This window comes from Eucyclogobius newberryi, unplaced genomic scaffold, assembly GCF_026437365.1.
Source record: "Eucyclogobius newberryi isolate DKJ021-1_F unplaced genomic scaffold, fEucNew1.0.hap1 SCAF_14, whole genome shotgun sequence".
In the NCBI taxonomy this organism is placed as follows: Eukaryota; Metazoa; Chordata; class Actinopteri; order Gobiiformes; family Gobiidae; genus Eucyclogobius; species Eucyclogobius newberryi.
Window position 1 is genome coordinate 5,218,480 of NW_027315768.1, and position 65,349 is coordinate 5,283,828.

Consider the following 65,349-nt stretch of genomic DNA (forward strand, 5'->3'; position numbering starts at 1 on the left):
GTGTGTGAGGAAGAAGAGCTGGAGAGTGAAGTCGGTGAGGAAGAAGAGCTGGAGACTGAAGTGTGTGAGGAAGAAGAGCTGGAGACTGAAGTGTGTGAGGAAGAAGAGCTGGAGACTGAAGTGTGTGAGGAAGAAGAGCAGGAGACTGAAGTGTGTGAGGAAGAAGAAGAGCGAAGTGTGTGAGGAAGAAGAGCAGGAGACTGAAGTGTGTGAGGAAGAAGAGCTGGAGAGTGAAGTGTGTGAGGAAGAAGAGCTGGAGAGTGAAGTGTGTGAGCACGAAGAGCTGGAGAGTGAAGTGTGTGAGGAAGAAGAGCTGGAGACTGAAGTGTGTGAGGAAAAAGAGCTGGAGACTGAAGTGTGTGAGGAAGAAGAGCAGGAGAGTGAAGTGTGTGAGGAAGAAGAGCTGGAGACTGAAGTGTGTAAGGAAGAAGAGCTGGAGACTGAAGCGTGTGAGGAAGAAGAGCTGGAGACTGAAGTGTGTAAGGAAGAAGAGCAGGAGACTGAAGTGTGTGAGGAAGAAGAGCTAGAGACTGAAGTGTGTGAGGAAGAAGAGCTGGAGAGTGAAGTGTGTGAGGAAGAAGAGCTGGAGAGTGAAGTGTGTGAGGAAGAAGAGCTGGAGACTGAAGTGTGTGAGGAAGAAGAGCTGGAGACTGAAGTGTGTGAGGAAGAAGAGCTGGAGAGTGAAGTGTGTGAGGAAGAAGAGCTGGAGACTGAAGTGTGTGAGGAAGAAGAGCTGGAGAGTGAAGTGTGTGAGGAAGAAGAGCAGGAGACTGAAGTGTGTGAGGAAGAAGAGCTGGATACTGAAGTGTGTGAGGAAGAAGGAAGAAGAGCTGGAGAGTGAAGTGTGTGAGGAAGAAGAGCAGGAGACTGAAGTGTGTGAGGAAGAAGAGCTGGAGACTGAAGTGTGTGAGGAAGAAGAGCTGGAGACTGAAGTGTGTGAGGAAGAAGAGCTGGAGACTGAAGTGTGTGAGGAAGAAGAAGAGCTGGAGAGTGAAGTGTGTGAGGAAGAAGAGCTGGAGACTGAAGTGTGTGAGGAAGAAGAAGAGCTGGAGAGTGAAGTGTGTGAGGAAGAAGAGCTGGAGACTGAAGTGTGTGAGGAAGAAGAGCTGTAGACTGAAGTGTGTGAGGAAGAAGAGCTGGAGAGTGAAGTGTGTGAGGAAGAAGAGCTGGAGACTGAAGTGTGTGAGGAAGAAGAGCTGGAGAGTGAAGTGTGTGAGGAAGAAGAGCAGGAGACTGAAGTGTGTGAGGAAGAAGAGCTGGATACTGAAGTGTGTGAGGAAGAAGGAAGAAGAGCTGGAGAGTGAAGTGTGTGAGGAAGAAGAGCAGGAGACTGAAGTGTGTGAGGAAGAAGAGCTGGAGACTGAAGTGTGTGAGGATGAAGAGCTGGAGAGTGAAGTGTGTGAGGAAGAAGAGCTGGAGACTGAAGTGTGTGAGGAAGAAGAGCTGGAGACTGAAGTGTGTGAGGAAGAAGAGCAGGAGACTGAAGTGTGTGAGGAAGAAGAGCTGGAGAGTGAAGTGTGTGAGGAAGAAGAGCTGGAGACCGAAGTGTGTGAGGAAGAAGAGCTGAAGACATAAGTGTGTGAGGAAGAAGAGCTGGAGACTGAAGTGTGTGAGGAAGAAGAGCTGGAGACTGAAGTGTGTGAGGAAGAAGAGCTGGAGACTGAAGTGTGTGAGGAAGAAGAGCTGGAGACTGAAGTGTGTGAGGAAGAAGAGCTGGAGAGTGAAGTGTGTGAGGAAGAAGGGCTGGAGAGTGAAGTGTGTGAGGAAGAAGAGCTGGAGACTGAAGTGTGTGAGGAAGAAGGGCTGGAGAGTGAAGTGTGTGAGGAAGAAGAGCTGGAGACTGAAGTGTGTGAGGAAGAAGAGCTGGAGAGTGAAGTCTGTGAGGAAGAAGAGCTGGAGACTGAAGTGTGTGAGGAAGAAGAGCTGGAGACTGAAGTGTGTGAGGAAGAAGAGCTGGAGACTGAAGTGTGTGAGGAAGAAGAAGAGCTGGAGAGTGAAGTGTGTGAGGAAGAAGAGCTGGATAATGAAGTGTGTGAGGAAGAAGAGCTGGAGAGTGAAGTGTGTGAGGAAGAAGAGCTGGGGACTGAAGTGTGTGAGGAAGAAGAAGAGCTGGAGAGTGAAGTGTATGAGGAAGCAGAGCAGGAGACTGAAGTGTGTGAGGAAGAAGAGCAGGAGACTGAAGTGTGTGAGGAAGAAGAAGAGCTGGAGAGTGAAGTGTATGAGGAAGCAGAGCAGGAGACTGAAGTGTGTGAGGAAGAAGAGCAGGAGACTGAAGTGTGTGAGGAAGAAGAAGAGCTGGAGAGTGAAGTGTGTGAGGAAGAAGAGCTGGAGACTGAAGTGTGTGAGAAAGAAGAGCTGGAGAGTGAAGTGTGTGAGGAAGAAGAGCTGGAGAGTGAAGTGTGTGAGGAAGAAGAGCTGGAGAGTGAAGTGTGTGAGGAAGAAGAAGAGCTGGAGAGTGAAGTGTGTGAGGAAGAAGAGCAGGAGACTGAAGTGTGTGAGGAAGAAGAGCTGGAGAGTGAAGTGTGTGAGGAAGAAGAGCTGGAGAGTGAAGTGTGTGAGGAAGCAGAGCAGGAGACTGAAGTGTGTGAGGAAGAAGAGCAGGAGACTGAAGTGTGTGAGGAAGAAGAAGAGCGAAGTGTGTGAGGAAGAAGAGCAGGAGACTGAAGTGTGTGAGGAAGAAGAGCTGGAGAGTGAAGTGTGTGAGGAAGAAGAGCTGGAGAGTGAAGTGTGTGAGCACGAAGAGCTGGAGAGTGAAGTGTGTGAGGAAGAAGAGCTGGAGACTGAAGTGTGTGAGGAAAAAGAGCTGGAGACTGAAGTGTGTGAGGAAGAAGAGCTGGAGAGTGAAGTGTGTGAGGAAGAAGAGCTGGAGACTGAAGTGTGTGAGGAAGAAGAGCTGGAGAGTGAAGTGTGTGAGGAAGAAGAGCTGGAGACTTAAGTGTGTGAGGAAGAAGAAGAGCTGGAGACTGAAGTGTGTGAGGAAGAAGAGCTGGAGAGTGAAGTGTGTGAGGAAGAAGAGCTGGAGAGTGAAGTGTGTGAGGAAGAAGAAGAGCTGGAGAGTGAAGTGTGTGAGGAAGAAGAGCAGGAGACTGAAGTGTGTGAGAAAGAAGAGCTGGAGAGTGAAGTGTGTGAGGAAGAAGAGCTGGAGACTGAAGTGTGTGAGGAAGAAGAGCTGGAGAGTGAAGTGTGTGAGGAAGAAGAGCTGGAGACTGAAGTGTGTGAGGAAGAAGAAGAGCTGGAGAGTGAAGTGTATGAGGAAGAAGAGCTGGAGACTGAAGTGTGTGAGGAAGAAGAAGAGCTGGAGAGTGAAGTGTGTGAGGAAGAAGAGCTGGAGACTGAAGTGTGTGAGGAAGAAGAAGAGCTGGAGAGTGAAGTGTGTGAGGAAGAAGAGCTGGAGACTGAAGTGTGTGAGGAAGAAGAGCTGTAGACTGAAGTGTGTGAGGAAGAAGAGCTGGAGAGTGAAGTGTGTGAGGAAGAAGAGCTGGAGACTGAAGTGTGTGAGGAAGAAGAGCTGGAGAGTGAAGTGTGTGAGGAAGAAGAGCAGGAGACTGAAGTGTGTGAGGAAGAAGAGCTGGATACTGAAGTGTGTGAGGAAGAAGGAAGAAGAGCTGGAGAGTGAAGTGTGTGAGGAAGAAGAGCAGGAGACTGAAGTGTGTGAGGAAGAAGAGCTGGAGACTGAAGTGTGTGAGGATGAAGAGCTGGAGAGTGAAGTGTGTGAGGAAGAAGAGCTGGAGACTGAAGTGTGTGAGGAAGAAGAGCTGGAGACTGAAGTGTGTGAGGAAGAAGAGCAGGAGACTGAAGTGTGTGAGGAAGAAGAGCTGGAGAGTGAAGTGTGTGAGGAAGAAGAGCTGGAGACCGAAGTGTGTGAGGAAGAAGAGCTGAAGACATAAGTGTGTGAGGAAGAAGAGCTGGAGACTGAAGTGTGTGAGGAAGAAGAGCTGGAGACTGAAGTGTGTGAGGAAGAAGAGCTGGAGACTGAAGTGTGTGAGGAAGAAGAGCTGGAGACTGAAGTGTGTGAGGAAGAAGAGCTGGAGAGTGAAGTGTGTGAGGAAGAAGGGCTGGAGAGTGAAGTGTGTGAGGAAGAAGAGCTGGAGACTGAAGTGTGTGAGGAAGAAGGGCTGGAGAGTGAAGTGTGTGAGGAAGAAGAGCTGGAGACTGAAGTGTGTGAGGAAGAAGAGCTGGAGAGTGAAGTGTGTGAGGAAGAAGAGCTGGAGACTGAAGTGTGTGAGGAAGAAGAGCTGGAGACTGAAGTGTGTGAGGAAGAAGAGCTGGAGACTGAAGTGTGTGAGGAAGAAGAAGAGCTGGAGAGTGAAGTGTGTGAGGAAGAAGAAGAGCTGGAGAGTGAAGTGTGTGAGGAAGAAGAGCTGGATAATGAAGTGTGTGAGGAAGAAGAGCTGGAGAGTGAAGTGTGTGAGGAAGAAGAGCTGGAGAGTGAAGTGTGTGAGGAAGAAGAGCTGGGGACTGAAGTGTGTGAGGAAGAAGAAGAGCTGGAGAGTGAAGTGTATGAGGAAGCAGAGCAGGAGACTGAAGTGTGTGAGGAAGAAGAGCTGGAGACTGAAGTGTGTGAGGAAGAAGAAGAGCTGGAGAGTGAAGTGTGTGAGGAAGAAGAGCTGGAGACTGAAGTGTGTGAGGAAGAAGAGCTGGAGAGTGAAGTGTGTGAGGAAGAAGAGCTGGAGAGTGAAGTGTGTGAGGAAGAAGAGCTGGAGAGTGAAGTGTGTGAGGAAGTAGAAGAGCTGGAGAGTGAAGTGTGTGAGGAAGAAGAGCAGGAGACTGAAGTGTGTGAGGAAGAAGAGCTGGAGAGTGAAGTGTGTGAGGAAGAAGAGCTGGAGAGTGAAGTGTGTGAGGAAGAAGAGCTGGAGACTGAAGTGTGTGAGGAAGAAGAGCTGGAGACTGAAGTGTGTGAGGAAGAAGAGCTGGAGACTGAAGTGTGTGAGGAAGAAGAGCTGGAGACTGAAGTGTGTGAGGAAGAAGAGCTGGAGAGTGAAGTGTGTGAGGAAGAAGAGCAGGAGACTGAAGTGTGTGAGGAAGAAGAGCTGGAGAGTGAAGTGTGTGAGGAAGAAGAGCTGGAGAGTGAAGTCGGTGAGGAAGAAGAGCTGGAGACTGAAGTGTGTGAGGAAGAAGAGCTGGAGACTGAAGTGTGTGAGGAAGAAGAGCTGGAGACTGAAGTGTGTGAGGAAGAAGAGCAGGAGACTGAAGTGTGTGAGGAAGAAGAAGAGCGAAGTGTGTGAGGAAGAAGAGCAGGAGACTGAAGTGTGTGAGGAAGAAGAGCTGGAGAGTGAAGTGTGTGAGGAAGAAGAGCTGGAGACTGAAGTGTGTGAGGAAAAAGAGCTGGAGACTGAAGTGTGTGAGGAAGAAGAGCAGGAGAGTGAAGTGTGTGAGGAAGAAGAGCTGGAGACTGAAGTGTGTAAGGAAGAAGAGCTGGAGACTGAAGCGTGTGAGGAAGAAGAGCTGGAGACTGAAGTGTGTAAGGAAGAAGAGCAGGAGACTGAAGTGTGTGAGGAAGAAGAGCTAGAGACTGAAGTGTGTGAGGAAGAAGAGCTGGAGAGTGAAGTGTGTGAGGAAGAAGAGCTGGAGAGTGAAGTGTGTGAGGAAGAAGAGCTGGAGACTGAAGTGTGTGAGGAAGAAGAGCTGGAGACTGAAGTGTGTGAGGAAGAAGAGCTGGAGAGTGAAGTGTGTGAGGAAGAAGAGCTGGAGACTGAAGTGTGTGAGGAAGAAGAGCTGGAGAGTGAAGTGTGTGAGGAAGAAGAGCAGGAGACTGAAGTGTGTGAGGAAGAAGAGCTGGATACTGAAGTGTGTGAGGAAGAAGGAAGAAGAGCTGGAGAGTGAAGTGTGTGAGGAAGAAGAGCAGGAGACTGAAGTGTGTGAGGAAGAAGAGCTGGAGACTGAAGTGTGTGAGGATGAAGAGCTGGAGAGTGAAGTGTGTGAGGAAGAAGAGCTGGAGACTGAAGTGTGTGAGGAAGAAGAGCTGGAGACTGAAGTGTGTGAGGAAGAAGAAGAGCTGGAGAGTGAAGTGTGTGAGGAAGAAGAGCTGGAGACTGAAGTGTGTGAGGAAGAAGAAGAGCTGGAGAGTGAAGTGTGTGAGGAAGAAGAGCTGGAGACTGAAGTGTGTGAGGAAGAAGAGCTGTAGACTGAAGTGTGTGAGGAAGAAGAGCTGGAGAGTGAAGTGTGTGAGGAAGAAGAGCTGGAGACTGAAGTGTATGAGGAAGAAGAGCTGGAGAGTGAAGTGTGTGAGGAAGAAGAGCAGGAGACTGAAGTGTGTGAGGAAGAAGAGCTGGATACTGAAGTGTGTGAGGAAGAAGGAAGAAGAGCTGGAGAGTGAAGTGTGTGAGGAAGAAGAGCAGGAGACTGAAGTGTGTGAGGAAGAAGAGCTGGAGACTGAAGTGTGTGAGGATGAAGAGCTGGAGAGTGAAGTGTGTGAGGAAGAAGAGCTGGAGACTGAAGTGTGTGAGGAAGAAGAGCTGGAGACTGAAGTGTGTGAGGAAGAAGAGCAGGAGACTGAAGTGTGTGAGGAAGAAGAGCTGGAGAGTGAAGTGTGTGAGGAAGAAGAGCTGGAGACCGAAGTGTGTGAGGAAGAAGAGCTGAAGACATAAGTGTGTGAGGAAGAAGAGCTGGAGACTGAAGTGTGTGAGGAAGAAGAGCTGGAGACTGAAGTGTGTGAGGAAGAAGAGCTGGAGACTGAAGTGTGTGAGGAAGAAGAGCTGGAGACTGAAGTGTGTGAGGAAGAAGAGCTGGAGAGTGAAGTGTGTGAGGAAGAAGGGCTGGAGAGTGAAGTGTGTGAGGAAGAAGAGCTGGAGACTGAAGTGTGTGAGGAAGAAGGGCTGGAGAGTGAAGTGTGTGAGGAAGAAGAGCTGGAGACTGAAGTGTGTGAGGAAGAAGAGCTGGAGAGTGAAGTCTGTGAGGAAGAAGAGCTGGAGACTGAAGTGTGTGAGGAAGAAGAGCTGGAGACTGAAGTGTGTGAGGAAGAAGAGCTGGAGACTGAAGTGTGTGAGGAAGAAGAAGAGCTGGAGAGTGAAGTGTGTGAGGAAGAAGAGCTGGATAATGAAGTGTGTGAGGAAGAAGAGCTGGAGAGTGAAGTGTGTGAGGAAGAAGAGCTGGGGACTGAAGTGTGTGAGGAAGAAGAAGAGCTGGAGAGTGAAGTGTATAAGGAAGCAGAGCAGGAGACTGAAGTGTGTGAGGAAGAAGAGCAGGAGACTGAAGTGTGTGAGGAAGAAGAAGAGCTGGAGAGTGAAGTGTATGAGGAAGCAGAGCAGGAGACTGAAGTGTGTGAGGAAGAAGAGCAGGAGACTGAAGTGTGTGAGGAAGAAGAAGAGCTGGAGAGTGAAGTGTGTGAGGAAGAAGAGCTGGAGACTGAAGTGTGTGAGAAAGAAGAGCTGGAGAGTGAAGTGTGTGAGGAAGAAGAGCTGGAGAGTGAAGTGTGTGAGGAAGAAGAGCTGGAGAGTGAAGTGTGTGAGGAAGAAGAAGAGCTGGAGAGTGAAGTGTGTGAGGAAGAAGAGCAGGAGACTGAAGTGTGTGAGGAAGAAGAGCTGGAGAGTGAAGTGTGTGAGGAAGAAGAGCTGGAGAGTGAAGTGTGTGAGGAAGAACAGCTGGAGACTGAAGTGTGTGAGGAAGAAGAGCTGGAGACTGAAGTGTGTGAGGAAGAAGAGCTGGAGACTGAAGTGTGTGAGGAAGAAGAGCTGGAGACTGAAGTGTGTGAGGAAGAAGAGCTGGAGAGTGAAGTGTGTGAGGAAGAAGAGCTGGAGAGTGAAGTGTGTGAGGAAGAAGAGCTGGAGACTGAAGTGTGTGAGGAAGAAGAAGAGCTGGAGAGTGAACTGTATGAGGAAGCAGAGCAGGAGACTGAAGTGTGTGAGGAAGAAGAGCAGGAGACTGAAGTGTGTGAGGAAGAAGAAGAGCGAAGTGTGTGAGGAAGAAGAGCAGGAGACTGAAGTGTGTGAGGAAGAAGAGCTGGAGAGTGAAATGTGTGAGGAAGAAGAGCTGGAGAGTGAAGTGTGTGAGCACGAAGAGCTGGAGAGTGAAGCGTGTGAGGAAGAAGAGCTGGAGACTGAAGTGTGTAAGGAAGAAGAGCAGGAGACTGAAGTGTGTGAGGAAGAAGAGCTAGAGACTGAAGTGTGTGAGGAAGAAGAGCTGGAGAGTGAAGTGTGTGAGGAAGAAGAGCTGGAGACTGAAGTGTGTGAGGAAGAAGAGCTGGAGAGTGAAGTGTGTGAGGAAGAAGAGCAGGAGACTGAAGTGTGTGAGGAAGAAGAGCTGGATACTGAAGTGTGTGAGGAAGAAGGAAGAAGAGCTGGAGAGTGAAGTGTGTGAGGAAGAAGAGCAGGAGACTGAAGTGTGTGAGGAAGAAGAGCTGGAGACTGAAGTGTGTGAGGATGAAGAGCTGGAGACTGAAGTGTGTGAGGAAGAAGAGCTGGAGACTGAAGTGTGTGAGGAAGAAGAGCTGGAGACTGAAGTGTGTGAGGAAGAAGAAGAGCTGGAGAGTGAAGTGTGTGAGGAAGAAGAGCTGGAGACTGAAGTGTGTGAGGAAGAAGAAGAGCTGGAGAGTGAAGTGTTTGAGGAAGAAGAGCTGGAGACTGAAGTGTGTGAGGAAGAAGAGCTGTAGACTGAAGTGTGTGAGGAAGAAGAGCTGGAGAGTGAAGTGTGTGAGGAAGAAGAGCTGGAGACTGAAGTGTGTGAGGAAGAAGAGCTGGAGAGTGAAGTGTGTGAGGAAGAAGAGCAGGAGACTGAAGTGTGTGAGGAAGAAGAGCTGGATACTGAAGTGTGTGAGGAAGAAGGAAGAAGAGCTGGAGAGTGAAGTGTGTGAGGAAGAAGAGCAGGAGACTGAAGTGTGTGAGGAAGAAGAGCTGGAGACTGACATGTGTGAGGATGAAGAGCTGGAGAGTGAAGTGTGTGAGGAAGAAGAGCTGGAGACTGAAGTGTGTGAGGAAGAAGAGCTGGAGACTGAAGTGTGTGAGGAAGAAGAGCAGGAGACTGAAGTGTGTGAGGAAGAAGAGCTGGAGAGTGAAGTGTGTGAGGAAGAAGAGCTGGAGACCGAAGTGTGTGAGGAAGAAGAGCTGAAGACATAAGTGTGTGAGGAAGAAGAGCTGGAGACTGAAGTGTGTGAGGAAGAAGAGCTGGAGACTGAAGTGTGTGAGGAAGAAGAGCTGGAGACTGAAGTGTGTGAGGAAGAAGAGCTGGAGACTGAAGTGTGTGAGGAAGAAGAGCTGGAGAGTGAAGTGTGTGAGGAAGAAGAGCTGGAGAGTGAAGTGTGTGAGGAAGAAGAGCTGGAGAGTGAAGTGTGTGAGGAAGAAGAGCTGGAGAGTGAAGTGTGTGAGGAAGAAGAAGAGCTGGAGAGTGAAGTGTGTGAGGAAGAAGAGCAGGAGACTGAAGTGTGTGAGGAAGAAGAGCTGGAGAGTGAAGTGTGTGAGGAAGAAGAGCTGGAGAGTGAAGTCGGTGAGGAAGAAGAGCTGGAGACTGAAGTGTGTGAGGAAGAAGAGCTGGAGACTGAAGTGTGTGAGGAAGAAGAGCTGGAGACTGAAGTGTGTGAGGAAGAAGAGCTGGAGAGTGAAGTGTGTGAGGAAGAAGAGCTGGAGACTGAAGTGTGTGAGGAAGAAGAGCTGGAGACTGAAGTGTGTGAGGAAGAAGAGCTGGATACTGAAGTGTGTGAGGAAGAAGGAAGAAGAGCTGGAGAGTGAAGTGTGTGAGGAAGAAGAGCAGGAGACTGAAGTGTGTGAGGAAGAAGAGCTGGAGACTGACATGTGTGAGGATGAAGAGCTGGAGAGTGAAGTGTGTGAGGAAGAAGAGCTGGAGACTGAAGTGTGTGAGGAAGAAGAGCTGGAGACTGAAGTGTGTGAGGAAGAAGAGCAGGAGACTGAAGTGTGTGAGGAAGAAGAGCTGGAGAGTGAAGTGTGTGAGGAAGAAGAGCTGGAGACCGAAGTGTGTGAGGAAGAAGAGCTGAAGACATAAGTGTGTGAGGAAGAAGAGCTGGAGACTGAAGTGTGTGAGGAAGAAGAGCTGGAGACTGAAGTGTGTGAGGAAGAAGAGCTGGAGACTGAAGTGTGTGAGGAAGAAGAGCTGGAGACTGAAGTGTGTGAGGAAGAAGAGCTGGAGAGTGAAGTGTGTGAGGAAGAAGAGCTGGAGAGTGAAGTGTGTGAGGAAGAAGAGCTGGAGAGTGAAGTGTGTGAGGAAGAAGAGCTGGAGAGTGAAGTGTGTGAGGAAGAAGAAGAGCTGGAGAGTGAAGTGTGTGAGGAAGAAGAGCAGGAGACTGAAGTGTGTGAGGAAGAAGAGCTGGAGAGTGAAGTGTGTGAGGAAGAAGAGCTGGAGAGTGAAGTCGGTGAGGAAGAAGAGCTGGAGACTGAAGTGTGTGAGGAAGAAGAGCTGGAGACTGAAGTGTGTGAGGAAGAAGAGCTGGAGACTGAAGTGTGTGAGGAAGAAGAGCTGGAGAGTGAAGTGTGTGAGGAAGAAGAGCTGGAGACTGAAGTGTGTGAGGAAGAAGAGCTGGAGACTGAAGTGTGTGAGGAAGAAGAGCTGGAGAGTGAAGTGTGTGAGGAAGAAGAGCTGGAGAGTGAATTGTGTGAGGAAGAAGAGCTGGAGACTGAAGTGTGTGAGGAAGAAGAAGAGCTGGAGAGTGAACTGTATGAGGAAGCAGAGCAGGAGACTGAAGTGTGTGAGGAAGAAGAGCAGGAGACTGAAGTGTGTGAGGAAGAAGAAGAGCGAAGTGTGTGAGGAAGAAGAGCAGGAGACTGAAGTGTGTGAGGAAGAAGAGCTGGAGAGTGAAGTGTGTGAGGAAGAAGAGCTGGAGAGTGAAGTGTGTGAGCACGAAGAGCTGGAGAGTGAAGTGTGTGAGGAAGAAGAGCTGGAGACTGAAGTGTGTGAGGAAAAAGAGCTGGAGACTGAAGTGTGTGAGGAAGAAGAGCTGGAGAGTGAAGTGTGTGAGGAAGAAGAGCTGGAGACTGAAGTGTGTGAGGAAGAAGAGCTGGAGAGTGAAGTGTGTGAGGAAGAAGAGCTGGAGACTTAAGTGTGTGAGGAAGAAGAAGAGCTGGAGACTGAAGTGTGTGAGGAAGAAGAGCTGGAGAGTGAAGTGTGTGAGGAAGAAGAGCTGGAGAGTGAAGTGTGTGAGGAGGAAGAAGAGCTGGAGAGTGAAGTGTGTGAGGAAGAAGAGCAGGAGACTGAAGTGTGTGAGAAAGAAGAGCTGGAGAGTGAAGTGTGTGAGGAAGAAGAGCTGGAGACTGAAGTGTGTGAGGAAGAAGAGCTGGAGAGTGAAGTGTGTGAGGAAGAAGAGCTGGAGACTGAAGTGTGTGAGGAAGAAGAAGAGCTGGAGAGTGAAGTGTATGAGGAAGAAGAGCTGGAGACTGAAGTGTGTGAGGAAGAAGAAGAGCTGGAGAGTGAAGTGTGTGAGGAAGAAGAGCTGGAGACTGAAGTGTGTGAGGAAGAAGAAGAGCTGGAGAGTGAAGTGTGTGAGGAAGAAGAGCTGGAGACTGAAGTGTGTGAGGAAGAAGAGCTGTAGACTGAAGTGTGTGAGGAAGAAGAGCTGGAGAGTGAAGTGTGTGAGGAAGAAGAGCTGGAGAGTGAAGTGTGTGAGGAAGAAGAGCAGGAGACTGAAGTGTTAGGAAGAAGAGCTGGATACTGAAGTGTGTGAGGAAGAAGGAAGAAGAGCTGGAGAGTGAAGTGTGTGAGGAAGAAGAGCAGGAGACTGAAGTGTGTGAGGAAGAAGAGCTGGAGACTGAAGTGTGTGAGGATGAAGAGCTGGAGAGTGAAGTGTGTGAGGAAGAAGAGCTGGAGACTGAAGTGTGTGAGGAAGAAGAGCTGGAGACTGAAGTGTGTGAGGAAGAAGAGCAGGAGACTGAAGTGTGTGAGGAAGAAGAGCTGGAGAGTGAAGTGTGTGAGGAAGAAGAGCTGGAGACCGAAGTGTGTGAGGAAGAAGAGCTGAAGACATAAGTGTGTGAGGAAGAAGAGCTGGAGACTGAAGTGTGTGAGGAAGAAGAGCTGGAGACTGAAGTGTGTGAGGAAGAAGAGCTGGAGACTGAAGTGTGTGAGGAAGAAGAGCTGGAGACTGAAGTGTGTGAGGAAGAAGAGCTGGAGAGTGAAGTGTGTGAGGAAGAAGGGCTGGAGAGTGAAGTGTGTGAGGAAGAAGAGCTGGAGACTGAAGTGTGTGAGGAAGAAGGGCTGGAGAGTGAAGTGTGTGAGGAAGAAGAGCTGGAGAGTGAAGTGTGTGAGGAAGAAGAGCTGGAGACTGAAGTGTGTGAGGAAGAAGAGCTGGAGACTGAAGTGTGTGAGGAAGAAGAGCTGGAGACTGAAGTGTGTGAGGAAGAAGAGCTGGAGACTGAAGTGTGTGAGGAAGAAGAAGAGCTGGAGAGTGAAGTGTGTGAGGAAGAAGAGCTGGATAATGAAGTGTGTGAGGAAGAAGAGCTGGAGAGTGAAGTGTGTGAGGAAGAAGAGCTGGGGACTGAAGTGTGTGAGGAAGAAGAAGAGCTGGAGAGTGAAGTGTATGAGGAAGCAGAGCAGGAGACTGAAGTGTGTGAGGAAGAAGAGCAGGAGACTGAAGTGTGTGAGGAAGAAGAAGAGCTGGAGAGTGAAGTGTGTGAGGAAGAAGAGCTGGAGACTGAAGTGTGTGAGGAAGAAGAGCTGGAGAGTGAAGTGTGTGAGGAAGAAGAGCTGGAGAGTGAAGTGTGTGAGGAAGAAGAGCTGGAGAGTGAAGTGTGTGAGGAAGAAGAAGAGCTGGAGAGTGAAGTGTGTGAGGAAGAAGAGCAGGAGACTGAAGTGTGTGAGGAAGAAGAGCTGGAGAGTGAAGTGTGTGAGGAAGAAGAGCTGGAGAGTGAAGTGTGTGAGGAAGAAGAGCTGGATAATGAAGTGTGTGAGGAAGAAGAGCTGGAGAGTGAAGTGTGTGAGGAAGAAGAGCTGGGGACTGAAGTGTGTGAGGAAGAAGAAGAGCTGGAGAGTGAAGTGTATGAGGAAGCAGAGCAGGAGACTGAAGTGTGTGAGGAAGAAGAGCAGGAGACTGAAGTGTGTGAGGAAGAAGAAGAGCTGGAGAGTGAAGTGTGTGAGGAAGAAGAGCTGGAGACTGAAGTGTGTGAGGAAGAAGAGCTGGAGAGTGAAGTGTGTGAGGAAGAAGAGCTGGAGAGTGAAGTGTGTGAGGAAGAAGAGCTGGAGAGTGAAGTGTGTGAGGAAGAAGAAGAGCTGGAGAGTGAAGTGTGTGAGGAAGAAGAGCAGGAGACTGAAGTGTGTGAGGAAGAAGAGCTGGAGAGTGAAGTGTGTGAGGAAGAAGAGCTGGAGAGTGAAGTGTGTGAGGAAGAAGAGCTGGAGACTGAAGTGTGTGAGGAAGAAGAGCTGGAGACTGAAGTGTGTGAGGAAGAAGAGCTGGAGACTGAAGTGTGTGAGGAAGAAGAGCTGGAGACTGAAGTGTGTGAGGAAGAAGAGCTGGAGAGTGAAGTGTGTGAGGAAGAAGAGCAGGAGACTGAAGTGTGTGAGGAAGAAGAGCTGGAGAGTGAAGTGTGTGAGGAAGAAGAGCTGGAGAGTGAAGTCGGTGAGGAAGAAGAGCTGGAGACTGAAGTGTGTGAGGAAGAAGAGCTGGAGACTGAAGTGTGTGAGGAAGAAGAGCTGGAGACTGAAGTGTGTGAGGAAGAAGAGCTGGAGAGTGAAGTGTGTGAGGAAGAAGAGCTGGAGACTGAAGTGTGTGAGGAAGAAGAGCTGGAGACTGAAGTGTGTGAGGAAGAAGAGCTGGAGAGTGAAGTGTGTGAGGAAGAAGAGCTGGAGAGTGAAGTGTGTGAGGAAGAAGAGCTGGAGACTGAAGTGTGTGAGGAAGAAGAAGAGCTGGAGAGTGAACTGTATGAGGAAGCAGAGCAGGAGACTGAAGTGTGTGAGGAAGAAGAGCAGGAGACTGAAGTGTGTGAGGAAGAAGAAGAGCGAAGTGTGTGAGGAAGAAGAGCAGGAGACTGAAGTGTGTGAGGAAGAAGAGCTGGAGAGTGAAGTGTGTGAGGAAGAAGAGCTGGAGAGTGAAGTGTGTGAGCACGAAGAGCTGGAGAGTGAAGTGTGTGAGGAAGAAGAGCTGGAGACTGAAGTGTGTGAGGAAAAAGAGCTGGAGACTGAAGTGTGTGAGGAAGAAGAGCTGGAGAGTGAAGTGTGTGAGGAAGAAGAGCTGGAGAGTGAAGTGTGTAAGGAAGAAGAGCTGGAGACTGAAGCGTGTGAGGAAGAAGAGCTGGAGACTGAAGTGTGTAAGGAAGAAGAGCAGGAGACTGAAGTGTGTGAGGAAGAAGAGCTAGAGACTGAAGTGTGTGAGGAAGAAGAGCTGGAGAGTGAAGTGTGTGAGGAAGAAGAGCTGGAGAGTGAAGTGTGTGAGGAAGAAGAGCTGGAGAGTGAAGTGTGTGAGGAAGAAGAGCTGGATAATGAAGTGTGTGAGGAAGAAGAGCTGGAGAGTGAAGTGTGTGAGGAAGAAGAGCTGGGGACTGAAGTGTGTGAGGAAGAAGAAGAGCTGGAGAGTGAAGTGTATGAGGAAGAAGAGCAGGAGACTGAAGTGTGTGAGGAAGAAGAAGAGCTGGAGAGTGAAGTGTGTGAGGAAGAAGAGCTGGAGACTGAAGTGTGTGAGGAAGAAGAGCTGGAGAGTGAAGTGTGTGAGGAAGAAGAGCTGGAGAGTGAAGTGTGTGAGGAAGAAGAGCTGGAGAGTGAAGTGTGTGAGGAAGAAGAAGAGCTGGAGAGTGAAGTGTGTGAGGAAGAAGAGCAGGAGACTGAAGTGTGTGAGGAAGAAGAGCTGGAGAGTGAAGTGTGTGAGGAAGAAGAGCTGGAGAGTGAAGTGTGTGAGGAAGAAGAGCTGGAGAGTGAAGTGTGTGAGGAAGAAGAAGTGCTGGAGAGTGAAGTGTGTGAGGAAGAAGAGCTGGGGACTGAAGTGTGTGAGGAAGAAGAAGAGCTGGAGAGTGAAGTGTATGAGGAAGCAGAGCAGGAGACTGAAGTGTGTGAGGAAGAAGAGCAGGAGACTGAAGTGTGTGAGGAAGAAGAAGAGCTGGAGAGTGAAGTGTGTGAGGAAGAAGAGCTGGAGACTGAAGTGTGTGAGGAAGAAGAGCTGGAGAGTGAAGTGTGTGAGGAAGAAGAGCTGGAGAGTGAAGTGTGTGAGGAAGAAGAGCTGGAGAGTGAAGTGTGTGAGGAAGAAGAAGAGCTGGAGAGTGAAGTGTGTGAGGAAGAAGAGCAGGAGACTGAAGTGTGTGAGGAAGAAGAGCTGGAGAGTGAAGTGTGTGAGGAAGAAGAGCTGGAGAGTGAAGTGTGTGAGGAAGAAGAGCTGGAGACTGAAGTGTGTGAGGAAGAAGAGCTGGAGACTGAAGTGTGTGAGGAAGAAGAGCTGGAGACTGAAGTGTGTGAGGAAGAAGAGCTGGAGACTGAAGTGTGTGAGGAAGAAGAGCTGGAGAGTGAAGTGTGTGAGGAAGAAGAGCAGGAGACTGAAGTGTGTGAGGAAGAAGAGCTGGAGAGTGAAGTGTGTGAGGAAGAAGAGCTGGAGAGTGAAGTCGGTGAGGAAGAAGAGCTGGAGACTGAAGTGTGTGAGGAAGAAGAGCTGGAGACTGAAGTGTGTGAGGAAGAAGAGCTGGAGACTGAAGTGTGTGAGGAAGAAGAGCTGGAGAGTGAATTGTGTGAGGAAGAAGAGCTGGAGACTGAAGTGTGTGAGGAAGAAGAGCTGGAGACTGAAGTGTGTGAGGAAGAAGAGCTGGAGAGTGAAGTGTGTGAGGAAGAAGAGCTGGAGAGTGAAGTGTGTGAGGAAGAAGAGCTGGAGACTGAAGTGTGTGAGGAAGAAGAAGAGCTGGAGAGTGAACTGTATGAGGAAGCAGAGCAGGAGACTGAAGTGTGTGAGGAAGAAGAGCAGGAGACTGAAGTGTGTGAGGAAGAAGAAGAGCGAAGTGTGTGAGGAAGAAGAGCAGGAGACTGAAGTGTGTGAGGAAGAAGAGCTGGAGAGTGAAGTGTGTGAGGAAGAAGAGCTGGAGAGTGAAGTGTGTGAGCACGAAGAGCTGGAGAGTGAAGTGTGTGAGGAAGAAGAGCTGGAGACTGAAGTGTGTGAGGAAAAAGAGCTGGAGACTGAAGTGTGTGAGGAAGAAGAGCTGGAGAGTGAAGTGTGTGAGGAAGAAGAGCTGGAGAGTGAAGTGTGTAAGGAAGAAGAGCTGGAGACTGAAGCGTGTGAGGAAGAAGAGCTGGAGAGTGAAGTGTGTAAGGAAGAAGAGCAGGAGACTGAAGTGTGTGAGGAAGAAGAGCTAGAGACTGAAGTGTGTGAGGAAGAAGAGCTGGAGAGTGAAGTGTGTGAGGAAGAAGAGCTGGAGAGTGAAGTGTGTGAGGAAGAAGAGCTGGAGACTGAAGTGTGTGAGGAAGAAGAGCTGGAGACTGAAGTGTGTGAGGAAGAAGAGCTGGAGAGTGAAGTGTGTGAGGAAGAAGAGCTGGAGACTGAAGTGTGTGAGGAAGAAGAGCTGGAGAGTGAAGTGTGTGAGGAAGAAGAGCAGGAGACTGAAGTGTGTGAGGAAGAAGAGCTGGATACTGAAGTGTGTGAGGAAGAAGGAAGAAGAGCTGGAGAGTGAAGTGTGTGAGGAAGAAGAGCAGGAGACTGAAGTGTGTGAGGAAGAAGAGCTGGAGACTGAAGTGTGTGAGGATGAAGAGCTGGAGACTGAAGTGTGTGAGGAAGAAGAGCTGGAGACTGAAGTGTGTGAGGAAGAAGAGCTGGAGACTGAAGTGTGTGAGGAAGAAGAAGAGCTGGAGAGTGAAGTGTGTGAGGAAGAAGAGCTGGAGACTGAAGTGTGTGAGGAAGAAGAAGAGCTGGAGAGTGAAGTGTGTGAGGAAGAAGAGCTGGAGAGTGAAGTGTGTGAGGAAGAAGAGCTGGAGAGTGAAGTGTGTGAGGAAGAAGAGCAGGAGACTGAAGTGTGTGAGGAAGAAGAGCTGGATACTGAAGTGTGTGAGGAAGAAGGAAGAAGAGCTGGAGAGTGAAGTGTGTGAGGAAGAAGAGCAGGAGACTGAAGTGTGTGAGGAAGAAGAGCTGGAGACTGAAGTGTGTGAGGATGAAGAGCTGGAGAGTGAAGTGTGTGAGGAAGAAGAGCTGGAGACTGAAGTGTGTGAGGAAGAAGAGCTGGAGACTGAAGTGTGTGAGGAAGAAGAGCAGGAGACTGAAGTGTGTGAGGAAGAAGAGCTGGAGAGTGAAGTGTGTGAGGAAGAAGAGCTGGAGACCGAAGTGTGTGAGGAAGAAGAGCTGAAGACATAAGTGTGTGAGGAAGAAGAGCTGGAGACTGAAGTGTGTGAGGAAGAAGAGCTGGAGACTGAAGTGTGTGAGGAAGAAGAGCTGGAGAGTAAATTGTGTGAGGAAGAAGAGCTGGAGACTGAAGTGTGTGAGGAAGAAGAGCTGGAGACTGAAGTGTGTGAGGAAGAAGAGCTGGAGAGTGAAGTGTGTGAGGAAGAAGAGCTGGAGAGTGAAGTGTGTGAGGAAGAAGAGCTGGAGACTGAAGTGTGTGAGGAAGAAGAAGAGCTGGAGAGTGAACTGTATGAGGAAGCAGAGCAGGAGACTGAAGTGTGTGAGGAAGAAGAGCAGGAGACTGAAGTGTGTGAGGAAGAAGAAGAGCGAAGTGTGTGAGGAAGAAGAGCAGGAGACTGAAGTGTGTGAGGAAGAAGAGCTGGAGAGTGAAGTGTGTGAGGAAGAAGAGCTGGAGAGTGAAGTGTGTGAGCACGAAGAGCTGGAGAGTGAAGTGTGTGAGGAAGAAGAGCTGGAGACTGAAGTGTGTGAGGAAAAAGAGCTGGAGACTGAAGTGTGTGAGGAAGAAGAGCTGGAGAGTGAAGTGTGTGAGGAAGAAGAGCTGGAGAGTGAAGTGTGTAAGGAAGAAGAGCTGGAGACTGAAGCGTGTGAGGAAGAAGAGCTGGAGAGTGAAGTGTGTAAGGAAGAAGAGCAGGAGACTGAAGTGTGTGAGGAAGAAGAGCTAGAGACTGAAGTGTGTGAGGAAGAAGAGCTGGAGAGTGAAGTGTGTGAGGAAGAAGAGCTGGAGAGTGAAGTGTGTGAGGAAGAAGAGCTGGAGACTGAAGTGTGTGAGGAAGAAGAGCTGGAGACTGAAGTGTGTGAGGAAGAAGAGCTGGAGAGTGAAGTGTGTGAGGAAGAAGAGCTGGAGACTGAAGTGTGTGAGGAAGAAGAGCTGGAGAGTGAAGTGTGTGAGGAAGAAGAGCAGGAGACTGAAGTGTGTGAGGAAGAAGAGCTGGATACTGAAGTGTGTGAGGAAGAAGGAAGAAGAGCTGGAGAGTGAAGTGTGTGAGGAAGAAGAGCAGGAGACTGAAGTGTGTGAGGAAGAAGAGCTGGAGACTGAAGTGTGTGAGGATGAAGAGCTGGAGACTGAAGTGTGTGAGGAAGAAGAGCTGGAGACTGAAGTGTGTGAGGAAGAAGAGCTGGAGACTGAAGTGTGTGAGGAAGAAGAAGAGCTGGAGAGTGAAGTGTGTGAGGAAGAAGAGCTGGAGACTGAAGTGTGTGAGGAAGAAGAAGAGCTGGAGAGTGAAGTGTGTGAGGAAGAAGAGCTGGAGAGTGAAGTGTGTGAGGAAGAAGAGCTGGAGAGTGAAGTGTGTGAGGAAGAAGAGCAGGAGACTGAAGTGTGTGAGGAAGAAGAGCTGGATACTGAAGTGTGTGAGGAAGAAGGAAGAAGAGCTGGAGAGTGAAGTGTGTGAGGAAGAAGAGCAGGAGACTGAAGTGTGTGAGGAAGAAGAGCTGGAGACTGAAGTGTGTGAGGATGAAGAGCTGGAGAGTGAAGTGTGTGAGGAAGAAGAGCTGGAGACTGAAGTGTGTGAGGAAGAAGAGCTGGAGACTGAAGTGTGTGAGGAAGAAGAGCAGGAGACTGAAGTGTGTGAGGAAGAAGAGCTGGAGAGTGAAGTGTGTGAGGAAGAAGAGCTGGAGACCGAAGTGTGTGAGGAAGAAGAGCTGAAGACATAAGTGTGTGAGGAAGAAGAGCTGGAGACTGAAGTGTGTGAGGAAGAAGAGCTGGAGACTGAAGTGTGTGAGGAAGAAGAGCTGGAGACTGAAGTGTGTGAGGAAGAAGAGCTGGAGACTGAAGTGTGTGAGGAAGAAGAGCTGGAGAGTGAAGTGTGTGAGGAAGAAGGGCTGGAGAGTGAAGTGTGTGAGGAAGAAGAGCTGGAGACTGAAGTGTGTGAGGAAGAAGAGCTGGAGACTGAAGTGTGTGAGGAAGAAGAGCTGGAGACTGAAGTGTGTGAGGAAGAAGAAGAGCTGGAGAGTGAAGTGTGTGAGGAAGAAGAAGAGCTGGAGAGTGAAGTGTGTGAGGAAGAAGAGCTGGATAATGAAGTGTCTGAGGAAGAAGAGCTGGAGAGTGAAGTGTGTGAGGAAGAAGAGCTGGGGACTGAAGTGTGTGAGGAACAAGAAGAGCTGGAGAGTGAAGTGTATGAGGAAGCAGAGCAGGAGACTGAAGTGTGTGAGGAAGAAGAGCAGGAGACTGAAGTGTGTGAGGAAGAAGAAGAGCTGGAGAGTGAAGTGTGTGAGGAAGAAGAGCTGGAGACTGAAGTGTGTGAGAAAGAAGAGCTGGAGAGTGAAGTGTGTGAGGAAAAAGAGCTGGAGAGTGAAGTGTGTGAGGAAGAAGAGCTGGAGAGTGAAGTGTGTGAGGAAGAAGAAGAGCTGGAGAGTGAAGTGTGTGAGGAAGAAGAGCAGGAGACTGAAGTGTGTGAGGAAGAAGAGCTGGAGAGTGAAGTGTGTGAGGAAGAAGAGCTGGAGAGTGAAGTGTGTGAGGAAGAAGAGCTGGAGACTGAAGTGTGTGAGGAAGAAGAGCTGGAGACTGAAGTGTGTGAGGAAGAAGAGCTGGAGAGTGAAGTGTGTGAGGAAGAAGAGCTGGAGACTGAAGTGTGTGAGGAAGAAGAGCTGGAGAGTGAAGTGTGTGAGGAAGAAGGGCTGGAGAGTGAAGTGTGTGAGGAAGAAGAGCTGGAGACTGAAGTGTGTGAGGAAGAAGAGCTGGAGACTGAAGTGTGTGAGGAAGAAGAGCTGGAGACTGAAGTGTGTGAGGAAGAAGAAGAGCTGGAGAGTGAAGTGTGTGAGGAAGAAGAAGAGCTGGAGAGTGAAGTGTGTGAGGAAGAAGAGCTGGATAATGAAGTGTCTGAGGAAGAAGAGCTGGAGAGTGAAGTGTGTGAGGAAGAAGAGCTGGGGACTGAAGTGTGTGAGGAACAAGAAGAGCTGGAGAGTGAAGTGTATGAGGAAGCAGAGCAGGAGACTGAAGTGTGTGAGGAAGAAGAGCAGGAGACTGAAGTGTGTGAGGAAGAAGAAGAGCTGGAGAGTGAAGTGTGTGAGGAAGAAGAGCTGGAGACTGAAGTGTGTGAGAAAGAAGAGCTGGAGAGTGAAGTGTGTGAGGAAAAAGAGCTGGAGAGTGAAGTGTGTGAGGAAGAAGAGCTGGAGAGTGAAGTGTGTGAGGAAGAAGAAGAGCTGGAGAGTGAAGTGTGTGAGGAAGAAGAGCAGGAGACTGAAGTGTGTGAGGAAGAAGAGCTGGAGAGTGAAGTGTGTGAGGAAGAAGAGCTGGAGAGTGAAGTGTGTGAGGAAGAAGAGCTGGAGAGTGAAGTGTGTGAGGAAGAAGAGCTGGAGACTGAAGTGTGTGAGGAAGAAGAAGAGCTGGAGAGTGAACTGTATGAGGAAGCAGAGCAGGAGACTGAAGTGTGTGAGGAAGAAGAGCAGGAGACTGAAGTGTGTGAGGAAGGAGAAGAGCGAAGTGTGTGAGGAAGAAGAGCTGGAGACTGAAGTGTGTGAGGAAGAAGAAGAGCTGGAGAGTGAACTGTATGAGGAAGCAGAGCAGGAGACTGAAGTGTGTGAGGAAGAAGAGCAGGAGACTGAAGTGTGTGAGGAAGGAGAAGAGCGAAGTGTGTGAGGAAGAAGAGCAGGAGACTGAAGTGTGTGAGGAAGAAGAGCTGGAGAGTGAAGTGTGTGAGGAAGAAGAGCTGGAGAGTGAAGTGTGTGAGCACGAAGAGCTGGAGAGTGAAGTGTGTGAGGAAGAAGAGCTGGAGACTGAAGTGTGTGAGGAAAAAGAGCTGGAGACTGAAGTGTGTGAGGAAGAAGAGCTGGAGAGTGAAGTGTGTGAGGAAGAAGAGCTGGAGAGTGAAGTGTGTAAGGAAGAAGAGCTGGAGACTGAAGCGTGTGAGGAAGAAGAGCTGGAGACTGAAGTGTGTAAGGAAGAAGAGCAGGAGACTGAAGTGTGTGAGGAAGAAGAGCTAGAGACTGAAGTGTGTGAGGAAGAAGAGCTGGAGAGTGAAGTGTGTGAGGAAGAAGAGCTGGAGAGTGAAGTGTGTGAGGAAGAAGAGCTGGAGACTGAAGTGTGTGAGGAAGAAGAGCTGGAGACTGAAGTGTGTGAGGAAGAAGAGCTGGAGAGTGAAGTGTGTGAGGAAGAAGAGCTGGAGACTGAAGTGTGTGAGGAAGAAGAGCTGGAGAGTGAAGTGTGTGAGGAAGAAGAGCAGGAGACTGAAGTGTGTGAGGAAGAAGAGCTGGATACTGAAGTGTGTGAGGAAGAAGAGCTGGAGAGTGAAGTGTGTGAGGAAGAAGAGCAGGAGACTGAAGTGTGTGAGGAAGAAGAGCTGGAGACTGAAGTGTGTGAGGATGAAGAGCTGGAGACTGAAGTGTGTGAGGAAGAAGAGCTGGAGACTGAAGTGTATGAGGAAGAAGAGCTGGAGACTGAAGTGTGTGAGGAAGAAGAAGAGCTGGAGAGTGAAGTGTGTGAGGAAGAAGAGCTGGAGACTGAAGTGTGTGAGGAAGAAGAAGAGCTGGAGAGTGAAGTGTGTGAGGAAGAAGAGCTGGAGACTGAAGTGTGTGAGGAAGAAGAGCTGTAGACTGAAGTGTGTGAGGAAGAAGAGCTGGAGAGTGAAGTGTGTGAGGAAGAAGAGCTGGAGACTGAAGTGTGTGAGGAAGAAGAGCTGGAGAGTGAAGTGTGTGAGGAAGAAGAGCAGGAGACTGAAGTGTGTGAGGAAGAAGAGCTGGATACTGAAGTGTGTGAGGAAGAAGGAAGAAGAGCTGGAGAGTGAAGTGTGTGAGGAAGAAGAGCAGGAGACTGAAGTGTGTGAGGAAGAAGAGCTGGAGACTGAAGTGTGTGAGGATGAAGAGCTGGAGAGTGAAGTGTGTGAGGAAGAAGAGCTGGAGACTGAAGTGTGTGAGGAAGAAGAGCTGGAGACTGAAGTGTGTGAGGAAGAAGAGCAGGAGACTGAAGTGTGTGAGGAAGAAGAGCTGGAGAGTGAAGTGTGTGAGGAAGAAGAGCTGGAGACCGAAGTGTGTGAGGAAGAAGAGCTGAAGACATAAGTGTGTGAGGAAGAAGAGCTGGAGACTGAAGTGTGTGAGGAAGAAGAGCTGGAGACTGAAGTGTGTGAGGAAGAAGAGCTGGAGACTGAAGTGTGTGAGGAAGAAGAGCTGGAGACTGAAGTGTGTGAGGAAGAAGAGCTGGAGAGTGAAGTGTGTGAGGAAGAAGGGCTGGAGAGTGAAGTGTGTGAGGAAGAAGAGCTGGAGACTGAAGTGTGTGAGGAAGAAGGGCTGGAGAGTGAAGTGTGTGAGGAAGAAGAGCTGGAGACTGAAGTGTGTGAGGAAGAAGAGCTGGAGAGTGAAGTGTGTGAGGAAGAAGAGCTGGAGACTGAAGTGTGTGAGGAAGAAGAGCTGGAGACTGAAGTGTGTGAGGAAGAAGAGCTGGAGACTGAAGTGTGTGAGGAAGAAGAAGAGCTGGAGAGTGAAGTGTGTGAGGAAGAATAAGAGCTGGAGAGTGAAGTGTGTGAGGAAGAAGAGCTGGATAATGAAGTGTGTGAGGAAGAAGAGCTGGAGAGTGAAGTGTGTGAGGAAGAAGAGCTGGGGACTGAAGTGTGTGAGGAAGAAGAAGAGCTGGAGAGTGAAGTGTATGAGGAAGCAGAGCAGGAGACTGAAGTGTGTGAGGAAGAAGAGCAGGAGACTGAAGTGTGTGAGGAAGAAGAAGAGCTGGAGAGTGAAGTGTGTGAGGAAGAAGAGCTGGAGACTGAAGTGTGTGAGGAAGAAGAGCTGGAGAGTGAAGTGTGTGAGGAAGAAGAGCTGGAGAGTGAAGTGTGTGAGGAAGAAGAGCTGGAGAGTGAAGTGTGTGAGGAAGAAGAAGAGCTGGGGAGTGAAGTGTGTGAGGAAGAAGAGCAGGAGACTGAAGTGTGTGAGGAAGAAGAGCTGGAGAGTGAAGTGTGTGAGGATGAAGAGCTGGAGAGTGAAGTGTGTGAGGAAGAAGAGCTGGAGAGTGAAGTGTGTGAGGAAGAAGAGCTGGAGACTGAAGTGTGTGAGGAAGAAGAGCTGGAGACTGAAGTGTGTGAGGAAGAAGAGCTGGAGACTGAAGTGTGTGAGGAAGAAGAGCTGGAGACTGAAGTGTGTGAGGAAGAAGGGCTGGAGAGTGAAGTGTGTGAGGAAGAAGAGCTGGAGAGTGAAGTCGGTGAGGAAGAAGAGCTGGAGAGTGAAGTGTGTGAGGAAGAAGAGCTGGAGACTGAAGTGTGTGAGGAAGAAGAGCTGGAGACTGAAGTGTGTGAGGAAGAAGAGCTGGAGACTGAAGTGTGTGAGGAAGAAGAGCTGGAGACTGAAGTGTGTGAGGAAGAAGAGCTGGAGACTGAAGTGTGTGAGGAAGAAGAGCTGGAGACTGAAGTGTGTGAGGAAGAAGGGCTGGAGAGTGAAGTGTGTGAGGAAGAAGAGCAGGAGACTGAAGTGTGTGAGGAAGAAGAGCTGGAGACTGAAGTGTGTGAGGAAGAAGAGCTGGAGACTGAAGTGTGTGAGGAAGAAGAGCTGGAGACTGAAGTGTGTGAGGAAGAAGAGCTGGAGACTGAAGTGTGTGAGGAAGAAGAGCTGGAGAGTGAAGTGTGTGAGGAAGAAGAGCTGGAGAGTGAAGTGTGTGAGGAAGAAGAGCTGGAGACTGAAGTGTGTGAGGAAGAAGAGCTGGAGACTGAAGTGTGTGAGGAAGAAGAGCTGGAGAGTGAAGTGTGTGAGGAAGAAGAGCTGGAGACTGAAGTGTGTGAGGAAGAATAAGAGCTGGAGAGTGAAGTGTGTGAGGAAGAAGAGCTGGAGAGTGAAGTGAGTGAGGAAGAAGAGCTGGAGACTGAAGTGTGTGAGGAAGAAGAGCTGGAGAGTGAAGTGTGTGAGGAAGAAGAGCTGGAGAGTGAAGTGTGTGAGGAAGAAGAAGAGCTGGAGAGTGAAGTGTGTGAGGAAGAAGAGCAGGAGACTGAAGTGTGTGAGAAAGAAGAGCTGGAGAGTGAAGTGTGTGAGGAAGAAGAGCTGGAGAGTGAAGTGTGTGAGGAAGAAGAGCTGGAGAGTGAAGTGTGTGAGGAAGAAGAGCTGGAGACTGAAGTGTGTGAGGAAGAAGAGCTGGAGAGTGAAGTGTGTGAGGAAGAAGAGCTGGAGACTGAAGTGTGTGAGGAAGAATAAGAGCTGGAGACTGAAGTGTGTGAGGAAGAAGAGCTGGAGAGTGAAGTGTGTGAGGAAGAAGAGCTGGGGAGTGAAGTGTGTGAGGAAGAAGAGCAGGAGACTGAAGTGTGTGAGGAAGAAGAGCTGGAGAGTGAAGTGTGTGAGGATGAAGAGCTGGAGAGTGAAGTGTGTGAGGAAGAAGAGCTGGAGAGTGAAGTGTGTGAGGAAGAAGAGCTGGAGACTGAAGTGTGTGAGGAAGAAGAGCTGGAGACTGAAGTGTGTGAGGAAGAAGAGCTGGAGACTGAAGTGTGTGAGGAAGAAGAGCTGGAGACTGAAGTGTGTGAGGAAGAAGGGCTGGAGAGTGAAGTGTGTGAGGAAGAAGAGCTGGAGAGTGAAGTCGGTGAGGAAGAAGAGCTGGAGAGTGAAGTGTGTGAGGAAGAAGAGCTGGAGACTGAAGTGTGTGAGGAAGAAGAGCTGGAGACTGAAGTGTGTGAGGAAGAAGAGCTGGAGACTGAAGTGTGTGAGGAAGAAGAGCTGGAGACTGAAGTGTGTGAGGAAGAAGAGCTGGAGACTGAAGTGTGTGAGGAAGAAGAGCTGGAGACTGAAGTGTGTGAGGAAGAAGGGCTGGAGAGTGAAGTGTGTGAGGAAGAAGAGCAGGAGACTGAAGTGTGTGAGGAAGAAGAGCTGGAGACTGAAGTGTGTGAGGAAGAAGAGCTGGAGACTGAAGTGTGTGAGGAAGAAGAGCTGGAGACTGAAGTGTGTGAGGAAGAAGAGCTGGAGACTGAAGTGTGTGAGGAAGAAGAGCTGGAGAGTGAAGTGTGTGAGGAAGAAGAGCTGGAGACTGAAGTGTGTGAGGAAGAAGAAGAGCTGGAGAGTGAAGTGTGTGAGGAAGAAGAGCTGGAGAGTGAAGTGTGTGAGGAAGAAGAGCTGGAGAGTGAAGTGTGTGAGGAAGAAGAGCTGGAGACTGAAGTGTGTGAGGAAGAAGAGCTGGAGAGTGAAGTGTGTGAGGAAGAAGAGCTGGAGACTGAAGTGTGTGAGGAAGAATAAGAGCTGGAGAGTGAAGTGTGTGAGGAAGAAGAGCTGGAGAGTGAAGTGAGTGAGGAAGAAGAGCTGGAGACTGAAGTGTGTGAGGAAGAAGAGCTGGAGAGTGAAGTGTGTGAGGAAGAAGAGCTGGAGAGTGAAGTGTGTGAGGAAGAAGAAGAGCTGGAGAGTGAAGTGTGTGAGGAAGAAGAGCAGGAGACTGAAGTGTGTGAGAAAGAAGAGCTGGAGAGTGAAGTGTGTGAGGAAGAAGAGCTGGAGAGTGAAGTGTGTGAGGAAGAAGAGCTGGAGAGTGAAGTGTGTGAGGAAGAAGAGCTGGAGACTGAAGTGTGTGAGGAAGAAGAGCTGGAGAGTGAAGTGTGTGAGGAAGAAGAGCTGGAGACTGAAGTGTGTGAGGAAGAATAAGAGCTGGAGAGTGAAGTGTGTGAGGAAGAAGAGCTGGAGAGTGAAGTGAGTGAGGAAGAAGAGCTGGAGACTGAAGTGTGTGAGGAAGAAGAGCTGGGGACTGAAGTGTGTGAGGAAGAAGAGCAGGAGACTGAAGTGTGTGAGAAAGAAGAGCTGGAGAGTGAAGTGTGTGAGGAAGAAGAGCTGGAGAGTGAAGTGTGTGAGGAAGAAGAGCTGGAGAGTGAAGTGTGTGAGGAAGAAGAGCTGGAGACTGAAGTGTGTGAGGAAGAAGAGCTGGAGAGTGAAGTGTGTGAGGAAGAAGAGCTGGAGACTGAAGTGTGTGAGGAAGAAGAAGAGCTGGAGAGTGAAGTGTGTGAGGAAGAAGAGCTGGAGAGTGAAGTGTGTGAGGAAGAAGAGCTGGAGACTGAAGTGTGTGAGGAAGAAGAAGAGCTGGAGAGTGAACTGTATGAGGAAGCAGAGCAGGAGACTGAAGTGTGTGAGGAAGAAGAGCAGGAGACTGAAGTGTGTGAAGAAGAAGAAGAGCGAAGTGTGTGAGGAAGAAGAGCAGGAGACTGAAGTGTGTGAGGAAGAAGAGCTGGAGAGTGAAGTGTGTGAGGAAGAAGAGCTGGAGAGTGAAGTGTGTGAGCACGAAGAGCTGGAGAGTGAAGTGTGTGAGGAAGAAGAGCTGGAGACTGAAGTGTGTGAGGAAAAAGAGCTGGAGACTGAAGTGTGTGAGGAAGAAGAGCTGGAGAGTGAAGTGTGTGAGGAAGAAGAGCTGGAGACTGAAGTGTGTGAGGAAGAAGAGCTGGAGAGTGAAGTGTGTGAGGAAGAAGAGCTGGAGAGTGAAGTGTGTGAGGAAGAAGAGCTGGAGAGTGAAGTTTGTGAGGAAGAAGAGCTGGAGAGTGAAGTTTGTGAGGAAGAAGAGCTGGAGAGTGAAGTGTGTGAGGAAAAAGAGCTGGAGACTGAAGTGTGTGAGGAAGAAGAGCTGGAGAGTGAAGTGTGTGAGGAAGAAGAGCTGGAGACTGAAGTGTGTGAGGAAGAAGAGCTGGAGACTGAAGTGTGTGAGGAAGAAGAGCAGGAGACTGAAGTGTATGAGGAAGAAGAGCTGGAGAGTGAAGTGTGTGAGGAAGAAGAGCTAGAGAGTTAAGTGTGTGAGGAAGAAGAGCTGGAGACATAAGTGTGTGAGGAAGAAGAGCTGGAGAGTGAAGTGTGTGAGGAAGAAGAGCTGGAGACTGAAGTGTGTGAGGAAGAAGAGCTGGAGAGTGAAGTGTGTGAGGAAGAAGAGCTGGAGACTGAAGTGTGTGAGGAAGAAGAGCTAGAGACATAAGTTTGTGAGGAAGAAGAGCTGGAGAGTGAAGTGTGTGAGGAAGAAGAGCTGGAGACTGAAGTGTGTGAGGAAGAAGAGCTGGAGAGTGAAGTGTGTGAGGAAGAAGAGCTGGAGACTGAAGTGTGTGAGGAAGAAGAGCTGGAGACTGAAGTGTTTGAGGAAGAAGAGCTGGAGAGTGAAGTGTGTGAGGAAGAAGAGCTGGAGACTGAAGTGTGTGAGGAAGAAGAGCTGGAGACTGAAGTGTGTGAGGAAGAAGAGCTGGAGAGTGAAGTGTGTGAGGAAGAAGAAGAGCTGGAGCGTCAAGTGTGTGAGGAAGAAGAGCTGGAGACTGAAGTGTGTGAGGAAGAAGAGCTGGAGACTGAAGTGTGTGATGAAGAAGAGCTGGAGAGTGAAGTGTGTGAGGAAGAAGAGCTGGAGAGTGAAGTGTGTGAGGAAGAAGAAGAGCTGGAGCGTGAAGTGTGTGAGGAAGAAGAGCTGGAGACTGAAGTGTGTGAGGAAGAAGAGCTGGAGACTGAAGTGTGTGATAAAGAAGAGCTGGAGAGTGAAGTGTGTGAGGAAGAAGAGCTGGAGAGTGAAGTTTATGAGGAAGAAGAGCTGGAGAGTGAAGTGTGTGAGGAAGAAGAGCTGGAGACTGAAGTGTGTGAGGAAAAAGAGCTGGAGACTGAAGTGTGTGAGAAAGAAGAGCTGGAGAGTGAAGTGTGTGAGGAAGAAGAGCTGGAGAGTGAAGTGTGTGAGGAAGAAGAGCTGGAGAGTGAAGTGTGTGAGGAAGAAGAGCTGGAGAGTGAAGTTTGTGAGGAAGAAGAGCTGGAGAGTGAAGTGTGTGAGGAAAAAGAGCTGGAGACTGAAGTGTGTGAGGAAGAAGAGCTGGAGAGTGAAGTGTGTGAGGAAGAAGAAGAGCTGGAGAGTGAAGTGTGTGAGGAAGAAGAGCTGGAGACTGAAGTGTGTGAGGAAGAAGAAGAGCTGGAGAGTGAAGTGTGTGAGGAAGAAGAGCTGGAGACTGAAGTGTGTGAGGAAGAAGAGCTGTAGACTGAAGTGTGTGAGGAAGAAGAGCTGGAGAGTGAAGTGTGTGAGGAAGAAGAGCTGGAGACTGAAGTGTGTGAGGAAGAAGAGCTGGAGAGTGAAGTGTGTGAGGAAGAAGAGCAGGAGACTAAAGTGTGTGAGGAAGAAGAGCTGGATACTGAAGTGTGTGAGGAAGAAGGAAGAAGAGCTGGAGAGTGAAGTGTGTGAGGAAGAAGAGCAGGAGACTGAAGTGTGTTAGGAAGAAGAGCTGGAGACTGACGTGTGTGAGGATGAAGAGCTGGAGAGTGAAGTGTGTGAGGAAGAAGAGCTGGAGACTGAAGTGTGTGAGGAAGAAGAGCTGGAGACTGAAGTGTGTGAGGAAGAAGAGCAGGAGACTGAAGTGTGTGAGGAAGAAGAGCTGGAGAGTGAAGTGTGTGAGGAAGAAGAGCTGGAGACCGAAGTGTGTGAGGAAGAAGAGCTGAAGACATAAGTGTGTGAGGAAGAAGAGCTGGAGACTGAAGTGTGTGAGGAAGAAGAGCTGGAGACTGAAGTGTGTGAGGAAGAAGAGCTGGAGACTGAAGTGTGTGAGGAAGAAGAGCTGGAGACTGAAGTGTGTGAGGAAGAAGAGCTGGAGAGTGAAGTGTGTGAGGAAGAAGGGCTGGAGAGTGAAGTGTGTGAGGAAGAAGAGCTGGAGACTGAAGTGTGTGAGGAAGAAGGGCTGGAGAGTGAAGTGTGTGAGGAAGAAGAGCTGGAGACTGAAGTGTGTGAGGAAGAAGAGCTGGAGAGTGAAGTGTGTGAGGAAGAAGAGCTGGAGACTGAAGTGTGTGAGGAAGAAGAGCTGGAGACTGAAGTGTGTGAGGAAGAAGAAGAGCTGGAGAGTGAAGTGTGTGAGGAAGAAGAAGAGCTGGAGAGTGAAGTGTGTGAGGAAGAAGAAGAGCTGGAGAGTGAAGTGTGTGAGGAAGAAGAGCTGGATAATGAAGTGTGTGAGGAAGAAGAGCTGGTGAGTGAAGTGTGTGAGGAAGAAGAGCTGGGGACTGAAGTGTGTGAGGAAGAAGAAGAGCTGGAGAGTGAAGTGTATGAGGAAGCAGAGCAGGAGACTGAAGTGTGTGAGGAAGAAGAGCAGGAGACTGAAGTGTGTGAGGAAGAAGAAGAGCTGGAGAGTGAAGTGTGTGAGGAAGAAGAGCTGGAGACTGAAGTGTGTGAGGAAGAAGAGCTGGAGAGTGAAGTGTGTGAGGAAGAAGAGCTGGAGAGTGAAGTGTGTGAGGAAGAAGAGCTGGAGAGTGAAGTGTGTGAGGAAGAAGAAGAGCTGGGGAGTGAAGTGTGTGAGGAAGAAGAGCAGGAGACTGAAGTGTGTGAGGAAGAAGAGCTGGAGAGTGAAGTGTGTGAGGATGAAGAGCTGGAGAGTGAAGTGTGTGAGGAAGAAGAGCTGGAGAGTGAAGTGTGTGAGGAAGAAGAGCTGGAGACTGAAGTGTGTGAGGAAGAAGAGCTGGAGAGTGAAGTGTGTGAGGAAGAAGAGCTGGAGACTGAAGTGTGTGAGGAAGAAGAGCTGGAGACTGAAGTGTGTGAGGAAGAAGGGCTGGAGAGTGAAGTGTGTGAGGAAGAAGAAGAGCTGGGGAGTGAAGTGTGTGAGGAAGAAGAGCAGGAGACTGAAGTGTGTGAGGAAGAAGAGCTGGAGAGTGAAGTGTGTGAGGAAGAAGAGCTGGAGAGTGAAGTGTGTGAGGAAGAAGAGCTGGAGACTGAAGTGTGTGAGGAAGAAGAGCTGGAGACTGAAGTGTGTGAGGAAGAAGAGCTGGAGACTGAAGTTTGTGAGGAAGAAGAGCTGGAGACTGAAGTGTGTGAGGAAGAAGGGCTGGAGAGTGAAGTGTGTGAGGAAGAAGAGCAGGAGACTGAAGTGTGTGAGGAAGAAGAGCTGGAGACTGAAGTGTGTGAGGAAGAAGAGCTGGAGACTGAAGTGTGTGAGGAAGAAGAGCTGGAGACTGAAGTGTGTGAGGAAGAAGAGCTGGAGACTGAAGTGTGTGAGGAAGAAGAGCTGGAGAGTGAAGTGTGTGAGGAAGAAGAGCTGGAGACTGAAGTGTGTGAGGAAGAAGAAGAGCTGGAGAGTGAAGTGTGTGAGGAAGAAGAGCTGGAGAGTGAAGTGTGTGAGGAAGAAGAGCTGGAGAGTGAAGTGTGTGAGGAAGAAGAGCTGGAGAGTGAAGTGTGTGAGGAAGAAGAAGAGCTGGAGAGTGAAGTGTGTGAGGAAGAAGAGCAGGAGACTGAAGTGTGTGAGAAAGAAGAGCTGGAGAGTGAAGTGTGTGAGGAAGAAGAGCTGGAGAGTGAAGTGTGTGAGGAAGAAGAGCTGGAGAGTGAAGTGTGTGAGGAAGAAGAGCTGGAGACTGAAGTGTGTGAGGAAGAAGAGCTGGAGAGTGAAGTGTGTGAGGAAGAAGAGCTGGAGACTGAAGTGTGTGAGGAAGAATAAGAGCTGGAGAGTGAAGTGTGTGAGGAAGAAGAGCTGGAGAGTGAAGTGAGTGAGGAAGAAGAGCTGGAGACTGAAGTGTGTGAGGAAGAAGAGCTGGGGACTGAAGTGTGTGAGGAAGAAGAGCAGGAGACTGAAGTGTGTGAGAAAGAAGAGCTGGAGAGTGAAGTGTGTGAGGAAGAAGAGCTGGAGAGTGAAGTGTGTGAGGAAGAAGAGCTGGAGAGTGAAGTGTGTGAGGAAGAAGAGCTGGAGACTGAAGTGTGTGAGGAAGAAGAGCTGGAGAGTGAAGTGTGTGAGGAAGAAGAGCTGGAGACTGAAGTGTGTGAGGAAGAAGAAGAGCTGGAGAGTGAAGTGTGTGAGGAAGAAGAGCTGGAGAGTGAAGTGTGTGAGGAAGAAGAGCTGGAGACTGAAGTGTGTGAGGAAGAAGAAGAGCTGGAGAGTGAACTGTATGAGGAAGCAGAGCAGGAGACTGAAGTGTGTGAGGAAGAAGAGCAGGAGACTGAAGTGTGTGAAGAAGAAGAAGAGCGAAGTGTGTGAGGAAGAAGAGCAGGAGACTGAAGTGTGTGAGGAAGAAGAGCTGGAGAGTGAAGTGTGTGAGGAAGAAGAGCTGGAGAGTGAAGTGTGTGAGCACGAAGAGCTGGAGAGTGAAGTGTGTGAGGAAGAAGAGCTGGAGACTGAAGTGTGTGAGGAAAAAGAGCTGGAGACTGAAGTGTGTGAGGAAGAAGAGCTGGAGAGTGAAGTGTGTGAGGAAGAAGAGCTGGAGACTGAAGTGTGTGAGGAAGAAGAGCTGGAGAGTGAAGTGTGTGAGGAAGAAGAGCTGGAGAGTGAAGTGTGTGAGGAAGAAGAGCTGGAGAGTGAAGTTTGTGAGGAAGAAGAGCTGGAGAGTGAAGTTTGTGAGGAAGAAGAGCTGGAGAGTGAAGTGTGTGAGGAAAAAGAGCTGGAGACTGAAGTGTGTGAGGAAGAAGAGCTGGAGAGTGAAGTGTGTGATGAAGAAGAGCTGGAGAGTGAAGTGTGTGAGGAAGAAGAGCTGGAGAGTGAAGTGTGTGAGGAAGAAGAAGAGCTGGAGCGTGAAGTGTGTGAGGAAGAAGAGCTGGAGACTGAAGTGTGTGAGGAAGAAGAGCTGGAGACTGAAGTGTGTGAGGAAGAAGAGCTGGAGAGTGAAGTGTGTGAGGAAGAAGAGCAGGAGACTGAAGTGTGTGAGGAAGAAGAGCTGGAGACTGAAGTGTGTGAGGAAGAAGAGCTGGAGACTGAAGTGTGTGAGGAAGAAGAGCAGGAGACTGAAGTGTGTGAGGAAGAAGAGCAGGAGACTGAAGTGTGTGAGGAAGAAGAGCTGGAGAGTGAAGCGTGTGAGGAAGAAGAGCTGGAGAGTGAAGTGTGTGAGGAAGAAGAGCTGGAGACTGAAGTGTGTGAGGAAGAAGAGCTGGAGAGTGAAGTGTGTGAGGAAGAAGGGCTGGAGACTGAAGTGTGTGAGGAAGAAGAGCTGGAGACTGAAGTGTGTGAGGAAGAAGAGCTGGAGACTGAAGTGTGTGAGGAAGAAGGGCTGGAGAGTGAAGTGTGTGAGGAAGAAGAGCTGGAGACTGAAGTGTGTGAGGAAGAAGGGCTGGAGAGTGAAGTGTGTGAGGAAGAAGAGCTGGAGACTGAAGTGTGTGAGGAAGAAGAGCTGGAGACTGAAGTGTGTGAGGAAGAAGAGCTGGAGACTGAAGTGTGTGAGGAAGAAGAGCTGGAGAGTGAAGTGTGTGAGGAAGAAGAAGAGCTGGAGAGTGAAGTGTGTGAGGAAGAAGAGCAGGAGACTGAAGTGTGTGAGGAAGAAGAGCAGGAGACTGAAGTGTGTGAGGAAGAAGAGCTGGAGAGTGAAGTGTGTGAGGAAGAAGAGCTGGAGACCGAAGTGTGTGAGGAAGAAGAGCTGGAGACTGAAGTGTGTGAGGAAGAAGAGCTGGAGAGTGAAGTGTGTGAGGAAGAAGAGCTGGAGACTGAAGTCTGTGAGGAAGAAGAGCTGGAGAGTGAAGTGTGTGAGGAAGAAGAGCTGGAGAGTGAAGTGTGTGAGGAAGAAGAGCTGGAGACTGAAGTGTGTGAGGAAGAAGAGCTGGAGAGTGAAGTGTGTGAGGAAGAAGAGCTGGAGCGTGAAGTGTGTGAGGAAGAAGAGCTGGAGCGTGAAGTGTGTGAGGAAGAAGAGCTGGAGACTGAAGTGTGTGAGGAAGAAGAGCTGGAGACATAAGTTTGTGAGGAAGAAGAGCTGGAGAGTGAAGTGTGTGAGGAAGAAGAGCTGGAGACTGATGTGTGTGAGGAAGAAGAGCTGGAGAGTGAAGTGTGTGAGGAAGAAGAGCTGGAGAGTGAAGTGTGTGAGGAAGAAGAGCTGGAGACTGAAGTGTGTGAGGAAGAAGAAGAGCTGGAGCGTGAAGTGTGTGAGGAAGAAGAGATGGAGACTGAAGTGTGTGAGGAAGAAGAGCTGGAGAGTGAAGTGTGTGAGGAAGAAGAGCTGGAGAGTGAAGTGTGTGAGGAAGAAGAGCTGGAGACTGAAGTGTGTGAGGAAGAAGAAGAGCTGGAGCGTGAAGTGTGTGAGGAAGAATAGCTGGAGACTGAAGTGTGTGAGGAAGAAGAGCTGGAGACTGAAGTGTGTGATGAAGAAGAGCTGGAGAGTGAAGTGTATGAGGAAGAAGAGCTGGAGAGTGAAGTGTGTGAGGAAGAAGAGCTGGAGAGTGAAGTGTAAGAGGAAGAAGAGCTGGAGAGTGAAGTGTGTGAGGAAGAAGAGCAGGAGACTGAAGTGTGTGAGGAAGAAGAGCAGGAGACTGAAGTGTGTGAGGAAGAAGAGCTGGAGAGTGAAGTGTGTGAGGAAGAAGAGCTGGAGACCGAAGTGTGTGAGGAAGAAGAGCTGGAGACTGAAGTGTGTGAGGAAGAAGAGCTGGAGAGTGAAGTGTGTGAGGAAGAAGAGCTGGAGACTGAAGTGTGTGAGGAAGAAGAGCTGGAGACTGAAGTGTGTGAGGAAGAAGAGCTGGAGAGTGAAGTGTGTGAGGAAGAAGAGCTGGAGACTGAAGTGTGTGAGGAAGAAGAGCTGGAGAGTGAAGTGTGTGAGGAAGAAGAGCTGGAGCGTGAAGTGTGTGAGGAAGAAGAGCTGGAGCGTGAAGTGTGTGAGGAAGAAGAGCTGGAGACTGAAGTGTGTGAGGAAGAAGAGCTGGAGACATAAGTTTGTGAGGAAGAAGAGCTGGAGAGTGAAGTGTGTGAGGAAGAAGAGCTGGAGACTGAAGTGTGTGAGGAAGAAGAGCTGGAGAGTGAAGTGTGTGAGGAAGAAGAGCTGGAGAGTGAAGTGTGTGAGGAAGAAGAGCTGGAGACTGAAGTGTGTGAGGAAGAAGAAGAGCTGGAGCGTGAAGTGTGTGAGGAAGAAGAGATGGAGACTGAAGTGTGTGAGGAAGAAGAGCTGGAGAGTGACGTGTGTGAGGAAGAAGAGCTGGAGAGTGAAGTGTGTGAGGAAGAAGAGCTGGAGACTGAAGTGTGTGAGGAAGAAGAAGAGCTGGAGCGTGAAGTGTGTGAGGAAGAAGAGCTGGAGACTGAAGTGTGTGAGGAAGAAGAGCTGGAGACTGAAGTGTGTGATGAAGAAGAGCTGGAGAGTGAAGTGTGTGAGGAAGAAGAGCTGGAGAGTGAAGTGTATGAGGAAGAAGAGCTGGAGAGTGAAGTGTGTGAGGAAGAAGAGCTGGAGAGTGAAGTGTAAGAGGAAGAAGAGCTGGAGAGTGAAGTGTGTGAGGAAGAAGAGCTGGAGATTGAAATGTGTGAGGAAGAAGAGCTGGAGACTGAAGTGTGTGAGGAAGAAGAGCTGGAGAGTGAAGTGTGTGAGGAAGAAGGGCTGGAGAGTGAAGTGTGTGAGGAAGAAGAGCTGGAGACTGAAGTGTGTGAGGAAGAAGAGCTGGAGAGTGAAGTGTGTGAGGAAGAAGAGCTGGAGAGTAAAGTGTGTGAGGAAGAAGAGCTGGAGACTGAAGTGTGTGAGGAAGAAGAGCTGGAGAGTGAAGTGTGTGAGGAAGAAGAAGAGCTGGAGCGTGAAGCGTGTGAGGAAGAAGAGCTGGAGAGTGAAGTGTGTGAGGAAGAAGAGCTGGAGACTGAAGTGTGTGAGGAAGAAGAGCTGGAGACATAAGTTTGTGAGGAAGAAGAGCTGGAGAGTGAAGTGTGTGAGGAAGAAGAGCTGGAGACTGAAATGTGTGAGGAAGAAGAGCTGGAGAGTGAAGTGTGTGAGGAAGAAGAGCTGGAGAGTGAAGTGTGTGAGGAAGAAGAGCTGGAGACTGAAGTGTGTGAGGAAGAAGAAGAGCTGGAGCGTGAAGTGTGTGAGGAAGAAGAGATGGAGACTGAAGTGTGTGAGGAAGAAGAGCTGGAGAGTGAAGTGTGTGAGGAAGAAGAGCTGGAGAGTGAAGTGTGTGAGGAAGAAGAGCTGGAGACTGAAGTGTGTGAGGAAGAAGAAGAGCTGGAGCGTGAAGTGTGTGAGGAAGAAGAGCTGGAGACTGAAGTGTGTGAGGAAGAAGAGCTGGAGACTGAAGTGTGTGATGAAGAAGAGCTGGAGAGTGAAGTGTGTGAGGAAGAAGAGCTGGAGAGTGAAGTGTATGAGGAAGAAGAGCTGGAGAGTGAAGTGTGTGAGGAAGAAGAGCTGGAGAGTGAAGTGTAAGAGGAAGAAGAGCTGGAGAGTGAAGTGTGTGAGGAAGAAGAGCTGGAGATTGAAATGTGTGAGGAAGAAGAGCTGGAGACTGAAGTGTGTGAGGAAGAAGAGCTGGAGAGTGAAGTGTGTGAGGAAGAAGGGCTGGAGAGTGAAGTGTGTGAGGAAGAAGAGCTGGAGACTGAAGTGTGTGAGGAAGAAGAGCTGGAGAGTGAAGTGTGTGAGGAAGAAGAGCTGGAGAGTAAAGTGTGTGAGGAAGAAGAGCTGGAGACTGAAGTGTGTGAGGAAGAAGAGCTGGAGACTGAAGTGTGTGAGGAAGAAGAGCTGGAGAGTGAAGTGTGTGAGGAAGAAGGGCTGGAGAGTGAAGTGTGTGAGGAAGAAGAGCTGGAGACTGAAGTGTGTGAGGAAGAAGAGCTGGAGAGTGAAGTGTGTGAGGAAGAAGAGCTGGAGACTGAAGTGTGTGAGGAAGAAGAGCTGGAGAGTGAAGTGTGTGAGGAAGAAGAAGAGCTGGAGAGTGAAGTGTGTGAGGAAGAAGAGCTGGAGAGTGAAGTGTGTTAGGAAGAAGAGCTGGAGACTGAAGTGTGTGAGGAAGAAGAGCTGGAGACATAAGTTTGTGAGGAAGAAGAGCTGGAGAGTGAAGTGTGTGAGGAAGAAGAGCTGGAGACTGAAGTGTGTGAGGAAGAAGAGCTGGAGAGTGAAGTGTGTGAGGAAGAAGAGCTGGAGAGTGAAGTGTGTGAGGAAGAAGAGCTGGAGACTGAAGTGTGTGAGGAAGAAGAAGAGCTGGAGCGTGAAGTGTGTGAGGAAGAAGAGATGGAGACTGAAGTGTGTGAGGAAGAAGAGCTGGAGAGTGAAGTGTGTGAGGAAGAAGAGCTGGAGAGTGAAGTGTGTGAGGAAGAAGAAGAGCTGGAGAGTGAAGTGTGTGAGGAAGAAGAGCTGGAGAGTGAAGTGTGTGAGGAAGACGTGCTGGAGACTGAAGTGTGTGAGGAAGAAGAAGAGCTGGAGAGTGAACTGTATGAGGAAGCAGAGCAGGAGACTGAAGTGTGTGAGGAAGAAGAGCAGGAGACTGAAGTGTGTGAAGAAGAAGAAGAGCGAAGTGTGTGAGGAAGAAGAGCAGGAGACTGAAGTGTGTGAGGAAGAAGAGCTGGAGAGTGAAGTGTGTGAGGAAGAAGAGCTGGAGAGTGAAGTGTGTGAGCACGAAGAGCTGGAGAGTGAAGTGTGTGAGGAAGAAGAGCTGGAGACTGAAGTGTGTGAGGAAAAAGAGCTGGAGACTGAAGTGTGTGAGGAAGAAGAGCTGGAGAGTGAAGTGTGTGAGCACGAAGAGCTGGAGAGTGAAGTGTGTGAGGAAGAAGAGCTGGAGACTGAAGTGTGTGAGGAAAAAGAGCTGGAGACTGAAGTGTGTGAGGAAGAAGAGCTGGAGAGTGAAGTGTGTGAGGAAGAAGAGCTGGAGACTGAAGTGTGTGAGGAAGAAGAGCTGGAGAGTGAAGTGTGTGAGGAAGAAGAGCTGGAGAGTGAAGTGTGTGAGGAAGAAGAGCTGGAGAGTGAAGTGTGTGAGGAATAAGAGCTGGAGACTGAAGTGTGTGAGGAAGAAGAGCTGGAGACTGAAGTGTGTGAGGAAGAAGAGCAGGAGACTGAAGTGTATGAGGAAGAAGAGCTGGAGAGTGAAGTGTGTGAGGAAGAAGAGCTAGAGAGTTAAGTGTGTGAGGAAGAAGAGCTGGAGACATAAGTGTGTGAGGAAGAAGAGCTGGAGAGTGAAGTGTGTGAGGAAGAAGAGCTGGAGACTGAAGTGTGTGAGGAAGAAGAGCTGGAGAGTGAAGTGTGTGAGGAAGAAGAGCTGGAGACTGAAGTGTGTGAGGAAGAAGAGCTGGAGAGTGAAGTGTGTGAGGAAGAAGAGCTGGAGACTGAAGTGTGTGAGGAAGAAGAGCTGGAGACATAAGTTTGTGAGGAAGAAGAGCTGGAGAGTGAAGTGTGTGAGGAAGAAGAGCTGGAGACTGAAGTGTGTGAGGAAGAAGAGCTGGAGAGTGAAGTGTGTGAGGAAGAAGAGCTGGAGAGTGAAGTGTGTGAGGAAGAAGAGCTGGAGACTGAAGTGTGTGAGGAAGAAGAAGAGCTGGAGCGTGAAGTGTGTGAGGAAGAAGAGATGGAGACTGAAGTGTGTGAGGAAGAAGAGCTGGAGAGTGAAGTGTGTGAGGAAGAAGAGCTGGAGAGTGAAGTGTGTGAGGAAGAAGAAGAGCTGGAGAGTGAAGTGTGTGAGGAAGAAGAGCTGGAGAGTGAAGTGTGTGAGGAAGACGAGCTGGAGACTGAAGTGTGTGAGGAAGAAGAAGAGCTGGAGAGTGAACTGTATGAGGAAGCAGAGCAGGAGACTGAAGTGTGTGAGGAAGAAGAGCAGGAGACTGAAGTGTGTGAAGAAGAAGAAGAAGAGCGAAGTGTGTGAGGAAGAAGAGCAGGAGACTGAAGTGTGTGAGGAAGAAGAGCTGGAGAGTGAAGTGTGTGAGGAAGAAGAGCTGGAGAGTGAAGTGTGTGAGCACGAAGAGCTGGAGAGTGAAGTGTGTGAGGAAGAAGAGCTGGAGACTGAAGTGTGTGAGGAAAAAGAGCTGGAGACTGAAGTGTGTGAGGAAGAAGAGCTGGAGAGTGAAGTGTGTGAGCACGAAGAGCTGGAGAGTGAAGTGTGTGAGGAAGAAGAGCTGGAGACTGAAGTGTGTGAGGAAAAAGAGCTGGAGACTGAAGTGTGTGAGGAAGAAGAGCTGGAGAGTGAAGTGTGTGAGGAAGAAGAGCTGGAGACTGAAGTGTGTGAGGAAGAAGAGCTGGAGAGTGAAGTGTGTGAGGAAGAAGAGCTGGAGAGTGAAGTGTGTGAGGAAGAAGAGCTGGAGAGTGAAGTGTGTGAGGAATAAGAGCTGGAGACTGAAGTGTGTGAGGAAGAAGAGCTGGAGACTGAAGTGTGTGAGGAAGAAGAGCAGGAGACTGAAGTGTATGAGGAAGAAGAGCTGGAGAGTGAAGTGTGTGAGGAAGAAGAGCTAGAGAGTTAAGTGTGTGAGGAAGAAGAGCTGGAGACATAAGTGTGTGAGGAAGAAGAGCTGGAGAGTGAAGTGTGTGAGGAAGAAGAGCTGGAGACTGAAGTGTGTGAGGAAGAAGAGCTGGAGAGTGAAGTGTGTGATGAAGAAGAGCTGGAGACTGAAGTGTGTGAGGAAGAAGAGCTAGAGACATAAGTTTGTGAGGAAGAAGAGCTGGAGAGTGAAGTGTGTGAGGAAGAAGAGCTGGAGACTGAAGTGTGTGAGGAAGAAGAGCTGGAGAGTGAAGTGTGTGAGGAAGAAGAGCTGGAGACTGAAGTGTGTGAGGAAGAAGAGCTGGAGACTGAAGTTTGTGAGGAAGAAGAGCTGGAGAGTGAAGTGTGTGAGGAAGAAGAGCTGGAGACTGAAGTGTGTGAGGAAGAAGAAGAGCTGGAGAGTGAAGTATGTGAGGAAGAAGAGCTGGAGACTGAAGTGTGTGAGGAAGAAGAGCTGGAGAGTGAAGTGTGTGAGGAAGAAGAAGAGCTGGAGCGTGAAGTGTGTGAGGAAGAAGAGCTGGAGACTGAAGTGTGTGATAAAGAAGAGCTGGAGAGTGAAGTGTGTGAGGAAGAAGAGCTGGAGAGTGAAGTTTATGAGGAAGAAGAGCTGGAGAGTGAAGTGTGTGAGGAAGAAGAGCTGGAGAGTGTAGTGTATGAGGAAGAAGAGCTGGAGAGCTAAGTGTGTGAGGAAGAAGAGCTGGAGACTGAAGTGTGTGAGGAAGAAGAGCTGGAGACCGAAGTGTGTGAGGAAGAAGAGCTGGAGACTGAAGTGTGTGAGGAAGAGGAGCTGGAGAGTGAAGTGTGTGAGGAAGAAGAGCTGGAGAGTGAAGTGTGTGAGGAAGAAGAGCTGGAGAGTGAAGTGTGTGAGGAAGAAGAGCTGGAGAGTGAAGTGTGTGAGGAAGAAGGGCTGGAGAGTGAAGTGTGTGAGGAAGAAGAGCTGGAGACTGAAGTGTGTGAGGAAGAAGAGCTGGAGACTGAAGTGTGTGAGGAAGAAGAGCTGGAGACTGAAGTGTGTGAGGAAGAAGAGCTGGAGACTGAAGTGTGTGAGGAAGAAGGGCTGGAGAGTGAAGTGTGTGAGGAAGAAGAGCTGGAGACTGAAGTGTGTGAGGAAGAAGGGCTGGAGAGTGAAGTGTGTGAGGAAGAAGAGCTGGAGACTGAAGTGTGTGAGGAAGAAGAGCTGGAGACTGAAGTGTGTGAGGAAGAAGAGCTGGAGAGTGAAGTGTGTGAGGAAGAAGAGCTGGAGAGTGAATTGTGTGAGGAAGAAGAGCTGGAGACTGAAGTGTGTGAGGAAGAAGAAGAGCTGGAGAGTGAAGTGTGTGAGGAAGAAGAGCTGGAGAGTGAAGTGTGTGAGGAAGAAGAGCTGGAGAGTGAAGTGTGTGAGGAAGAAGAGCTGGAGAGTGAAGTGTGTGAGGAAGAAGAGCTGGAGAGTGAAGTGTGTGAGGAAGAAGAAGTGCTGGAGAGTGAAGTGTGTGAGGAAGAAGAGCAGGAGACTGAAGTGTGTGAGGAAGAAGAGCTGGAGACTGAAGTGTGTGAGGAAGAAGAGCTGGAGACTGAAGTGTGTGAGGAAGAAGAGCTGGAGAGTGAAGTGTGTGAGGAAGAAGAGCTGGAGACTGAAGTGTGTGAGGAAAAAGAGCTGGAGACTGAAGTGTGTGAGGAAGAAGAGCTGGAGAGTGAAGTGTGTGAGGAAGAAGAGCTGGAGACTGAAGTGTGTGAGGAAGAAGAGCTGGAGAGTGAAGTGTGTGAGGAAGAAGAGCTGGAGAGTGAAGTGTGTGAGGAAGAAGAGCTGGAGAGTGAAGTGTGTGAGGAATAAGAGCTGGAGACTGAAGTGTGTGAGGAAGAAGAGCTGGAGACTGAAGTGTGTGAGGAAGAAGAGCAGGAGACTGAAGTGTATGAGGAAGAAGAGCTGGAGAGTGAAGTGTGTGAGGAAGAAGAGCTAGAGAGTTAAGTGTGTGAGGAAGAAGAGCTGGAGACATAAGTGTGTGAGGAAGAAGAGCTGGAGAGTGAAGTGTGTGAGGAAGAAGAGCTGGAGACTGAAGTGTGTGAGGAAGAAGAGCTGGAGAGTGAAGTGTGTGAGGAAGAAGAGCTGGAGACTGAAGTGTGTGAGGAAGAAGAGCTAGAGACATAAGTTTGTGAGGAAGAAGAGCTGGAGAGTGAAGTGTGTGAGGAAGAAGAGCTGGAGACTGAAGTGTGTGAGGAAGAAGAGCTGGAGAGTGAAGTGTGTGAGGAAGAAGAGCTGGAGACTGAAGTGTGTGAGGAAGAAGAGCTGGAGACTGAAGTTTGTGAGGAAGAAGAGCTGGAGAGTGAAGTGTGTGAGGAAGAAGAGCTGGAGACTGAAGTGTGTGAGGAAGAAGAAGAGCTGGAGAGTGAAGTATGTGAGGAAGAAGAGCTGGAGACTGAAGTGTGTGAGGAAGAAGAGCTGGAGAGTGAAGTGTGTGAGGAAGAAGAAGAGCTGGAGCGTGAAGTGTGTGAGGAAGAAGAGCTGGAGACTGAAGTGTGTGATAAAGAAGAGCTGGAGAGTGAAGTGTGTGAGGAAGAAGAGCTGGAGAGTGAAGTTTATGAGGAAGAAGAGCTGGAGAGTGAAGTGTGTGAGGAAGAAGAGCTGGAGAGTGTAGTGTATGAGGAAGAAGAGCTGGAGAGCTAAGTGTGTGAGGAAGAAGAGCTGGAGACTGAAGTGTGTGAGGAAGAAGAGCTGGAGACCGAAGTGTGTGAGGAAGAAGAGCTGGAGACTGAAGTGTGTGAGGAAGAGGAGCTGGAGAGTGAAGTGTGTGAGGAAGAAGAGCTGGAGAGTGAAGTGTGTGAGGAAGAAGAGCTGGAGAGTGAAGTGTGTGAGGAAGAAGAGCTGGAGAGTGAAGTGTGTGAGGAAGAAGAGCTGGAGACTGAAGTGTGTGAGGAAGAAGAGCTGGAGAGTGAAGTGTGTGAGGAAGAAGGGCTGGAGAGTGAAGTGTGTGAGGAAGAAGAGCTGGAGACTGAAGTGTGTGAGGAAGAAGAGCTGGAGACTGAAGTGTGTGAGGAAGAAGAGCTGGAGACTGAAGTGTGTGAGGAAGAAGAGCTGGAGACTGAAGTGTGTGAGGAAGAAGGGCTGGAGAGTGAAGTGTGTGAGGAAGAAGAGCTGGAGACTGAAGTGTGTGAGGAAGAAGGGCTGGAGAGTGAAGTGTGTGAGGAAGAAGAGCTGGAGACTGAAGTGTGTGAGGAAGAAGAGCTGGAGACTGAAGTGTGTGAGGAAGAAGAGCTGGAGAGTGAAGTGTGTGAGGAAGAAGAGCTGGAGAGTGAATTGTGTGAGGAAGAAGAGCTGGAGACTGAAGTGTGTGAGGAAGAAGAAGAGCTGGAGAGTGAAGTGTGTGAGGAAGAAGAGCTGGAGAGTGAAGTGTGTGAGGAAGAAGAGCTGGAGAGTGAAGTGTGTGAGGAAGAAGAGCTGGAGAGTGAAGTGTGTGAGGAAGAAGAGCTGGAGAGTGAAGTGTGTGAGGAAGAAGAAGTGCTGGAGAGTGAAGTGTGTGAGGAAGAAGAGCAGGAGACTGAAGTGTGTGAGGAAGAAGAGCTGGAGACTGAAGTGTGTGAGGAAGAAGAGCTGGAGACTGAAGTGTGTGAGGAAGAAGAGCTGGAGAGTGAAGTGTGTGAGGAAGAAGAGCTGGAGAGTGAAGTGTGTAAGGAAGAAGAGCTGGAGACTGAAGCGTGTGAGGAAGAAGAGCTGGAGACTGAAGTGTGTGAGGAAGAAGAGCAGGAGACTGAAGTGTGTGAGGAAGAAGAGCTGGAGACTGAAGTGTGTGAGTAAGAAGAGCTGGAGAGTGAAGTGTGTGAGGAAGAAGAGCTGGAGAGTGAACTTTGTGAGGAAGAAGAGCTGGAGACTGAAGTGTGTGAGGAAGAAGAGCTGGAGACTGAAGTGTGTGAGGAAGAAGAGCTGGAGAGTGAAGTGTGTGAGGAAGAAGAGCTGGAGACTGAAGTGTGTGAGGAAGAAGAGCTGGAGAGTGAAGTGTGTGAGGAAGAAGAGCAGGAGACTGAAGTGTGTGAGGAAGAAGAGCTGGAGACTGAAGTGTGTGAGGAAGAAGAGCTGGAGACTGAAGTGTGTGAGGAAGAAGAGCTGGAGACAGAAGTGTGTGAGGAAGAAGAAGAGCTGGAGACTGAAGTGTGTGAGGAAGAAGAGCTGGAGAGTGAAGTGTGTGAGGAAGAAGAGCAGGAGACTGAAGTGTGTGAGGAAGAAGAGCTGGAGACTGAAGTGTGTGAGGAAGAAGAGCTGGAGACTGAAGTGTGTGAGGAAGAAGAGCAGGAGACTGAAGTGTGTGAGGAAGAAGAGCAGGAGACTGAAGTGTGTGAGGAAGAAGAGCTGGAGACTGAAGTGTGTGAGTAAGAAGAGCTGGAGAGTGAAGTGTGTGAGGAAGAAGAGCTGGAGAGTGAACTTTGTGAGGAAGAAGAGCTGGAGACTGAAGTGTGTGAGGAAGAAGAGCTGGAGACTGAAGTGTGTGAGGAAGAAGAGCTGGAGAGTGAAGTGTGTGAGGAAGAAGAGCTGGAGACTGAAGTGTGTGAGGAAGAAGAGCTGGAGAGTGAAGTGTGTGAGGAAGAAGAGCAGGAGACTGAAGTGTGTGAGGAAGAAGAGCTGGAGACTGAAGTGTGTGAGGAAGAAGAGCTGGAGACTGAAGTGTGTGAGGAAGAAGAGCTGGAGACAGAAGTGTGTGAGGAAGAAGAAGAGCTGGAGACTGAAGTGTGTGAGGAAGAAGAGCTGGAGAGTGAAGTGTGTGAGGAAGAAGAGCAGGAGACTGAAGTGTGTGAGGAAGAAGAGCTGGAGACTGAAGTGTGTGAGGAAGAAGAGCTGGAGACTGAAGTGTGTGAGGAAGAAGAGCTGGAGACAGAAGTGTGTGAGGAAGAAGAAGAGCTGGAGACTGAAGTGTGTGAGGAAGAAGAGCTGGAGAGTGAAGTGTGTGAGGAAGAAGAGCTGGAGAGTGAAGTGTGTGAGGAAGAAGAGCTGGAGACTGAAGTGTGTGAGGATGACGAGCTGGAGAGTGAAGTGTGTGAGGAAGAAGAGCTGGAGACTGAAGTGTGTGAGGAAGAAGAGCTGGAGACTGAAGTGTGTGAGGAAGAAGAGCAGGAGACTGAAGTGTGTGAGGAAGAAGAGCTGGAGAGTGAAGTGTGTGAGGAGGAAGAGCTGGAGAGTGAAGTGTGTGAGGAAGAAGAGCTGGAGACATAAGTGTGTGAGGAAGAAGAGCTGGAGAGTGAAGTGTGTGAGGAAGAAGAGCTGGAGAGTGAAGTGTGTGAGGAAGAAGAGCTGGAGAGTGAAGTGTGTGAGGAAGAAGAGCTGGAGAGTGAAGTGTGTGAGGAAGAAGAGCTGGAGACTGAAGTGTGTGAGGAAGAAGAGCTGGAGAGTGAAGTGTGTGAGGAAGAAGAAGAGCTGGAGCGTGAAGTGTGTAAGGAAGAAGAGCTGGAGACTGAAGTGTGTGAGGAAGAAGAGCTGGAGACATAAGTTTGTGAGGAAGAAGAGCTGGAGAGTCAAGTGTGTGAGGAAGAAGAGCTGGAGACTGAAGTGTGTGAGGAAGAAGAGATGGAGAGTGAAGTGTGTGAGGAAGAAGAGCTGGAGACTGAAGTGTGTGAGGAAGAAGAGCTGGAGACTGAAGTGTGTGAGGAAGATGAGCTTCAGACTGAAGTGTGTGAGGAAGAGGAGCTGGAGAGTGAAGTGTGTGAGGAAGAAGAGCTGGAGAGTGAAGTGTGTGAGGAAGAAGAGCTGGAGAGTGAAGTGTGTGAGGAAGAAGAGCTGGAGGGTGAAGTGTGTGAGGAAGAAGAGCTGGAGAGTGAAGTGTGTGAGGAAGAAGAGCTGGAGAGTGAAGCGTGTGAGGAAGAAGAGCTGGAGAGTGAAGTGTGTGAGGAAGAAGAGCTGGAGACTGAAGTGTGTGAGGAAGAAGAGCTGGAGAGTGAAGTGTGTGAGGAAGAAGGGCTGGAGACTGAAGTGTGTGAGGAAGAAGAGCTGGAGACTGAAGCGTGTGAGGAAGAAGAGCTGGAGACTGAAGTGTGTGAGGAAGAAGGGCTGGAGAGTGAAGTGTGTGAGGAAGAAGAGCTGGAGACTGAAGTGTGTGAGGAAGAAGGGCTGGAGAGTGAAGTGTGTGAGGAAGAAGAGCTGGAGACTGAAGTGTGTGAGGAAGAAGAGCTGGAGACTGAAGTGTGTGAGGAAGAAGAGCTGGAGACTGAAGTGTGTGAGGAAGAAGAGCTGGAGACTGAAGTGTGTGAGGAAGAAGAAGAGCTGGAGAGTGAAGTGTGTGAGGAAGAAGAGCTGGAGACTGAAGTGTGTGAGGAAGAAGAGCTGGAGAGTGAAGTGTGTGAGGAAGAAGAGCTGGAGAGTGAAGTGTGTGAGGAAGAAGAGCTGGAGACTGAAGTGTGTGAGGAAGAAGAGCTGGAGAGTGAAGTGTGTGAGGAAGAAGAGCTGGAGCGTGAAGTGTGTGAGGAAGAAGAGCTGGAGCGTGAAGTGTGTGAGGAAGAAGAGCTGGAGACTGAAGTGTGTGAGGAAGAAGAGCTGGAGACATAAGTTTGTTAGGAAGAAGAGCTGGAGAGTGAAGTGTGTGAGGAAGAAGAGCTGGAGACTGAAGTGTGTGAGGAAGAAGAGCTGGAGAGTGAAGTGTGTGAGGAAGAAGAGCTGGAGAGTGAAGTGTGTGAGAAAGAAGAGCTGGAGACTGAAGTGTGTGAGGAAGAAGAAGAGCTGGAGCGTGAAGTGTGTGAGGAAGAAGAGATGGAGACTGAAGTGTGTGAGGAAGAAGAGCTGGAGAGTGAAGTGTGTGAGGAAGAAGAGCTGGAGAGTGAAGTGTGTGAGGAAGAAGAGCTGGAGACTGAAGTGTGTGAGGAAGAAGAAGAGCTGGAGCGTGAAGTGTGTGAGGAAGAAGAGCTGGAGACTGAAGTGTGTGAGGAAGAAGAGCTGGAGACTGAAGTGTGTGATGAAGAAGAGCTGGAGAGTGAAGTGTGTGAGGAAGAAGAGCTGGAGAGTGAAGTGTATGAGGAAGAAGAGCTGGAGAGTGAAGTGTGTGAGGAAGAAGAGCTGGAGAGTGAAGTGTAAGAGGAAGAAGAGCTGGAGAGTGAAGTGTGTGAGGAAGAAGAGCAGGAGACTGAAGTGTGTGAGGAAGAAGAGCAGGAGACTGAAGTGTGTGAGGAAGAAGAGCTGGAGAGTGAAGTGTCTGAGGAAGAAGAGCTGGAGACCGAAGTGTGTGAGGAAGAAGAGCTGGAGACTGAAGTGTGTGAGGAAGAAGAGCTGGAGAGTGAAGTGTGTGAGGAAGAAGAGCTGGAGACTGAAGTGTGTGAGGAAGAAGAGCTGGAGAGTGAAGTGTGTGAGGAAGAAGAGCTGGAGAGTTAAGTGTGTGAGGAAGAAGAGCTGGAGACTGAAGTGTGTGAGGAAGAAGAGCTGGAGAGTGAAGTGTGTGAGGAAGAAGAGCTGGAGCGTGAAGTGTGTGAGGAAGAAGAGCTGGAGCGTGAAGTGTGTGAGGAAGAAGAGCTGGAGACTGAAGTGTGTGAGGAAGAAGAGCTGGAGACATAAGTTTGTGAGGAAGAAGAGCTGGAGAGTGAAGTGTGTGAGGAAGAAGAGCTGGAGACTGAAGTGTGTGAGGAAGAAGAGCTGGAGAGTGAAGTGTGTGAGGAAGAAGAGCTGGAGAGTGAAGTGTGTGAGGAAGAAGAGCTGGAGACTGAAGTGTGTGAGGAAGAAGAAGAGCTGGAGCGTGAAGTGTGTGAGGAAGAAGAGATGGAGACTGAAGTGTGTGAGGAAGAAGAGCTGGAGAGTGAAGTGTGTGAGGAAGAAGAGCTGGAGAGTGAAGTGTGTGAGGAAGAAGAGCTGGAGACTGAAGTGTGTGAGGAAGAAGAAGAGCTGGAGCGTGAAGTGTGTGAGGAAGAAGAGCTGGAGACTGAAGTGTGTGAGGAAGAAGAGCTGGAGACTGAAGTGTGTGATGAAGAAGAGCTGGAGAGTGAAGTGTGTGAGGAAGAAGAGCTGGAGAGTGAAGTGTATGAGGAAGAAGAGCTGGAGAGTGAAGTGTGTGAGGAAGAAGAGCTGGAGAGTGAAGTGTAAGAGGAAGAAGAGCTGGAGAGTGAAGTGTGTGAGGAAGAAGAGCTGGAGATTGAAATGTGTGAGGAAGAAGAGCTGGAGACTGAAGTGTGTGAGGATGACGAGCTGGAGAGTGAAGTGTGTGAGGAAGAAGAGCTGGAGACTGAAGTGTGTGAGGAAGAAGAGCTGGAGACTGAAGTGTGTGAGGAAGAAGAGCAGGAGACTGAAGTGTGTGAGGAAGAAGAGCTGGAGAGTGAAGTGTGTGAGGAGGAAGAGCTGGAGAGTGAAGTGTGTGAGGAAGAAGAGCTGGAGACATAAGTGTGTGAGGAAGAAGAGCTGGAGAGTGAAGTGTGTGAGGAAGAAGAGCTGGAGAGTGAAGTGTGTGAGGAAGAAGAGCTGGAGAGTGAAGTGTGTGAGGAAGAAGAGCTGGAGAGTGAAGTGTGTGAGGAAGAAGAGCTGGAGACTGAAGTGTGTGAGGAAGAAGAGCTGGAGAGTGAAGTGTGTGAGGAAGAAGAAGAGCTGGAGCGTGAAGTGTGTAAGGAAGAAGAGCTGGAGACTGAAGTGTGTGAGGAAGAAGAGCTGGAGACATAAGTTTGTGAGGAAGAAGAGCTGGAGAGTCAAGTGTGTGAGGAAGAAGAGCTGGAGACTGAAGTGTGTGAGGAAGAAGAGCTGGAGAGTGAAGTGTGTGAGGAAGAAGAGCTGGAGACTGAAGTGTGTGAGGAAGAAGAGCTGGAGACTGAAGTGTGTGAGGAAGATGAGCTTCAGACTGAAGTGTGTGAGGAAGAGGAGCTGGAGAGTGAAGTGTGTGAGGAAGAAGAGCTGGAGAGTGAAGTGTGTGAGGAAGAAGAGCTGGAGAGTGAAGTGTGTGAGGAAGAAGAGCTGGAGGGTGAAGTGTGTGAGGAAGAAGAGCTGGAGAGTGAAGTGTGTGAGGAAGAAGAGCTGGAGAGTGAAGCGTGTGAGGAAGAAGAGCTGGAGAGTGAAGTGTGTGAGGAAGAAGAGCTGGAGACTGAAGTGTGTGAGGAAGAAGAGCTGGAGAGTGAAGTGTGTGAGGAAGAAGGGCTGGAGACTGAAGTGTGTGAGGAAGAAGAGCTGGAGACTGAAGCGTGTGAGGAAGAAGAGCTGGAGACTGAAGTGTGTGAGGAAGAAGGGCTGGAGAGTGAAGTGTGTGAGGAAGAAGAGCTGGAGACTGAAGTGTGTGAGGAAGAAGGGCTGGAGAGTGAAGTGTGTGAGGAAGAAGAGCTGGAGACTGAAGTGTGTGAGGAAGAAGAGCTGGAGACTGAAGTGTGTGAGGAAGAAGAGCTGGAGACTGAAGTGTGTGAGGAAGAAGAGCTGGAGAGTGAAGTGTGTGAGGAAGAAGAAGAGCTGGAGAGTGAAGTGTGTGAGGAAGAAGAGCTGGAGACTGAAGTGTGTGAGGAAGAAGAGCTGGAGAGTGAAGTGTGTGAGGAAGAAGAGCTGGAGAGTGAAGTGTGTGAGGAAGAAGAGCTGGAGACTGAAGTGTGTGAGAAAGAAGAGCTGGAGAGTGAAGTGTGTGAGGAAGAAGAGCTGGAGCGTGAAGTGTGTGAGGAAGAAGAGCTGGAGCGTGAAGTGTGTGAGGAAGAAGAGCTGGAGACTGAAGTGTGTGAGGAAGAAGAGCTGGAGACATAAGTTTGTTAGGAAGAAGAGCTGGAGAGTGAAGTGTGTGAGGAAGAAGAGCTGGAGACTGAAGTGTGTGAGGAAGAAGAGCTGGAGAGTGAAGTGTGTGAGGAAGAAGAGCTGGAGAGTGAAGTGTGTGAGGAAGAAGAGCTGGAGACTGAAGTGTGTGAGGAAGAAGAAGAGCTGGAGCGTGAAGTGTGTGAGGAAGAAGAGATGGAGACTGAAGTGTGTGAGGAAGAAGAGCTGGAGAGTGAAGTGTGTGAGGAAGAAGAGCTGGAGAGTGAAGTGTGTGAGGAAGAAGAGCTGGAGACTGAAGTGTGTGAGGAAGAAGAAGAGCTGGAGCGTGAAGTGTGTGAGGAAGAAGAGCTGGAGACTGAAGTGTGTGAGGAAGAAGAGCTGGAGACTGAAGTGTGTGATGAAGAAGAGCTGGAGAGTGAAGTGTGTGAGGAAGAAGAGCTGGAGAGTGAAGTGTATGAGGAAGAAGAGCTGGAGAGTGAAGTGTGTGAGGAAGAAGAGCTGGAGAGTGAAGTGTAAGAGGAAGAAGAGCTGGAGAGTGAAGTGTGTGAGGAAGAAGAGCAGGAGACTGAAGTGTGTGAGGAAGAAGAGCAGGAGACTGAAGTGTGTGAGGAAGAAGAGCTGGAGAGTGAAGTGTCTGAGGAAGAAGAGCTGGAGACCGAAGTGTGTGAGGAAGAAGAGCTGGAGACTGAAGTGTGTGAGGAAGAAGAGCTGGAGAGTGAAGTGTGTGAGGAAGAAGAGCTGGAGACTGAAGTGTGTGAGGAAGAAGAGCTGGAGAGTGAAGTGTGTGAGGAAGAAGAGCTGGAGAGTGAAGTGTGTGAGGAAGAAGAGCTGGAGACTGAAGTGTGTGAGGAAGAAGAGCTGGAGAGTGAAGTGTGTGAGGAAGAAGAGCTGGAGCGTGAAGTGTGTGAGGAAGAAGAGCTGGAGCGTGAAGTGTGTGAGGAAGAAGAGCTGGAGACTGAAGTGTGTGAGGAAGAAGAGCTGGAGACATAAGTTTGTGAGGAAGAAGAGCTGGAGAGTGAAGTGTGTGAGGAAGAAGAGCTGGAGACTGAAGTGTGTGAGGAAGAAGAGCTGGAGAGTGAAGTGTGTGAGGAAGAAGAGCTGGAGAGTGAAGTGTGTGAGGAAGAAGAGCTGGAGACTGAAGTGTGTGAGGAAGAAGAAGAGCTGGAGCGTGAAGTGTGTGAGGAAGAAGAGATGGAGACTGAAGTGTGTGAGGAAGAAGAGCTGGAGAGTGAAGTGTGTGAGGAAGAAGAGCTGGAGAGTGAAGTGTGTGAGGAAGAAGAGCTGGAGACTGAAGTGTGTGAGGAAGAAGAAGAGCTGGAGCGTGAAGTGTGTGAGGAAGAAGAGCTGGAGACTGAAGTGTGTGAGGAAGAAGAGCTGGAGACTGAAGTGTGTGATGAAGAAGAGCTGGAGAGTGAAGTGTGTGAGGAAGAAGAGCTGGAGAGTGAAGTGTATGAGGAAGAAGAGCTGGAGAGTGAAGTGTGTGAGGAAGAAGAGCTGGAGAGTGAAGTGTAAGAGGAAGAAGAGCTGGAGAGTGAAGTGTGTGAGGAAGAAGAGCTGGAGATTGAAATGTGTGAGGAAGAAGAGCTGGAGACTGAAGTGTGTGAGGAAGAAGAGCTGGAGAGTGAAGTGTGTGAGGAAGAAGGGCTGGAGAGTGAAGTGTGTGAGGAAGAAGAGCTGGAGACTGAAGTGTGTGAGGAAGAAGAGCTGGAGAGTGAAGTGTGTGAGGAAGAAGAGCTGGAGAGTAAAGTGTGTGAGGAAGAAGAGCTGGAGACTGAAGTGTGTGAGGAAGAAGAGCTGGAGACTGAAGTGTGTGAGGAAGAAGAGCTGGAGAGTGAAGTGTGTGAGGAAGAAGGGCTGGAGAGTGAAGTGTGTGAGGAAGAAGAGCTGGAGACTGAAGTGTGTGAGGAAGAAGAGCTGGAGAGTGAAGTGTGTGAGGAAGAAGAGCTGGAGACTGAAGTGTGTGAGGAAGAAGAGCTGGAGAGTGAAGTGTGTGAGGAAGAAGAAGAGCTGGAGCGTGAAGTGTGTGAGGAAGAAGAGCTGGAGAGTGAAGTGTGTGAGGAAGAAGAGCTGGAGACTGAAGTGTGTGAGGAAGAAGAGCTGGAGACATAAGTTTGTGAGGAAGAAGAGCTGGAGAGTGAAGTGTGTGAGGAAGAAGAGCTGGAGAGTGAAGTGTAAGAGGAAGAAGAGCTGGAGAGTGAAGTGTGTGAGGAAGAAGAGCAGGAGACTTAAGTGTGTGAGGAAGAAGAGCAGGAGACTGAAGTGTGTGAGGAAGAAGAGCTGGAGAGTGAAGTGTGTGAGGAAGAAGAGCTGGAGACCGAAGTGTGTGAGGAAGAAGAGCTGGAGACTGAAGTGTGTGAGGAAGAAGAGCTGGAGAGTGAAGTGTGTGAGGAAGAAGAGCTGGAGACTGAAGTGTGTGAGGAAGAAGAGCTGGAGAGTGAAGTGTGTGAGGAAGAAGAGCTGGAGAGTGAAGTGTGTGAGGAAGAAGAGCTGGAGACTGAAGTGTGTGAGGAAGAAGAGCTGGAGAGTGAAGTGTGTGAGGAAGAAGAGCTGGAGCGTGAAGTGTGTGAGGAAGAAGAGCTGGAGCGTGAAGTGTGTGAGGAAGAAGAGCTGGAGACTGAAGTGTGTGAGGAAGAAGAGCTGGAGACATAAGTTTGTGAGGAAGAAGAGCTGGAGAGTGAAGTGTGTGAGGAAGAAGAGCTGGAGACTGAAGTGTGTGAGGAAGAAGAGCTGGAGAGTGAAGTGTGTGAGGAAGAAGAGCTGGAGGGTGAAGTGTGTGAGGAAGAAGAGCTGGAGACTGAAGTGTGTGAGGAAGAAGAAGAGCTGGAGCGTGAAGTGTGTGAGGAAGAAGAGATGGAGACTGAAGTGTGTGAGGAAGAAGAGCTGGAGAGTGAAGTGTGTGAGGAAGAAGAGCTGGAGAGTGAAGTGTGTGAGGAAGAAGAGCTGGAGACTGAAGTGTGTGAGGAAGAAGAAGAGCTGGAGCGTGAAGTGTGTGAGGAAGAAGAGCTGGAGACTGAAGTGTGTGAGGAAGAAGAGCTGGAGACTGAAGTGTGTGATGAAGAAGAGCTGGAGAGTGAAGTGTGTGAGGAAGAAGAGCTGGAGAGTGAAGTGTATGAGGAAGAAGAGCTGGAGAGTGAAGTGTGTGAGGAAGAAGAGCTGGAGAGTGAAGTGTAAGAGGAAGAAGAGCTGGAGAGTGAAGTGTGTGAGGAAGAAGAGCTGGAGATTGAAATGTGTGAGGAAGAAGAGCTGGAGACTGAAGTGTGTGAGGAAGAAGAGCTGGAGAGTGAAGTGTGTGAGGAAGAAGGGCTGGAGAGTGAAGTGTGTGAGGAAGAAGAGCTGGAGACTGAAGTGTGTGAGGAAGAAGAGCTGGAGAGTGAAGTGTGTGAGGAAGAAGAGCTGGAGAGTAAAGTGTGTGAGGAAGAAGAGCTGGAGACTGAAGTGTGTGAGGAAGAAGAGCTGGAGACTGAAGTGTGTGAGGAAGAAGAGCTGGAGAGTGAAGTGTGTGAGGAAGAAGGGCTGGAGAGTGAAGTGTGTGAGGAAGAAGAGCTGGAGACTGAAGTGTGTGAGGAAGAAGAGCTGGAGAGTGAAGTGTGTGAGGAAGAAGAGCTGGAGACTGAAGTGTGTGAGGAAGAAGAGCTGGAGAGTGAAGTGTGTGAGGAAGAAGAAGAGCTGGAGCGTGAAGTGTGTGAGGAAGAAGAGCTGGAGAGTGAAGTGTGTGAGGAAGAAGAGCTGGAGACTGAAGTGTGTGAGGAAGAAGAGCTGGAGACATAAGTTTGTGAGGAAGAAGAGCTGGAGAGTGAAGTGTGTGAGGAAGAAGAGCTGGAGAGTGAAGTGTAAGAGGAAGAAGAGCTGGAGAGTGAAGTGTGTGAGGAAGAAGAGCAGGAGACTTAAGTGTGTGAGGAAGAAGAGCAGGAGACTGAAGTGTGTGAGGAAGAAGAGCTGGAGAGTGAAGTGTGTGAGGAAGAAGAGCTGGAGACCGAAGTGTGTGAGGAAGAAGAGCTGGAGACTGAAGTGTGTGAGGAAGAAGAGCTGGAGAGTGAAGTGTGTGAGGAAGAAGAGCTGGAGACTGAAGTGTGTGAGGAAGAAGAGCTGGAGAGTGAAGTGTGTGAGGAAGAAGAGCTGGAGAGTGAAGTGTGTGAGGAAGAAGAGCTGGAGACTGAAGTGTGTGAGGAAGAAGAGCTGGAGAGTGAAGTGTGTGAGGAAGAAGAGCTGGAGCGTGAAGTGTGTGAGGAAGAAGAGCTGGAGCGTGAAGTGTGTGAGGAAGAAGAGCTGGAGACTGAAGTGTGTGAGGAAGAAGAGCTGGAGACATAAGTTTGTGAGGAAGAAGAGCTGGAGAGTGAAGTGTGTGAGGAAGAAGAGCTGGAGACTGAAGTGTGTGAGGAAGAAGAGCTGGAGAGTGAAGTGTGTGAGGAAGAAGAGCTGGAGAGTGAAGTGTGTGAGGAAGAAGAGCTGGAGACTGAAGTGTGTGAGGAAGAAGAAGAGCTGGAGCGTGAAGTGTGTGAGGAAGAAGAGATGGAGACTGAAGTGTGTGAGGAAGAAGAGCTGGAGAGTGAAGTGTGTGAGGAAGAAGAGCTGGAGAGTGAAGTGTGTGAGGAAGAAGAGCTGGAGACTGAAGTGTGTGAGGAAGAAGAAGAGCTGGAGCGTGAAGTGTGTGAGGAAGAAGAGCTGGAGACTGAAGTGTGTGAGGAAGAAGAGCTGGAGACTGAAGTGTGTGATGAAGAAGAGCTGGAGAGTGAAGTGTGTGAGGAAGAAGAGCTGGAGAGTGAAGTGTATGAGGAAGAAGAGCTGGAGAGTGAAGTGTGTGAGGAAGAAGAGCTGGAGAGTGAAGTGTAAGAGGAAGAAGAGCTGGAGAGTGAAGTGTGTGAGGAAGAAGAGCTGGAGATTGAAATGTGTGAGGAAGAAGAGCTGGAGACTGAAGTGTGTGAGGAAGAAGAGCTGGAGAGTGAAGTGTGTGAGGAAGAAGGGCTGGAGAGTGAAGTGTGTGAGGAAGAAGAGCTGGAGACTGAAGTGTGTGAGGAAGAAGAGCTGGAGAGTGAAGTGTGTGAGGAAGAAGAGCTGGAGAGTAAAGTGTGTGAGGAAGAAGAGCTGGAGACTGAAGTGTGTGAGGAAGAAGAGCTGGAGACTGAAGTGTGTGAGGAAGAAGAGCTGGAGAGTGAAGTGTGTGAGGAAGAAGGGCTGGAGAGTGAAGTGTGTGAGGAAGAAGAGCTGGAGACTGAAGTGTGTGAGGAAGAAGAGCTGGAGAGTGAAGTGTGTGAGGAAGAAGAGCTGGAGACTGAAGTGTGTGAGGAAGAAGAGCTGGAGAGTGAAGTGTGTGAGGAAGAAGAAGAGCTGGAGCGTGAAGTGTGTGAGGAAGAAGAGCTGGAGAGTGAAGTGTGTGAGGAAGAAGAGCTGGAGACTGAAGTGTGTGAGGAAGAAGAGCTGGAGACATATGTTTGTGAGGAAGAAGAGCTGGAGAGTGAAGTGTGTGAGGAAGAAGAGCTGGAGACTGAAGTGTGTGAGGAAGAAGAGCTGGAGAGTGAAGTGTGTGAGGAAGAAGAGCTGGAGAGTGAAGTGTGTGAGGAAGAAGAGCTGGAGACTGAAGTGTGTGAGGAAGAAGAGCTGGAGAGTGAAGTGTGTGAGGAAGAAGAGCTGGAGACTGAAGTGTGTGAGGAAGAAGAAGAGCTGGAGCATGAAGTGTGTGAGGAAGAAGAGCTGGAGACTGAAGTGTGTGAGGAAGAAGAGCTGGAGACTGAAGTGTGTGATGAAGAAGAGCTGGAGAGTGAAGTGTGTGAGGAAGAAGAGCTGGAGAGTGAAGTGTATGAGGAAGAAGAGCTGGAGAGTGAAGTGTGTGAGGAAGAAGAGCTGGAGAGTGAAGTGTATGAGGAAGAAGAGCTGGAGAGTGAAGTGTGTGAGGAAGAAGAGCTGGAGATTGAAATGTGTGAGGAAGAAGAGCTGGAGACTGAAGTGTGTGAGGAATAGGAGTTGGAGAGTGAAGTGTGTGAGGAAGAGCTGGAGACTGAAGTGTGTGAGGAAGAAGAAGAGCTGGAGAGTGAAGTGTGTGAGGAAGAAGTGAGGAAGAAGAGCTGGAGACTGAAGTGTGTGAGGAAGAAGAGCTGGAGAGTGAAGTGTGTGAGGAAGAAGAGCTGGAGAGTGAAGTGTGTGAGGAAGAAGAAGAGCTGGAGAGTGAAGTGTGTGAGGAAGAAGAGCAGGAGACTGAAGTGTGTGAGGATGAAGAGCTGGAGACTGAAGTGTGTGAGGAAGAAGAGCTGGAGACTGAAGTGTGTAAGGAAGAAGAGCTGGAGACTGAAGTGTGTGAGGAAGAAGAGCTGGAGAGTGAAGTGTGTGAGGAAGAAGAGCTGGAGAGTGAAGTGTGTGAGGAAGAAGAGCTGGAGAGTGAAGTGTGTGAGGAAGAAGAGCTGGAGACTGAAGTGTGTGAGGAAGAAGAAGAGCTGGAGCGTGAAGTGTGTGAGGAAGAAGAGCTGGAGACTGAAGTGTGTGAGGAAGAAGAGCTGGAGACTGAAGTGTGTAATGAAGAAGAGCTGGAGAGTGAAGTTTATGAGGAAGAAGAGCTGGAGAGTGAAGTGTGTGAGGAAGAAGAGCTGGAGAGTGAAGTGTATGAGGAAGAAGAGCTGGAGAGTGAAGTGTGTGAGGAAGAAGAACTGGAGACTGAAGTGTGTGAGGAAGAAGAGCTGGAGACCGAAGTGTGTGAAGAAGAAGAGCTGGAGACTGAAGTGTGTGAGGAAGAAGAGCTGGAGACTGAAGTGTGTGAGGAAGAAGAAGAGCTGGAGCGTGAAGTGTGTGAGGAAGAAGAGATGGAGACTGAAGTGTGTGAGGAAGAAGAGCTGGAGACTGAAGTGTGTGAGGAAGAAGAAGAGCTGGAGCGTGAAGTGTGTGAGGAAGAAGAGCTGGAGACTGAAGTGTGTGAGGAAGAAGAGCTGGAGACTGAAGTGTGTGATGAAGAAGAGCTGGAGAGTGAAGTGTGTGAGGAAGAAGAGCTGGAGAGTGAAGTGTATGAGGAAGAAGAGCTGGAGAGTGAAGTGTGTGAGGAAGAAGAGCTGGAGAGTGAAGTGTAAGAGGAAGAAGAGCTGGAGAGTGAAGTGTGTGAGGAAGAAGAGCTGGAGATTGAAATGTGTGAGGAAGAAGAGCTGGAGACTGAAGTGTGTGAGGAAGAAGAGCTGGAGAGTGAAGTGTGTGAGGAAGAAGGGCTGGAGAGTGAAGTGTGTGAGGAAGAAGAGCTGGAGACTGAAGTGTGTGAGGAAGAAGAGCTGGAGAGTGAAGTGTGTGAGGAAGAAGAGCTGGAGAGTAAAGTGTGTGAGGAAGAAGAGCTGGAGACTGAAGTGTGTGAGGAAGAAGAGCTGGAGACTGAAGTGTGTGAGGAAGAAGAGCTGGAGAGTGAAGTGTGTGAGGAAGAAGGGCTGGAGAGTGAAGTGTGTGAGGAAGAAGAGCTGGAGACTGAAGTGTGTGAGGAAGAAGAGCTGGAGAGTGAAGTGTGTGAGGAAGAAGAGCTGGAGACTGAAGTGTGTGAGGAAGAAGAGCTGGAGAGTGAAGTGTGTGAGGAAGAAGAAGAGCTGGAGCGTGAAGTGTGTGAGGAAGAAGAGCTGGAGAGTGAAGTGTGTGAGGAAGAAGAGCTGGAGACTGAAGTGTGTGAGGAAGAAGAGCTGGAGACATAAGTTTGTGAGGAAGAAGAGCTGGAGAGTGAAGTGTGTGAGGAAGAAGAGCTGGAGACTGAAGTGTGTGAGGAAGAAGAGCTGGAGAGTGAAGTGTGTGAGGAAGAAGAGCTGGAGAGTGAAGTGTGTGAGGAAGAAGAGCTGGAGACTGAAGTGTGTGAGGAAGAAGAGCTGGAGAGTGAAGTGTGTGAGGAAGAAGAGCTGGAGACTGAAGTGTGTGAGGAAGAAGAAGAGCTGGAGCATGAAGTGTGTGAGGAAGAAGAGCTGGAGACTGAAGTGTGTGAGGAAGAAGAGCTGGAGACTGAAGTGTGTGATGAAGAAGAGCTGGAGAGTGAAGTGTGTGAGGAAGAAGAGCTGGAGAGTGAAGTGTATGAGGAAGAAGAGCTGGAGAGTGAAGTGTGTGAGGAAGAAGAGCTGGAGAGTGAAGTGTATGAGGAAGAAGAGCTGGAGAGTGAAGTGTGTGAGGAAGAAGAGCTGGAGATTGAAATGTGTGAGGAAGAAGAGCTGGAGACTGAAGTGTGTGAGGAATAGGAGTTGGAGAGTGAAGTGTGTGAGGAAGAGCTGGAGACTGAAGTGTGTGAGGAAGAAGAAGAGCTGGAGAGTGAAGTGTGTGAGGAAGAAGTGAGGAAGAAGAGCTGGAGACTGAAGTGTGTGAGGAAGAAGAGCTGGAGAGTGAAGTGTGTGAGGAAGAAGAGCTGGAGAGTGAAGTGTGTGAGGAAGAAGAAGAGCTGGAGAGTGAAGTGTGTGAGGAAGAAGAGCAGGAGACTGAAGTGTGTGAGGATGAAGAGCTGGAGACTGAAGTGTGTGAGGAAGAAGAGCTGGAGACTGAAGTGTGTAAGGAAGAAGAGCTGGAGACTGAAGTGTGTGAGGAAGAAGAGCTGGAGAGTGAAGTGTGTGAGGAAGAAGAGCTGGAGAGTGAAGTGTGTGAGGAAGAAGAGCTGGAGAGTGAAGTGTGTGAGGAAGAAGAGCTGGAGACTGAAGTGTGTGAGGAAGAAGAAGAGCTGGAGCGTGAAGTGTGTGAGGAAGAAGAGCTGGAGACTGAAGTGTGTGAGGAAGAAGAGCTGGAGACTGAAGTGTGTAATGAAGAAGAGCTGGAGAGTGAAGTTTATGAGGAAGAAGAGCTGGAGAGTGAAGTGTGTGAGGAAGAAGAGCTGGAGAGTGAAGTGTATGAGGAAGAAGAGCTGGAGAGTGAAGTGTGTGAGGAAGAAGAACTGGAGACTGAAGTGTGTGAGGAAGAAGAGCTGGAGACCGAAGTGTGTGAAGAAGAAGAGCTGGACACTGAAGTGTGTGAGGAAGAAGAGCTGGAGAGTGAAGTGTGTGAGGAAGAAGAGCTGGAGAGTGAAGTGTGTGAGGAAGAAGAGCTGGAGAGTGAAGTGTGTGAGGAAGAAGAGCTGGAGACTGAAGTGTGTGAGGAAGAAGAGCTGGAGACTGAAGTGTGTGAGGAAGAAGAGCTGGAGAGTGAAGTGTGTGAGGAAGAAAGGCTGGAGAGTGAAGTGTGTGAGGAAGAAGAAGAGCTGGAGAGTGAAGTGTGTGAGGAAGAAGAGCAGGAGACTGAAGTGTGTGAGGATGAAGAGCTGGAGACTGAAGTGTGTGAGGAAGAAGAGCTGGAGACTGAAGTGTGTGAGGAAGAAGAGCTGGAGACTGAAGTGTGTGAGGAAGAAGAGCTGGAGAGTGAAGTGTGTGAGGAAGAAGAGCTGGAGAGTGAAGTGTGTGAGGAAGAAGAGCTGGAGAGTGAAGTGTGTGAGGAAGAAGAGCTGGAGACTGAAGTGTGTGAGGAAGAAGAAGAGCTGGAGCGTGAAGTGTGTGAGGAAGAAGAGCTGGAGACTGAAGTGTGTGAGGAAGAAGAGCTGGAGACTGAAGTGTGTAATGAAGAAGAGCTGGAGAGTGAAGTTTATGAGGAAGAAGAGCTGGAGAGTGAAGTGTGTGAGGAAGAAGAGCTGGAGAGTGAAGTGTATGAGGAAGAAGAGCTGGAGAGTGAAGTGTGTGAGGAAGAAGAGCTGGAGACTGAAGTGTGTGAGGAAGAAGAGCTGGAGACCGAAGTGTGTGAAGAAGAAGAGCTGGAGACTGAAGTGTGTGAGGAAGAAGAGCTGGAGAGTGAAGTGTGTGAGGAAGACGAGCTGGAGAGTGAAGTGTGTGAGGAAGAAGAGCTGGAGAGTGAAGTGTGTGAGGAAGAAGAGCTGGAGACTGAAGTGTGTGAGGAAGAAGAGCTGGAGACTGAAGTGTGTGAGGAAGAAGAGCTGGAGAGTGAAGTGTGTGAGGAAGAAGGGCTGGAGAGTGAAGTGTGTGAGGAAGAAGAGCTGGAGACTGAAGTGTGTGAGGAAGAAGAGCTGGAGACTGAAGTGTGTGAGGAAGAAGGGCTGGAGAGTGAAGTGTGTGAGGAAGAAGAAGAGCTGGAGCATGAAGTGTGTGAGGAAGAAGAGCTGGAGACTGAAGTGTGTGAGGAAGAAGAGCTGGAGACTGAAGTGTGTGATGAAGAAGAGCTGGAGAGTGAAGTGTGTGAGGAAGAAGAGCTGGAGAGTGAAGTGTATGAGGAAGAAGAGCTGGAGAGTGAAGTGTGTGAGGAAGAAGAGCTGGAGAGTGAAGTGTATGAGGAAGAAGAGCAGGAGAGTGAAGTGTGTGAGGAAGAAGAGCTGGAGATTGAAATGTGTGAGGAAGAAGAGCTGGAGACTGAAGTGTGTGAGGAAGAAGAGCTGGAGACTGAAGTGTGTGAGGAATAGGAGTTGGAGAGTGAAGTGTGTGAGGAAGAAGAGCTGGAGACTGAAGTGTGTGAGGAAGAAGAAGAGCTGGAGAGTGAAGTGTGTGAGGAAGAAGTGAGGAAGAAGAGCTGGAGACTGAAGTGTGTGAGGAAGAAGAGCTGGAGAGTGAAGTGTGTGAGGAAGAAGAGCTGGAGAGTGAAGTGTGTGAGGAAGAAGAAGAGCTGGAGAGTGAAGTGTGTGAGGAAGAAGAGCAGGAGACTGAAGTGTGTGAGGATGAAGAGCTGGAGACTGAAGTGTGTGAGGAAGAAGAGCTGGAGACTGAAGTGTGTGAGGAAGAAGAGCTGGAGACTGAAGTGTGTGAGGAAGAAGAGCTGGAGAGTGAAGTGTGTGAGGAAGAAGAGCTGGAGAGTGAAGTGTGTGAGGAAGAAGAGCTGGAGACTGAAGTGTGTGAGGAAGAAGAAGAGCTGGAGCGTGAAGTGTGTGAGGAAGAAGAGCTGGAGACTGAAGTGTGTGAGGAAGAAGAGCTGGAGACTGAAGTGTGTAATGAAGAAGAGCTGGAGAGTGAAGTTTATGAGGAAGAAGAGCTGGAGAGTGAAGTGTGTGAGGAAGAAGAGCTGGAGAGTGAAGTGTATGAGGAAGAAGAGCTGGAGAGTGAAGTGTGTGAGGAAGAAGAGCTGGAGACTGAAGTGTGTGAGGAAGAAGAGCTGGAGACCGAAGTGTGTGAGGAAGAAGAGCTGGAGACTGAAGTGTGTGAGGAAGAAGAGCTGGAGAGTGAAGTGTGTGAGGAAGAAGAGCTGGAGAGTGAAGTGTGTGAGGAAGAAGAGCTAGAGAGTGAAGTGTGTGAGGAAGAAGAGCTGGAGACTGAAGTGTGTGAGGAAGAAGAGCTGGAGACTGAAGTGTGTGAGGAAGAAGAGCTGGAGAGTGAAGTGTGTGAGGAAAAAGGGCTGGAGAGTGAAGTGTGTGAGGAAGAAGAGCTGGAGACTGAAGTGTGTGAGGAAGAAGAGCTGGAGACTGAAGTGTGTGAGGAAGAAGAGCTGGAGACTGAAGTGTGTGAGGAAGAAGGGCTGGAGAGTGAAGTGTGTGAGGAAGAAGAGCTGGAGACTGAAGTGTGTGAGGAAGAAGGGCTGGAGAGTGAAGTGTGTGAGGAAGAAGAGCTGGAGACTGAAGTGTGTGAGGAAGAAGAGCTGGAGACTGAAGTGTGTGAGGAAGAAGAGCTGGAGAGTGAAGTGTGTGAGGAATAAGAAGAGCTGGAGATTGAAGTGTGTGAGGAAGAAGAGCAGGAGACTGAAGTGTGTGAGGAAAAAGAGCTGGAGACTGAAGTGTGTGAGGAAGAAGAGCTGGAGACTGAAGTGTGTGAGGAAGAAGAGCTGGAGAGTGAAGTGTGTGAGGAAGAAGAGCTGGAGAGTGAAGTATGTGAGGAAGAAGAGCTGGAGAGTGAAGTGTGTGAGGAAGAAGAGCTGGAGACTGAAGTGTGTGAGGAAGAAGAGCTGGAGACTGAAGTGTGTGAGGAAGAAGAGCAGGAGACTGAAGTGTGTGAGGAAGAAGAGCTGGAGAGTGAAGTGTCTGAGGAAGAAGAGCTGGAGACCGAAGTGTGTGAGGAAGAAGAGCTGGAGACATAAGTGTGTGAGGAAGAAGAGCTGGAGAGTGAAGTGTGTGAGGAAGAAGAGCAGGAGACTGAAGTGTGTGAGGAAGAAGAGCTGGAGAGTGAAGTGTGTGAGGAAGAAGAGCTGGAGAGTGAAGTGTGTGAGGAAGAAGAGCTGGAGACTGAAGTGTGTGAGGAAGAAGAGCTGGAGAGTGAAGTGTGTGAGGAAGAAGAAGAGCTGGAGCGTGAAGTGTGTGAGGAAGAAGAGCTGGAGACTGAAGTGTGTGAGGAAGAAGAGCTGGAGACATAAGTGTGTGAGGAAGAAGAAGAGCTGGAGCGTGAAGTGTGTGAGGAAGAAGAGCTGGAGACTGAAGTGTGTGAGGAAGAAGAGCTGGAGAGTGAAGTGTGTGAGGAAGAAGAGCTGGAGAGTGAAGTGTGTGAGGAAGAAGAGCTGGAGACTGAAGTGTGTGAGGAAGAAGAAGAGCTGGAGTGTGAAGTGTGTGAGGAAGAAGAGCTGGAGACTGAAGTGTGTGAGGAAGAAGAGCTGGAGACTGAAGTGTGTGATGAAGAAGAGCTGGAGAGTGAAGTGTGTGAGGAAGAAGAGCTGGAGAGTGAAGTGTGTGAGGAAGAAGAGCTGGAGAGTGAAGTGTGTGAGGAAGAAGAGCTGGAGAGTGAAGTGTGTGAGGAAGAAGAGCTGGAGAGTAAAGTGTGTGAGGAAGAAGAGCTGGAGACTGAAGTGTGTGAGGAAGAAGAGCTGGAGACTGAAGTGTGTGAGGAAGAAGAGCTGGAGAGTGAAGTGTGTGAGGAAGAAGAAGAGCTGGAGCGTGAAGTGTGTGAGGAAGAAGAGCTGGAGCGTGAAGTGTGTGAGGAAGAAGAGCTGGAGACTGAAGTGTGTGAGGAAGAAGAGCTGGAGACATAAGTTTGTGAGGAAGAAGGGCTGGAGAGTTAAGTGTGTGAGGAAGAAGAGCTGGAGACTGAAGTGTGTGAGGAAGAAGAGCTGGAGAGTGAAGTGTGTGAGGAAGAAGAGCTGGAGAGTGAAGTGTGTGAGGAAGAAGAGCTGGAGACTGAAGTGTGTGAGGAAGAAGAAGAGCTGGATCGTGAAGTGTGAGGAAGAAGAGATGGAGACTGAAGTGTGTGAGGAAGAAGAGCTGGAGAGTGAAGTGTGTGAGGAAGAAGAGCTGGAGAGTGAAGTGTGTGAGGAAGAAGAGCTGGAGACTGAAGTGTGTGAGGAAGAAGAAGAGCTGGAGCGTGAAGTGTGTGAGGAAGAAGAGATGGAGACTGAAGTGTGTGAGGAAGAAGAGCTGGAGACTGAAGTGTGTGAGGAAGAAGAGCTGGAGACTGAAGTGTGTGATGAAGAAGAGCTGGAGAGTGAAGTGTGTGAGGAAGAAGAGCTGGAGAGTGAAGTGTGTGAGGAAGAAGAGCTGGAGAGTGAAGTGTGTGAGGAAGAAGAGCTGGAGAGTGAAGTGTGTGAGGAAGAAGAGCTGGAGAGTAAAGTGTGTGAGGAAGAAGAGCTGGAGACTGAAGTGTGTGAGGAAGAAGAGCTGGAGACTGAAGTGTGTGAGGAAGAAGAGCTGGAGAGTGAAGTGTGTGAGGAAGAAGAAGAGCTGGAGCGTGAAGTGTGTGAGGAAGAAGAGCTGGAGCGTGAAGTGTGTGAGGAAGAAGAGCTGGAGACTGAAGTGTGTGAGGAAGAAGAGCTGGAGACATAAGTTTGTGAGGAAGAAGAGCTGGAGAGTTAAGTGTGTGAGGAAGAAGAGCTGGAGACTGAAGTGTGTGAGGAAGAAGAGCTGGAGAGTGAAGTGTGTGAGGAAGAAGAGCTGGAGACTGAAGTGTGTGAGGAAGAAGAAGAGCTGGAGCGTGAAGTGTGAGGAAGAAGAGCTGGAGACTGAAGTGTGTGAGGAAGAAGAGCTGGAGAGTGAAGTGTGTGAGGAAGAAGAGCTGGAGACTGAAGTGTGTGAGGAAGAAGAAGAGCTGGAGCGTGAAGTGTGAGGAAGAAGAGATGGAGACTGAAGTGTGTGAGGAAGAAGAGCTGGAGAGTGAAGTGTGTGAGGAAGAAGAGCTGGAGAGTGAAGTGTGTGAGGAAGAAGAGCTGGAGACTGAAGTGTGTGAGGAAGAAGAAGAGCTGGAGCATGAAGTGTGTGAGGAAGAAGAGCTGGAGAGTGAAGTGTGTGAGGAAGAAGAGCTGGAGACTGAAGTGTGTGATGAAGAAGAGCTGGAGAGTGAAGTGTGTTAGGAAGAAGAGCTGGAGAGTGAAGTGTATGAGGAAGAAGAGCTGGAGAGTGAAGTGTGTGAGGAAGAAGAGCTGGAGCGTGAAGTGTATGAGGAAGAAGAGCTGGAGAGTGAAGTGTGTGAGGAAGAAGAGCTGGAGATTGAAATGTGTGAGGAAGAAGAGCTGGAGACACAAGTGTGTGAGGAAGAAGAGCTGGAGACTGAAGTGTGTGAGGAATAGGAGCTGGAGAGTGAAGTGTGTGAGGAAGAAGAGCTGGAGACTGAAGTGTGTGAGGAAGAAGAAGAGCTGGAGAGTGAAGTGTGTGAGGAAGAAGTGAGGAAGAAGAGCTGGAGACTGAAGTGTGTGAGGAAGAAGAGCTGGAGAGTGAAGTGTGTGAGGAAGAAGAGCTGGAGAGTGAAGTGTGTGAGGAAGAAGAAGAGCTGGAGAGTGAAGTGTGTGAGGAAGAAGAGCAGGAGACTGAAATGTGTGAGGATGAAGAGCTGGAGACTGAAGTGTGTGAGGAAGAAGAGCTGGAGACTGAAGTGTGTGAGGAAGAAGAGCTGGAGACTTAAGTGTGTGAGGAAGAAGAGCTGGAGAGTGACGTGTGTGAGGAAGAAGAGCTGGAGAGTGAAGTGTGTGAGGAAGAAGAGCTGGAGAGTGAAGTGTGTGAGGAAGAAGAGCTGGAGACTGAAGTGTGTGAGGAAGAAGAAGAGCTGGAGCGTGAAGTGTGTGAGGAAGAAGAGCTGGAGACTGAAGTGTGTGAGGAAGAAGAGCTGGAGACTGAAGTGTGTAATGAAGAAGAGCTGGAGAGTGAAGTTTATGAGGAAGAAGAGCTGGAGAGTGAAGTGTGTGAGGAAGAAGAGCTGGAGAGTGAAGTGTATGAGGAAGAAGAGCTGGAGAGTGAAGTGTGTGAGGAAGAAGAGCTGGAGACTGAAGTGTGTGAGGAAGAAGAGCTGGAGACCGAAGTGTGTGAGGAAGAAGAGCTGGAGACTGAAGTGTGTGAGGAAGAAGAGCTGGAGAGTGAAGTGTGTGAGGAAGAAGAGCTGGAGAGTGAAGTGTGTGAGGAAGAAGAGCTGGAGAGTGAAGTGTGTGAGGAAGAAGAGCTGGAGACTGAAGTGTGTGAGGAAGAAGAGCTGGAGACTGAAGTGTGTGAGGAAGAAGAGCTGGAGAGTGAAGTGTGTGAGGAAGAAGGGCTGGAGAGTGAAGTGTGTGAGGAAGAAGAGCTGGAGACTGAAGTGTGTGAGGAAGAAGAGCTGGAGACTGAAGTGTGTGAGGAAGAAGAGCTGGAGACTGAAGTGTGTGAGGAAGAAGGGCTGGAGAGTGAAGTGTGTGAGGAAGAAGAGCTGGAGACTGAAGTGTGTGAGGAAGAAGGGCTGGAGAGTGAAGTGTGTGAGGAAGAAGAGCTGGAGACTGAAGTGTGTGAGGAAGAAGAGCTGGAGACTGAAGTGTGTGAGGAAGAAGAGCTGGAGAGTGAAGTGTGTGAGGAAGAAGAAGAGCTGGAGAGTGAATTGTGTGAGTAAAAAGAGCTGGAGACTGAAGTGTGTGAGGAAAAAGAGCTGGAGACTGAAGTGTGTGAGGAAGAAGAGCTGGAGACTGAAGTGTGTGAGGAAGAAGAGCTGGAGAGTGAAGTGTGTGAGGAAGAAGAGCTGGAGAGTGAAGTATGTGAGGAAGAAGAGCTGGAGAGTGAAGTGTGTGAGGAAGAAGGGCTGGAGACTGAAGTGTGTGAGGAAGAAGAGCTGGAGACTGAAGTGTGTGAGGAAGAAGAGTAGGAGACTGAAGTGTGTGAGGAAGAAGAGCTGGAGAGTGAAGTGTCTGAGGAAGAAGAGCTGGAGACCGAAGTGTGTGAGGAAGAAGAGCTGGAGACATAAGTGTGTGAGGAAGAAGAGCTGGAGAGTGAAGTGTGTGAGGAAGAAGAGCTGGAGAGTGAAGTGTGTGAGGAAGAAGAGCTGGAGACTGAAGTGTGTGAGGAAGAAGAGCTGGAGAGTGAAGTGTGTGAGGAAGAAGAAGAGCTGGAGCGTGAAGTGTGTGAGGAAGAAGAGCTGGAGACTGAAGTGTGTGAGGAAGAAGAGCTGGAGACATAAGTGTGTGAGGAAGAAGAAGAGCTGGATACATAAGTGTGTTAGGAAGAAGAAGAGCTGGAGCGTGAAGTGTGTGAGGAAGAAGAGCTGGAGAGTGAAGTGTGTGAGGAAGAAGAGCTGGAGATTGAAGTGTGTGAGGAAGAAGAGCTGGAGACTGAAGTGTGTGAGGAAGAAGAAGAGCTGGAGCGTGAAGTGTGTGAGGAAGAAGAGCTGGAGACTGAAGTGTGTGAGGAAGAAGAGCTGGAGACTGAAGTGTGTGATGAAGAAGATCTGGAGAGTGAAGTGTGTGAGGAAGAAGAGCTGGAGAGTGAAGTGTGTGAGGAAGAAGAGCTGGAGAGTGAAGTGTGTGAGGAAGAAGAGCTGGAGAGTGAAGTGTGTGAGGAAGAAGAGCTGGAGAGTAAAGTGTGTGAGGAAGAAGAGCTGGAGAGTGAAGTGTGTGAGGAAGAAGAGCTGGAGAGTGAAGTGTGTGAGGAAGAAGAGCTGGAGACTGAAGTGTGTGAGGAAGAAGAAGAGCTGGAGCGTGAAGTGTGTGAGGAAGAAGAGCTGGAGACTGAAGTGTGTGAGGAAGAAGAGCTGGAGACTGAAGTGTGTGATGAAGAAGATCTGGAGAGTGAAGTGTGTGAGGAAGAAGAGCTGGAGAGTGAAGTGTGTGAGGAAGAAGAGCTGGAGAGTGAAGTGTGTGAGGAAGAAGAGCTGGAGAGTGAAGTGTGTGAGGAAGAAGAGCTGGAGAGTAAAGTGTGTGAGGAAGAAGAGCTGGAGACTGAAGTGTGTGAGGAAGAAGAGCTGGAGACTGAAGTGTGTGAGGAAGAAGAGCTGGAGACTGAAGTGTGTGAGGAAGAAGAGCTGGAGAGTGAAGTGTGTGAGGAAGAAGAGCTGGAGACTGAAGTGTGTGAGGAAGAAGAAGAGCTGGAGAGTGAAGTGTGTGAGGAAGAAGAGCTGGAGACTGAAGTGTGTGAGGAAGAAGGGCTGGAGAGTGAAGTGTGTGAGGAAGAAGAGCTGGAGAGTGAAGTGTGTGAGGAAGAAGAAGAGCTGGAGAGTGAAGTGTGTGAGGAAGAAGAGCAGGAGACTGAAGTGTGTGAGGAAGAAGAGCTGGAGACTGAAGTGTGTGAGGAAGAAGAGCTGGAGACTGAAGTGTGTGAGGAAGAAGAGCTGGAGAGTGAAGTGTGTGAGGAAGAAGAGCTGGAGAGTGAAGTGTGTGAGGAAGAAGAAGAGCTGGAGAGTGAAATGTGTGAGGAAGAAGAGCTGGAGAGTGAAGTGTGTGAGGAAGAAGAGCTGGAGAGTGAAGTATGTGAGGAAGAAGAGCTGGAGAGTGAAGTGTGTGAGGAAG